We start from the raw sequence: 72,089 nt of genomic DNA on the forward strand, positions 1-72,089 counted from the left end.
TTCTTAAATGTGAATAAATTACTACAAGGAACTAAAATATAACTACATAGTATAACTCGTTTACGTGTTTAATATCAATCAATGATACGATATTCAACTTTTAAGACATAATATCAATAAATATCCACTTATAATATAATAAATATTATATGACTATACTCTGAAGCCACACTATAATTACTTCTCAAGATGACATATTATTATATAAAAATATATATGTATTTGTGCTTATTCTAAAAATAACTTTAAACAAATGTCTTATAACAAAAGATGACTCATAGCATCTTCCAACAAAAATTTCCCTTATGATCCTTCTCTATTTTTTAGTTCATATCTTCATAATATAATTGGTTTATGTTCCGATCAATTAAAAAAATGTTAAATAAGAATATATAAGAATATAATAATTAAATAATATATATTGCACTTTATAATCAATATATAATATATAAATATGATATTTTACATATAATATAGATAATTTCAACTAAAATACTCGAAATTTTATATAAGTATGTAACATAACAATATACTAAATGAGGTAATGATGGGGAAAAAAGTGATTGAGTTACCATCTCATTCGCTTCTCATGTACGAAATTTTAGAATTCAAGCTAATTCTAAAATAATTTGAGAGAAATGTCTTAAAACTAAAACTATATATTATTTCTTGAATATGACTCATAGCATATTCAAAATATGTTTTTACAAACTTATTTCTATGCCTAAACAAATAATTTAATATATTGTCATCCTCATATTCATGTTCCCACAAAAATTTCTCTCATGATCCTCCTCTGGATTTTGGTTCATATCCTTGTTATATAGGTTTCCCCTTTCCCATCCATAAAAAAAATTGTTTAATAAGAATATCCACTCATAAATATAGTATCTAAATATAATGTGTAGAATTTCAACTAAAATACTAAATTTTTTATATATGTATTGTAACATAATAAAATACTAAATTGGGTAATGAAGGAGAAGAAAGTTACCAATCCCCTAATCTCCATTTTATAAGGACATAGATCAACATTACAAGATATTGGTAAGTGTGGACCTCAAGGATATAAAATGGGGTCCTTATTCTAGTAAACACGATGGTTTACAAGACTAAGGACCGGTATTACAATAGTTTGGATATGAGAGTACCATAACATTGTAAGAGGATCCCAAAACTTATAAATTACAAGATTTGGGTAATGATTTACAAGTTTTTGAACCATGATTACAACATTAGGGTTCACCTAATCCATAATGTTGTAAATTCCCATTTACAAGGATATGGATATTACAAGGAATTGGTAACTCCGGACCATGAGGATGTAAATTGGGTCCTTATTGTAGTAAATGAGGGTTTACAAGACTGAGGGCGAATTTTACAATTTTGGGATACGAGGATACCATAACCTTGTAAGGAGGATCCAAAAACATGTAAGTTACAAGATTTGGGTAGTGATTTACAGGTTTTTGCACCACTATTACAACGTTATGGTTCTCATAATCCTTAATGTTGTGAATCCTTATTTTACAAGGATATGGATCCACATTACAAGGAAATGGTAAGTGCGGACCATGAGGATGTAAATTAGGTCCTTATTATAGTAAAATAAGGGTTTACAAGATTAAGGGCCGATTTTACAATTTTGGGATACAAGGGTACCATAACGTTGTAAAGAGGATCCATAAACAGGTAGTTTACATGATTTAGGTAATGATTTATAGGTTTTTGCACCATGATTACAACATTAGGGTTCTCATAATCCTTAATGTTGTAAATCCTTATTTTACAAGAATATGGATCCACATTACAAACAATTGGTAAGTCTAAACCATGAGGATGTAAATTGGGGTTCTTATTCTAGTAAAATGAGGGTTTACGAGATTAAGGGCCGATTTTACAATTTTGGGATACGAGGGTTCCAAAAGTTGTAAAATGGATCCATAAACATGTACGTTACACTATTTAGGTAGTGATTTACAGGTTTTTGCACCACGATTACGACATTAGGGTTCTCATAATCCTTAACGTTGTAAAACCTTATTTTACGAGGATATGGATCCAAATTACAAAGAATAGGTAAGTCCGGACCATGATGATGTAAATTGAGGTCCTTATTCTAGTAAAATGAGGGTTTACAAGATTAAGGGCCGATTTTACAATTTCGGGATACGAGGGTACCAAAACGTTGTAAAAAGAATCCCTAAACTCGTAACTTATAAGTTTTTGGTAACAATTTACAAGGTTTTCCTCATGGATTACAACGTTAGGGTTCACCGAATCTATAACGTTATAAAACCTTATTTTACAAGGATATGGATCCACATTATAAGGAATTGGTAATTGTGGACCTTAGCGATGTAAAATGGGTCATTATTCTAGTAAAAAATGATTTACAAGATTAAGTACTAAGGGTACCATAACGTCGTAAAGAGAATTCCTTAACTCGTAACTTACAAGTTTTTAAAACAATTTACAAGGTTTTGCTCCTAGATGACAAAGTTAGGGTTCACCGAATCCATAATGTTATAAATGATATATTTACAAGGATATGGATCCACATTATAAGGAATTGGTAATGGTGGACCTTAGCAATGTAAAATGGGTCATTATTCCTGTAAAAAATGCTTTACAATATTAAGGACTGAGGGTACCATAACATCGTAAAGTGAATCCCTAAACTTGTAACTTACAAGTTTTTGGTAACAATTTACAAGGTTTTGCTCATGGATTACAACGTTAGGGTTCACCAAATCCATAATGTTGTAAATCATATGTTTACAAGGATATGCATCCATATTACAAAGGATTGGTCATAGTGGACCTTAGGGATGTAAATTGGGTCCTTATTCTAGTAAACAATTTTGTTTAAAGTATAAGGACCGAGGGTACCATAACGTTGTAAAAGTGTGTTCCATATTGTTGTAAAAACAAGGATTTACAATATTAAGGACTCATTTTACATTGTTTGGGACATGAGAGTTCCATAACATTGTAAAGTTTTGGGTTCGAATTTACTAGAGTTTGCATTGTGATTTCCACATTAAGGTTCACTTTAATACACAATATTGTAATAGCGTAATTTACAATGGAAAGGATATCGAATACAATATTAAGGTTTGGTTGGACGTTAAATAAGCAAAATTGTTCCTTATTCTTGTAAATCATATGTTTACAAGATATGGATCCACAATACAAGAAATTGGTAATCATGGACCTTACCTTAATCTTGTAAAAACAATGGTTTACAACATTCAGGACTCATCTTATACTTTTTTGGGACATGAGAGTTCCATAACATTGTAAAGTTTATATCTAATCTTGTAACAACAAGGCCTTACAACATTAAGCACTTAGGTTAATAGTGTTTAGGACTTAAGTGTTCCATAACATTGTAAAGTTTATCTCTAATCTTGTAATAGAGATCATTTCTATTGTAATTTATGATATTACTAAGATCCATAATATTGTGAAAAATGTCATCAATACTGTAAACCCTTGTGTTTAAAAGAATAAGGACCACATTTATTTCTCTTAGGTCAAAGCTTACCTTAACTTTGTAAAATGGATCTTTTTATTGTAAATTAGGAGATTACAAGATTAGGGATTAGGAAGAACCTTAAAGTTGTAATCATGACGCAAAAAACCTCGTAAATCAGACTTTTTTTCCCCTTTTTTTATGTTGTCAAAGGCAATTGCCGAATATGAGACAAATTACCCTTAATCAATTCAAATGTTTCCTTTTGGAAATAAACTTATCCAAATATATAGTTCAATTTTATTTTGTATTTTCAAAATAAACATATGAAGCATACAAGATTTTGGTATCGGTTTACAAGTTTTTGCACTTGGATTATAATATTTGGGTTCACCGAATCCATAATGTTGTAAATTCCTTTTTTTCAATGATGTGGATGCACATTACAGTGACTTAGTAAGGGTGGACCTCGATGACGTGTGGTCCTTATGCTTGTAAATGCAAGAGTTCATAAGATTAATGACGGAGGTTACATGGTTTTAGATATTATGTTACCATAATGTCGTAAACAAGATCCCTAAACTTGTAAGTTATAAGATTATAATTGCTCGATTGGAATGCACATGAGACTGCTTTGTTTGTCAATTACAAGAAGTAAATGGAAATGAAACTACCTATTTGTCAATTGCATTGACAAATCATGTATTGTATTTACATTCTCAAAATTGAAAAGGGTGCCAATAACATAAAGAAAACAAATAAATAAATTTTTTGTGTGAAAATTGTAATGCTTTGTAACTTCATTGATATTGATCTGCTATAGCTTGGAATTGCATGATTGGAATGCAAATAAGACTGTTTTGTTTGTCAATTGCAAGACTGTAATGCAAATGGCACGACCTGTTTGTCAATCTCAAAATTTAAAAGGCTTCCAATAAGAAAAAGAAAACAAATCAATGGTTTTTATATGAAGAATATAATGCGTTGTAACTTTATTTATGTCAATATGTTATAGCTTGTAATTGCATGATTGGAATGCAATGAGAATCCTTTGTTTGTCAATTGCAAAACTAAAATACAAATGGCACTAATAATTGTCAATTGCATTGACAAATCACATAATGTATTTACATTCTCAAAATTAAAAAGGCTGCCAATAACATAAAGAAAACAAATCAATAATTTTTATAATTATTTATATTCCTCACAACCATGAGATTAAATGAAATATCATACTAAGTACACAGAATGGATAAGTTGTCCATCAAAAGAAATACATTGAAACTAAATGCCAAGTATTTCACGCAAACAAATTTAAAAAAAAAAAAACTAAATTCCAAGTACAAGAAGGAAAAAAAAAAAATTGAACTACAATCTACTACACTCTCCCATCTTCAATTCAGCCCATGCCTTACGTCACCATGCTCATACAAAATTCCTTTATTTTGCTACAGCACAGCCATGTCATGTTGGCAATTGACAAATAGGCACTATGTAATTGCCATTCTAATTTGCCAAAGCCAATCGTTTGAATGGTAATTGCCAAACTACCTCTGTCATTTCATTTTTCTTCTCTTCCATGATTTAAGTACCTAAAAGTAAAAACAATAGAATTTTAGTGCTTTTAACCATTCTAATGCTTTTCTGAAAAACTAAACATAATGTCGACAATCAATTAAACACATCCACTCCTAATAAACAATCCAAGAAATCGTATTCATCCCAAGAATTTGTGTATTTCTTATACAGCCAACTTGACATGACATACTCACTCAAACTACTATTCACAATAAAACACATACCACCAACTCATGAACCACAAAATATATGAATCGCCGAATGATTCTGCCTCTGTGACTCCTTGTACTGTCAAATGTTTCAAGAAAAAATACAAATGAGAAGAAAACAAAGAAGGGAAATAAATGAAGATAGCTACTCCCGCTGCAAAAGAGGACGAGATAAATTATATAGCGATATTTTACAATACATTGAACAAACCAGAAAGCAAATCAAAACACTCATGATGAAAAAGGGCTCACGGGAACCATTGGACAAGGGAAACACAAAATGTAGATTCATCTCCACGTCTCTATGTTCCCAAACAATTAGCAAGGATAGGACCTCCAACTTTGGGTGATAGAACAAGTCAAAAAGATGACTAATCAACCAATCTTGGGGGAAACGGTCGCTTATGTTTATGTTTATTTCCGCTTAACTCTCTAACTCTTATACATAGAAATGAGACTCAATCTTTTAGCTGCGAATTTATATATAAGCAGTTTTCTTTCACTCATATAACTATTTGATTTAGCTACATCCGCACGCAAAAGAAATGTGATTCTCATTGAGGATTTCTTTCCTTTATTAGTAAAGGGGGCGCAGGACGTTAGAGCAAGAGTTGCAACCTAGCTGACTTTGAACCCTTCCTATCTTAGTAGCTAGATGGTTTGGAAAGTGTTCACCCGTTTTAGATTCGTTCTTGTGATGGTAGGGTACAGTTCCCCACTGCCTCGAAAATCATTGACTGGTCAACAAGTCAACTTTCATTTGTTGACGAGCGTGCCACTGCAAGAAATGAAAATCCTAGAAAGAAATGTGATTATGGTTGAGGATTTCTTTCCTTTATTAGTAAAGGGGCCACAGGACGTTAGAGCAAGAGTTGCAACCTAGCTGACTTTGAACCCTTCCTATCTTAGTAGCTAGATGGTTTGGAAAGTGTTCACCCGTTTTAGATTCGTTCCTGTGATGGTAGGGTACAGTTCCCCACTGCCTCGAAAAGCATTGACTGGTCAACAAGTCAACTTTCATTTGTGTACGAGCGTGCCACTGCTAGAAATGAAAATTCTAGCAGACTTCTTAAAAAATATACAACCTGCGCCCCAAGTTACTGATTTCTAAACAAGCGATTGTGAATTTGGGTGAGGAATATCTCTTAAGTAAGTTATTTTCTTGTCTCAGATTGATGCGGACTTCACAATTTTTCACATTACAAAACCAGTAGTTCTAGCCAAAATAAATGATAAGAAAGTGAACTATTTTAGGCAGAACTACCTTTTACAAAGCTCAAAAAGGAAGGCCAAATCTAAAAAAGATAAAAAGAGCGCTGGACTTCAATTTCTGCCTGGAAAAATGCTTCTGATCCGGGCTGGACTGGGTATGTCCGCGCTGGATTGGACTATCAACACCTTTAACTGTCAAGTTTCAACTGTAAATTGATATCAACGTTCGAGTGTGGTAGAGCTTTAATCTATTTCAAGCCCTGGAAGGCTTTTTGAATGGGCAGAATTGGAACCTCTTCAGTCTGGCAGGGGCAGAAATGGCTGGATTTGATGATTACTGAACTAGAACTGCACTGTAGTACATGTTCTGCTTGATCAGGGCTCTCCATAAATTTGTTGAGGTTTTCATATTTGTAAAACCCGACCTCTGCTTGATTTGGCTTATGCTGAACCAAATTTGTAAATAGAGAAATCTCGCTTTGAATGACTATTTCTCCGAAACTGAACTGAAGTTAGAGATTCTGGACTATAGCTGACTTGTTTCTTATGGTTCAATGAGCTTTTGGTTGCTTCAGTGTTTTGAAGGCTTTTGAGATCAAGTGATCATTTTGAGTTTTTGTTTTGCTTGATTTTTTGGTTGTCTTCTATCTGTTCACCCTCTCTCTTATTTTATATGAAATGCTAGAGTGGGGTTTTTAATCTTTGAATAATATGTTTAGATTTTTTCAAAAATCTTTTCTCTTTTGAAAAACCATGAAAGAAGGAAGTTATTGTTTGGCAGATAAGAACCATCAACAATAAGCTTTCATGGAGGTCTTTTCCTTACTTTTTCTGAAAGAAAACCAACTCTCTTTGTCCTCTGTTTGTTCCTTGTAAAGAGAAAAACTCAATCTGCCATGATGGTCAGTTTGCTTTCCTTGTTTTGAACAACTCCCTTTCTCCCTACTTATCTTTTGAAATCGTAGTCTGCTTATCTCTTGGAAAGGCCACCTGCTTTGGTGCAGAGTTTCTATATATATATATATATATATAAAGGGATTTTGATCTTATTCCCTTGGCTGCAAAAATAGAGAAGTCCTCCTGTAAGACCTGCCTTCATTAACTCCCTATCTACTCTTTTGTGATAGTAGAAAATTTTGACTTTTTCAATGTCAGGTAATCACGTGGGGGCTTTTTTGAGAAAAAGATCTGCTATTTTTGCCTTTTTTGGGATAGAGTCCAAGTGGTCAGATTTTCTCATAAGCTGTTTTTATCTAAAACTGTGTGTATCCGTTTTTAATTGCCAATAATTGTATTTTATTCTTTTCATATCATGGCTACATTCATAATTTGTTCAAAAGGGTCTGGGCTTTTCCAGTGTCTTGGTTTTCCTCTTCTGATTCCTGTAGATGAAAGCCCAAATATTTTTGGTTCATGGGCCTCTCGATAAAAATGGGTTGGCGTGCAGAATTTTGGCCCAAACATTGTCCCCTAAGTCTGAATCGTTTTGAAAAACGGTGTCACACTTAATGATAAGCCAATTAATGACGTGCGCCATTTCCTGCCGTTGCTCTAGCGCATGTCTGCCTATTCAACTAGACTTTGTGGGGAAGTAGGTATTTTTAACAGCTATTTTAATATGGGTAATTTTTTCCGAACCCTGTTCCTGTTCATCCAAAACCCTAACTCTGTTTCAGCTTCCATTTCTCTTCGAAAACTTCTGGTCTTTCGCTCGTTCTTCAATTTTCCCTTGTCTTTGTCTGAAACGAAAAATGTCTTCCCCAAAAAACTCGTGCCAAGAGCTCTTCTTCTTCACGATCTCCTGCTTATCTTACTGGAGATGGGGTTGATCGGCATGCAATCAAGGTTCGTAGCAAACTTCACCCATATGCACAGAAGAATTTGGACGAAAACATCCTTCATTTGTTTGAAAACACCCTCGTTCTGGGCCCTCACTAGTTTGGTTATGTGCCAGAGGAAATGGCCAATTTGTTCAAGGAATATGCTGAGGCTCCTCTATGTTTTCAAAGTTCTACGCCTCTGGCTTCTCATACTTGGGCCAGCAAGCATTTGAGTAGCTCATATCCTTCGAGTGAAGTGAGGAACAGTGCAATGAGGTGGTCTGATTGGATTGACAGGCTTCTCCCGAGGCATGGAGCTTACTAGAAGAAGGCTAGAATTTACGACGCAATTCTTCTGTCCAAGCATTCTGTCAACATAGATGAGAATCTGCTGGCTACTGCTGTATGCTTATGGAATTCTGCCAGCAACACTTGTGACTTTCGGTTGGGCCCCATGACTCCAAATCTGCTGCATATTGTGTAGATTTTTGGGTTCGGGCCCCATGGAAGACCTGCCGATGCTGTTGGTGACTATCATAGAGGGAAGAATTGAGAGAGATTAGCCAAACCTTTCACCAACCCTGCTGCCATGATCAACCAGAACTGCTCCTTCTCCAATTTTTTGAAGAAGTTTAGCACTTAAAGGGATAGGGATCAGCAGCACATGTTGTTCCTTTCATATTGGTTGAACAGGTTCGTTTTCCCCAACCGCTCCTCAGCAATTCTGCTGAAATACAAGCATTTGGCAGAAGCTCTGCACAACCATACTGATGTGGGGCTTGGCCTCATAGTTCGGGCTTATCTGTATAAGAACCTTCACAGTGCAACTCTGGAGAATCCGCTGAATATCTCTGCTCCTGGGGCATTCTGGATGATCCAAATCTGGCTGTAGGATTATTTCCCAGAATTGAGGTTTCCGGACATTGTTCTGCTTGAAGACCATATTATGACGGTCTCCTTGACGTCAGCAGAAGTGCCTAAGCGCTATATTGAAGAATACTTGATGTTTTTCAGGCACTGCACCAAGAGGTCTGCTGCTCAATGGCAAGTGGTACTTAGAAGAACATACCCTTGGTTCCAGCCTGGATTCAAACTCTTTGAGAAGGAGCTGGAAGAAGAAGAAGAAGCCAAAATTGATTTCAGGAAGAAGTTTGAGTGTGACGTTGCCCCGAGATATGCCTTTTGGTGGGGGCAAGCCTCCTAATTACCATATAGGAGCAGAAGTCTATCATCCCAACTTCTGTGCCAGGCAGCTTCGCTGCCCTTAGCTCATTCCTCTCAAATCTTACAGAAGCTGTAATCGTGCTACCTCATGGAGGGATTCAGATGACCTAGATGTGCATAAGGATTGTAGGTGCTCAGTGAACAAGATTAATAACAGTGTGGATGCCCTATATCCATCCTGGGAGTCTAATTACTGCAGTTCTGGCGAGTTTGATGCTTGGTGGAAAGCTCGGTTTGCTGGTCGGACAGATGCTGGCACTGTTGTCAAATAAAGTGATGTAATCATGTAAACATTAATACAAGTTCAGTTTCTTATTCCAGAATGTGTCAACCAAAAAAAAAAAAAAAACACACAGTTGCCCATAAGCAACCTCCTGTGGTTTAATGTTATAATTACATTAGTTAGTGAACTTTAAAGTTTGATGGCATGTAGAATTTTAGGATGGTTTGATATGCTAGAATAGGAAAATATTTTATGATTTGTTTTTAGGTCAAAATTCATTTTTAGTCCCTATAGTTTATCACTAAGGTCCCTATGGTTTCAATTTGAACTAATTCAAGGATAATGCTTAATTTATGTCAAAAAAAATCTATTTCAAATCTAACCAATTTAAGCCTCCGTTAAGTTAACCGTTAACTTGAATTGCTAACAGCTGCAAATACAATGACCAAAATTGAAATTTTGAAATTTCGATGATCAAAATTAAATTCGACTCTAACCCCAGTGACAAAAAATGTAATTAATCCTTAAAAACAAACTTTTAAAAAAGGGGAAATAGGTCTAAATGCCACCCTTTTTATAATTTTAACTAAAAATACCACCTCTTCCCAAAAATTTTGCAACTATCACCAATAAATATATATTTATTGTCCACTTATTGCACACATATCACTTTTGCTGAAATTTTGTTCTCTCTTTGCCGCTCAACTCTCTCTGTCTGCGTTGCTCAGGTCTCACTCTCTCTTCGGTCAGCTCTCACTCTTTCTTCTCTCTTTCACTGTCGCGGGAAGCTCTCTCTCTCTCTCTCTCTCTCTCTCTCTCTCTCTCTCTCTCTGTGACATAGTGATCTTCCTCTTCCATCGTTCACCTGTAAAAGGTACTGTTCATTGTCAATTTGAATTTGTTTAGGGGTTTCTCTTAAGTTGGTTTAGGGTTTATGGGTTTCTATGAAACTGGTTTAGGGTTTAGGAGTTTGTCTGAAATTGGTTTAGGGTTGAGGGGTTCCTTTGAAATTGTCTGATTCTGATGATTCCTTGTTTGAAATATTGAATGGGTTTGTTCTTTGTGGATTGATTCTTGCGTTTGATTTGGGATTTTATTGTTTTGCTGTTGTTTTGTTATTGTTTTGTTGTTGTTATTGATGTTTTAGTGCTGTTTTTTTGCTATCATATTGCCAATTTAGTGGTTTTGTATTGGCATTTTAGTGCTATTATATTGCTAGTTTATTATGGTTTTATTCTCGTTCCATTATGGTTTTAATGGTTTTGGCAATTTTTGCAATTGAAGTCTATGTTTCCTGTTTTTTTTTTTCATCCAAAGAAGGGAAATTGTTGGTGTCATTTATAGTCTCTACATTACCTGTTTTGTGGCATCCACTTGGGAATTCACTTATCACTTATCACTTGGGAATTCACTCTGCTCCTTAATTATTTCAGGAAATTCTTTATATGAATATGCACACACGGATGTATTTGTCATTGGGTTTTCAATTTGTGTTCTTGTTTTCGAGTTGCCGTTTTGGTTAGCATACTTATTCTGTACATTGTGAAGTTGAACTATTTCGTACAGCTCGATATATAAACATACTTGCTCTTTATGGAGGTATAATAGTTTACTTGTTTGAAAGGTTGTGTTTGTTTCTACTGAATTATGCTCATTTTTGTATCCATTTTTTAAATTTGGTCCACCTAGTTTTCTTCATTTTTCTGTGCTGAATCCAACCATATACAAAACACAAAATTTGCATAATCGGTTGAAAAGTTAAAGGTCAAGAAATGGACATATGTCAAAACTGAAAAACAAAGGAAGTGCATGGTAATCGTTTTTCTGCCTAAAATGCAATAAACTGGTGCTACCATGGTGATACAGTGGAGTTACAGTGTCAATAAAAGGGTGCTAGAAATTGATTTTTGTGTTCATTTTGGGTTACTTGTTTTGTTTCATTTCATTCATTTTTTTTACTCATTACTAGTTTATAATTGGATGATTAGGAGATTAATTTGTGTCAATTATTAATACAACAATTATATATATGAAGAATAAGACGAACAACATATCATATCACCAAACATAATCACACCACCAAATATAATCATGCTTTTCTCCAACCCATCACCAAGCATTTGCATATTTATTCATACCATCCTTTTTTTGTAAATCATCGTCCTCAATCTTTATGTGCTTCCACTCATTCGAGGCCACTAAAACTGAGAACTTTAAGCAAATCTTGTCTTCCCTTCTATTTGTATTACCAATCTGATGCACACGATCCAACAGTTCAACAAATGTTATGGTCCGTGGAACTATTAAGCCTTTTGAGTCACCTCCTTGGTATTTGCACATCTTTTTTGAGGTTACCCATTTTCCATTGTAGCAAACCAGAATAACAATTGTCTCCACTTCTGACCATAACAAAACAACATTTCATTAACACAATACAACCACAATAACCAGGCAATACAATGGCAATATAACAGCAATAAACAGCAATACGACAGAAAAATAATAGGAACACAATAGCAATACAATACTAACACAGCAGTGAACAAGGATTCATCACAATCACACTATACAAATCTATTACATCAAATGGACAATCCCAAGTTTCAAGATTCACTTATCCAGAGCAATCTAAATGCAATTGGTAAAAACCCAGATGGATGAGCATGAAGATTCAAAAAACCTAACCGAAAGCAATTAAAGCCAAAACTAATTTAACAGAAACCCAAGCAATCAAAATATATCCAATTTCACAGAATCTCATAGATCTTAAGAAAACAACCATCAACACTACCTATTCGAGGTCGGCGATCCAGTAGAGTTTCAAGGTTGCAAGCAGCTATTCATAAGACATACCTAAAAGATGGGGTTGAGGGAGGGTTTCGCGATTCAAAAGAGAGAGAGCGAGAGAGAGCTGCGCGAGGAAGCGAATAGGGAGAGAGAGAGAGCGAGAGAGAGCTGCGCGAGGAAGCGAATAGGGGGAGAGAGAGAGAGAGAGAGAGAGAGAGAGAGAGAGAGAGAGAGAGAGAAAGAGAGAGAGTGAGTGAGTGTGTGTGTGTGAATAGGGAGCTAAGCGAGTTGAGAGAGACCAAAATTTCAACAAATGTGATATGTGTGCAATAAGTGGACAATAAATATATTTATAGGTGATAGTTGCAAAAAAATTGGGGAGGGGTGGTATTTTCATTTAAAATTATAAAAAGGGTGGCATTTAGAGCTATTTTTCAAAAAAAATTAGCCTCTTCCCCTCCTAACAACCTAGCACCCCTCCCTCGGCCAGTTCCCTCCTCCCTCTCACACTAACCCCAGCCTCTCTCTCTCTCTCTCTCTCTCTCTCTCTCTCTCTCTCTCTCTTTATGCAGAGCCAAAAGCCATGAAAAAGCTTGAAACATACGCAATGGCAGTCTCAAAGTGTTCATAATCTTTCACACAGCCTGAAATACATAGAAGACATACCTTGCGCCCATCTTCCTTGAATACACGATCTTATAACTCATTCAATCACAGCAGCAGCAATACAAGCAAAAAAAAGGAATTGCTTAAGACTTCTGCTCTCTCTCAAAAACAGTTTCAGCTCTCTCCTTATGATGAGATTAGGTTTAGAGAACATGTTTGATGAGAGAGGGGCCTTAAGCTTATACAAGAGTAGGTCAAGTCATCTCTACTCATCACCAAGGGCTGATTTGACTAACACTCTAAGCCCATCAAGCGACGGTTCACGCAAAAGGAAATAAATAGGACTGCTTTAATTGGTTCAAAACTTTCCTTATTTCACAAGGTTTTGGGCCTGAAAGTATAACCTAATTTAAACTCTTATCAAACATGATATAACTTAGTATCTAGTTGACAGGACCTGAACAGAATTCCCCCTCAAAATTTGTGTCAAACCCTGTTACCTATCCGCCATCCAACCAATGCCAAACTCACCTACTAATTTATCATATTTCCCGCATTCATAAAGATAAATGGGTCAAGACATCTACCGAAATTTCGGCAGAATTGCCCCTGAAAAATGGACATTTATCAAATTATTTTCATCTGTAAATATCACAGTTTAATATTTCCAAACTTCAACATGCACAATGCTAATACACACAATTTACCAGATATGCCTCCAGCCTCAAATTCAACCTTGACAATTATACAATAATTTGTGATAATTAATTTGTTTTGATAATTAATGAAGCATGCAAGAGCATCCTTTTAGCCAAATTTTAGTTAAAATAGCAAAACTTAACCAAACTTTTAATGATTTTCATAGAGTTTAAAATAGCCCTAAGGGGGGTGTATTCAATTCAAACTTTTAATGACTTTCATAGAGTTTAAAAGTCTAGAGGTATTCAATTTAGACTTTTAAAAAGTATATAAAAGTCTAGTGGTATTCGATTGTGACTTTTTAAAAGTATTTAAAAGTTTGGTGGTATTCAGTTATGACTTTTAAAAAGTATTTAAAAGTTTGGTGGTATCCAAAAAGTTAATGACTTTTAAAAAACTTATTAAATGAATGACTTTTCTATACTTTTAAGGCTAATTGTTAAGAGCAAAAGTCTTGCCAATTTACTAGTGACTTTTATCAACTCTATGAAAGTATTTAAAAATTTGTCATCTCTATGAAAGTCACTCACTTAAAAAAAGTCTTTATAAGTATGAATTGGATACACCCGGTGACTACTCTTTTTTTTTTTTCTTTTCTTTCTCCAGAGTAAAAAGTGACTGCTTAACACTGCCTTTTATATTTAGTCATGAAATCGTTACTATCTTTTGAATTCAGGAAGTGACCAAGTGCACTTGAAATATGTACGGAGAATAGTCAGGACCATAGAGTTCCATTCGATCTCAAATGTAGAGATAGAAAGTTGGTTTTGGTCGATAGGTTTTATAAATTGAGACCAAGTTGCTGCCGATTCCACTGCCCCCGTAGACGGACGTCTCTAGTTTTCCAACCGACCAGTCTTTCTTCAATTAATTACCATCTGGGTTGACCCCAGATTAGCCCCAATCTCCTCTGCCACTGTCAAACGCCACCCTTTGGACCCCACAAGCATCACAGCTTCTGTCGGGGAGATTATGATTTTGAAGGCTAAGAATGGGGTGTGGCGGCTGGATTTTAATTGTTGTGCTAGGCAAGATGGTGTCAGGGTGGATATGGAGGATGGGGTTGCCGAGAGAGAGAGAGAGAGAGAGAGAGAGAGAGAGAGAACTGATGGGGGAGAAAGGGTTGCCATATTCCAACGAAGTGAGGTAGGAGAGAGAGAAATGAGATATAGGTTTTTATTTTTATTTTAATATATTTTGAAATTTTTTTAAAATTTAATTACACCTAAACTAAAAAAGTTTACCCTATGTTTGCCACATCATTACTTAACAAAAGACAAAATGATCAAACTAATGGAACATGTAAATTGATCGAATTTTAAAACGTTAGGGCGTAAATTGACAAAATTAAAACCTCGTGGCCCATTTTAAGAATAACCTCAAATCTTTAGGGGATAAAATGATGTTAGCTCTTAAATGTTTTTGATAGAAATTGAGCATTGTCCTTAAATTGATTCAAATTGAAACCACATAGGCAAAATTGATCAAATTGAAACCACAAGGACCTTAATGGTAAAAGTAATAAACCACAAAGACCAAAAATAACTTTTTGCCTTTATTTTATTTTATTTTGGATAATAATTAAGCTAACGAAGTTGAAAACATGCAAAAGAAAAAAGGATTAGACTTGGGCCAAATTGTTCAAAATTGATTTAATTTGGTCCAGTTTCATTGGTGATTTTTGTCAAATTCAAATTGAACCAAAAACAATTTCATTGTCTATGATGGGTAATCCATCATGCTTTGGGATGTTTACCGCTGTAAAACAATTCCCTTTGATGAATCCAACGCCTTAACTTCTCATGAGTATTTTTTTTTTTTTTCTTTTTCACAGGTCGTGAAATGCTTATGCTTGCGGCCATGGAATATTTATGCTTTAAATATGTTTATGGCCTTGAAACATTTACAACGGCTACTTGAAAAACGCTTATTATTGCTTAATATGTTTGCCACTGGAAAAATTAAGGATTAACTACACTTTAGTCCCTAGAGGTTTAGGGTCAGTATTGAAATGGGCCTCGAGATTTCAATTTCATCAATTTCATATCCAATGTATCCAAATATGACCCCGTCAGTTAGATTGACCGTCTAGTCAACGTTAAATGTTGATGTGTCCATTGTGGGACCCATCTACTAACCAATTCAAAAAAAAAAATTTATATAAAATAACATAAAATTTAAAAATACAAAAAGCTTGAAATACCCAGCTCCCCCCCCCCTGCTAGTTCCCCACCGCTTCTCGCACTAACCCCAGCCCCCTCCATCTTTCTCTGCACGACCAAAAGCCATGAAAAAACCAGAAATATACCAGTGACAGTCTCAAGCCAGCTCCTTTCTTCACTGGTGGAACAAATCCCCCTCAATTCAGAACGTTCTCAAGTGTTAGTTCCATGTAGATGATTCCCAGCATGTGGAGGTATTCCAAACCACCAAAACTTTCGTAGCATAAAACATGGAAATAGAGGTCCTAGTTAAATTTGATTGTATTCTTTTTTTGAAAATAAAAAGTCAAATAAAAAGAAAATTATGCAATTCAATATCTGAGAAAAATGGAGGAATATTCAAAACTTTCGATCTTGGCTTTTGTGGGCCTTCTGATTCAACGCTAGAGCCTTTCTTGTCTATGAATTTCATGGCCTAAAAGCACAAGGAAGACGAAAGCCTGCAATCCTGATGGGCGGGACTAGAACAGGTGCGAGAGGGGGTGGTGGTGGGGTCGCTGGGTTGTTGGGTAGGGAAGAGGCTGGGTTTTTTTTAAAGGTTCTTCTCGCGATCCCGATGGGTAGGACTGGACCCGATGCCTCTGAGGGTGCAGAGGTAGATGGTGTCGATGTCGCTGGCGCTGATGCTGAGGAGGAAAAGGGCTAGGGTTGGAGCAAGAGGGGAAGGGGGTGGTGAAGGCGCTGGGTCATACCCGACCCACTCTCTATTTCTCTCTTTCTCCCTTTCCCCCTCTCTTCGTCATCCCCATCCTCCTCCCTCTATTTCTCTCCTTTTGTGGTTCAGTTTGATTGGATTGGACAAATTAGGTTTTTTAGGTTCAGGTAATTATGGATTTGGAGCAACAATTTTTATAAGGCTAGTGAGTTATTTGGTTCTGATTATGAGGTTGATCTTGTTTTGGATGTTTGATCGTGTTTTAGGTTGAAAAAGGCCTGGGATTGATTGGGGGAGGGGGGGTCTGTGGAGGGTCGACAAAGGGTGGATGTGAGATGGAGAGAGAGGGTTGCTAGGGCAGGGGAAATTTATTATTATTATTATTTGTTTTGTTTTAAAAAATATTTTTTTCTTTCCAGAAATGCCCTTCACGTGGACTAGTTGGTATAGGTTGTCAGGGTCTGTGGCGAGTCCCACAGTTGACACATCAACATTTAACGTTTGACTAGACGGTCAATCTAACAAACGGGGTAAATTAGTCATATTTGGATACGTTAGGTATGAAATTGATGAAATTGAAATCTCGAGGCCCATTTCGATACTGACCCTAAACCTCTAGGGACCAAAGTGTAGTTAATCCTATAATAAAACCCGCTTGTGTTAACCTTTTTTTTTCTTTTTCTTTCTTCCCCCAAGCTTGTGTTAACCTTTAGTAGTGATTGATTAAGATTTGCTCTAGCTAATTATGTTATGTTATTTTTTTTTTCCTCCAAGAACAGTAATTTTTTTAAGTGTTCACATTCTAGCCAGGGTTTTCAAGAACAGTAATTCTTTGGTGTACTTGAAAAAGAGAGAATTTGTTATCTATCAACTCATAAGTTGCTTGAGCATCTTCAAAAACTAAATAGAAACTGAGATTATGAACAAAGAGGGTTGAGATACTTAACTACATTCTAAATTTTTATTTTTATTTTATAAAAACAAAAACAAAAACGAAAAAAGAAATACAAAAAACTAGGAGGATACCATTGTAATTATTTTATCTTCCCCAAAAACTGAAATTAATAAATTGAACCTCTTGAGTGGTTGACCGTGGGATCAAGCAAGTCGTTCCAACCAGACCCTTAAACAGATTGTCGATACATCTCCTCCATCGAGTTTCCAAATTACCTACAGGTTTTGATTAGAAATATAAAAGGCTGGTCAAGTACGGAAAATAATAAAACAAAACATCTTTTTATCTTAATTTTATATTGCTATAATAATTATCGCTCTTATTAAACTCCTAATTCAAAGCACTTGTTAACAAATTAATCAACCCAACAAATGAAATTGAGTAATCTAACGTATAACATTTTGCTCCATTTGCAACTTTTAGCGCATTTAATGGTGACCCAACTAATTACGTCACAGTTGATTATGAAAACGACTTGTAGTTCAACTGATTAAGAGCAATTATCTCTGCGCCTAAGGTTCTATGTTCGAGTTTCCTTTCACTCAAAATCACTTGTATCACTAATACCTTTATCCCACCTATTTTAAAAAATTGACAATCACTGCCGCATCTAAGGATAAAATTCCGGTCTTCGCCGCCACTTTGTACCCGAAAAAGAAAAAAAGAAAAAGAAAAAATGATATCGCTCGTACCATAAGGAAGCCTTCGGCTATCTTGCCTCCATACAACAGAAGACAAGTCAGAGCATTTGCGACTTTGAGGAAGCTACAAAATTGAAAATGTTGGTCGCATTGGGAGCCATAGAACAAATCAACGGTGACGTTAAAAAGGCTCCATGAATTGAACGGCACAATAATCTCAACGGACTTATAACAAAAAATAAAAATAAATAATGACACCCCTGATCAAACGCAAAGAAAATTTAATTCTTGAATTTTTCTTAGAAGGCAAATATGAACCTAAAAACGCCTAGAAAAACATGGTTTTCAAAAAGTCGTGCAAGGATAATTTCAAACAGAAATCGATCCAGAATGAACAGTTTTCTATTTGTTTCTTCAGCTGGTAGTTGAAATTGCAAAATCCAGTTTTATTGCACTTCACAAATGAATAACTTTACCTATCAGGCATAAGGCATAAGGCAGAATGATCCATCAAAATTTGCACATGAAAGAATTGATCAAATTCCACGCTTGTCTATGTTTGTTCCCAATTTATATATAATCATTTTATAGAATCATCATGTTCTCATCTCCAACAAAAATCCAACAATCCTTGACCTCACTTGCAGTTCAACAGGGAAAAAAAATGTCTCCAGCAAATCTAAGCACTAATTCAACTCCCACAAAGCACAATTTAGAAAAGTTTCTGCTTGGATAGACTAAGTTTTACTTCAACATGTCAGATATTCAACAATTAAGACTAACCGATTCATATTCAACATTCTCGGGATGGCATATGTATAATTTTCACTCAAACCAGAAGGCAAAATAAGCACGGCGTGCAATACAAACTTCATTGGGAAAAAGAAGAAACAAAATGATTTGCATAGTTGCCACAATTCGCCAGTGTAACTTCAAAAGACTATACATCCAATTTCTAACACATTTTATTTGTATATGTTTCTTATTACCATTTTCTCTTTTTCTAAAGAACCATGCTGTCAGTTGCTTCATATGTTTATATAGATATGATAAATTAAGACCAACAACAGGTAATTTTAGTTGAACATAATTAATCAAACAAGACGCGACACAGAATCTGATGGAGCTGATTATGTAAGCATGCCGGGGCTAATGAAATTTTACCCTAGTTTATATATTTATACTATTGCTCCTTTGCCCTAGTTGCATTTTTTTCTCCAGGTTCTGTATTTACATAGGTGCCTATATTTACATTTTCTATAAATACCAGTATATGGTCATCATAATTTATCAGATAACTCTAAAAGATTGACGGAAGATAAGATGTGTTTTTCTTTCTCACACGGAAGTACTCGGTCATCTTATTTTCTTTTTCCTTTCATCATGAAATCGCTTTCCCTCAAACCACTGGGTAGCAACCTCACAAGTGCAATGGGGAAAACAAGAGAGGGTACCGAATTTCTAACCTTTGTGTTCTTTCGTTTCATGACGTAAATTATACTGAGTCTTTAGTTTAGGAGGTCACTATAATCTAAATAGCAGATAGCTGACCATACCCATGCCTATACCAGGAATACTGGAATGCTCTCCTTTTGTAGATTGTACATAAATTACATATTAGGAAATTATTAAGGACAGTATCAGGAAACTATTTATACAAAGGTTCTCAGTAGTTTTCGGAATTGATCTCTAAACCCAAAGTGCAAAATGATTCAGCATGGTTTATACTCTTCTCTAAATTTTGTTCCCCCTCCCCTTATTCTAGACTAGTGCTACAAGTGAAGGCTTACATTAAGATATCAAAATGCATCATTAAAAGTTAGAATTGATTAGGTATTATTTGCCCATTAGGTTATGAATTTTGACAATCTCATCCCATTTTTCGACCCAAAAAAAAAAAAGGAAAGGGAGAGACGGAAATAGAAGGATTTTAATTCATATAAAATTTTGACATTACTCACAATTTACTCTCAATAAAAACTATTGGAAGAAACAAAGGAAATCTCTCGAATGCCACAGTAGCATATGGGTTTAACAGATGTTATGTTAGTTGGGGAAGATGAAACTCGATAGAGGTTATTAATTTACCAAGCATTGCAATTGTCACCAAATTATGTCCGAAGAACTCTTACATAACATATTACAAATCATAGTTACAATTCGATAAGGTTGAAAAAGACTTACCCTAAAGTCAGATAATAGTCACCAAAGACCATCGCTTCGAAAGGCCAAAAAAATGTAAACTATAACAAGTTCAGGCTATAGATATAAAATAAACATGTAATGCATGGTAGAAGAAAACTGATGGGGAAAAAAGAAAGAAGATAACACACTTCAATATAGTGCTCTCTTTAGCAGCATAAATTATCAAATCAATAATAATTTCTATAACTGAAAACCAAGTCATCACACATAAAGAACAATCCACTAAAAAAACAGGAGCACAAAACTAATGAGACAAACTACCGCCAAAAAAACATAAGCAGTTTCAAATGCACATTATAAGTTAATAGTTGCAGACAAGGATAATAAATAAATAAAACAAAGTAACCTTGAGCACAAAAAAAATGTCAACATATATCAACAAGTGTAATAAACACAATCAATGGACCAAACATGAAACACGTATTCTTAGAAAGAAAAAAATAATAAAAACATGTTTTCGAAAAGATAAAACTAGCAATGACAATGCAGCTGCATCAAGGAAACAACTTGAGTCCTAGGTTAACAATACTGTCCAAATTTATGCAGAAACCACAATATAATAAAAACTAAAAAGTTGATATCAAATTATGCATCCTCAACTGTATACAAAAATTTGATCATACAACCCACCACAAAATAAATTACTGAGCTATCAAACAATCAAGTTTACAAGAAAGCATTTCATTGCTACGATTACAACATATACCTAAATGTTCTAATTCAGATTAATACTGTTATTTTAGACAATAGGACAACGAGAACCTACAAAATCAATTTCAACGTGCCATAGTTGCAAAACTCTTCCTAAACTTTGACGACACCAATACCCAAAGAGAAGCCCAAAAACGAACCCTCTCCACACCTCCTCACCCCTCACATCCTCAAATATCTGTCTATTCACCACTGCACATCTTCCCAACACCAAACTCCTATTACTTCCTCCAAATAATTGTGCTCCTGACAAAATAATGCCACACACGTAGCTGGAATCACCCAGATGAAAAATAAATAAAAAAATCAACCATTGAAATGAAGATAGACAACAAAATTTACATCCTTCTCAAAAAATCATAGGCTGTACAAAACCGAATATCTTCCCCCTCCTATCATTCTAGATTTATATAAACCCACCCAAAAAAAATCAAAACAACCTAACAGACGTGACAACTATTTTCGATTTTACATTCAAATAATAGCAATACATGATTTTAAATGAATGTGCTCTACATTACGTGGCTTAACCTTAACAGAAATGATCATTGAAGGGCTTCCCATCATAGAGATGAGACTGCAAACATCAAAAATCGATGTCCTATTGTCAAATAGGTATGTACCCGGATTACTCGGATACTGGAATGGGTATGGTAATGTGATACGCTCCTCATATGCATTATGTTGGGGGTAGCCCTGGTTCGAAATATTAGGAACCACACTTGGAAAACAGAATCGCCAAAATACCTGGTTCAGAGCAGGTGGAGAACTTTGGTAACTCTACAAAGCAAGAGTCCAGTTGTACGATGCATCTCGACTTCAGAAACAGCCTATCATATGCCCAAAATCATAGTTCTATTGATGGAAGTTGAAAAAAGGAAAGACACATGATGGGAAAAGAAACAACCTAATTTGTTCCCAAGTAAGGATAAAACTACTTAAGCGAAAGGATTCTTCTTACGTGAAAGTTAAATGTTCCAAATTAGACAACAACCAAAAACACACGACGAACACAAAAGTGTTTCTGAATTGGTAGAAAATTAGAAATCGAAGATTTCATCATTAATTAACATAAATAAATGCAGAACTCTGATGTAATACATGACATTCATGTTGGCATATCGAAGACCTTTTTTTATTTTAAAAAAATGCATATATTGTTTATCTATCTCCGTATGCTTGAAAAATCCAAGAGTTCCACAACATACTTGGCAACATTAATTTTGTCAAAATCATTTTTTGAAAAATAAAGTCAAATCATCAACATAGAAGTTCAGGGCATGAGTGTTGAAAAGTAAAAGTGAATATGATCTCAAGTATGAATTAGAGGGGCAAATATAACTTGGAATATATCCGTTAGTGCGAGTTCAACAAGAGATATTTTACTTCAATTAACCTTCCGGCTGGAGCCATACGCATATACCACATTTCCATAAGTGGGCATGAGTGGCTCCAACGGTCTTGGTCATGGTTAAGTGTCATCCAACGGGAGGATCCAGTCTTAAGAGTTAGTTTAGCTAAAAGCATTCCATAAGAAAAGAGAGAGAGATTGAATACTTGAGCAACTATCGCATTCACTCACTTCATTAAGGTGTAGTTCATCAGGATCCAAACTAGACGGAATAAGGGTTAATGTAACTAAGGATGGCAATTCGTGTTAGGGGGATGTGTTCACATTGAATTCTAGTCAACCCTATCCCGACACATTTAATTAATCTGTCAAATGCCTCAACTCTCAACACTAATACAACTCGTTCATAAAATACTAGTCAACCCTAACCCAACCCATTTAATTAATCTGACAAATGACTCAACTCTCAACACTAATGCAACTCATTTTTAATGGTAACATATTCAGGTTGACCCATTTATAAGGTGAACTAAAAACTTATAATTAAGTTTCCCTTATTGCTAAATCAAATCTATCACTTATACATTACCTGTAAAAGAAAAATCTACTTAATCATGCTACTAACAAAACCATAAAAACTAATCCTAAATTATACTAAGAATCATATATTGAATACTTAAAAAGGGGAAAATCTAATGATTTCCCTTATATAATACTAGTTAAATGTGCTTATCATGCCAAAATTGGGCTACTCATGTTTCGCATTAACTAAACACGGCTATTATTCGTGTTAGGAGTCGTGACATATTTGTGTTCCTATCAAGCAATGGTCAACCCAAACTCGTTAACTTCAAGTCAGGTTCTACAGTTATGGGACAGCTTGTGTGGTCCATGACCTCAAGTTCCATAGATTATTTGTATTAGTAAAAGTCTTAACAAGAATCAAATAAAGAATAAATTAAATAATACAACCATTTCTTGAAAACATTTCTACCAACAAATTTTAACAACTCCAAACCACATGCTCCATAAGTACTTCTTTTTTTTTTTTTTTTCTCGAAAGGAACTAATATGAAAAATCATTTTTTAGAGAACAATGTTTGGTCATTGTCCAAGTCAATATATATATATATATATATATATGTGTGTCTGTGGGTGTGTCTGTATGTATATATCCTGTCTACCTCTTTGCTAGTCTAATAATAAAACTACTCACATGAACTAATAATAAATTTAGGGTTAGAAATTACAGTTCAAACAAAGTATGCATATTCGAAAGTGCAGAGAAGACAACTTTTTGGCTGAATAGAAAAGGATCCCCAGGGAACTTTCTTTCAGTAAATTTTTTTGTTATAATCTTCAATCCTATCGATTAAAAAATTCGCCTTAGAATGAAAATTCATTTTTATCGTCTATTATAGTTTTAACAAACTAAAATCTGAAAATAATTTTTACTGCTTATAGTGCTCAACAGTTTTTCTATAATTGTACGAAATTCATTTACAACTTTCAATAAAATAAGATTAGAATAACTTAAAAGCCATCATGGCGCAGAACTATAATTGCACTGAGTAAAGTTTTTGACCGAGGGCTTTGATTTCATCTCTGCAAATGTCGCTCAAAGGGCATTTGTTGAAAAGCTTATGTAACTTCTACTTCTGCTTTTGCTGTTCCATAGCTGTATCCAAGAGTTGAGAAACTGCTATGGCTGTGCACTTATAATTGGAGATAAATTCCCTCACCCTTTAAGCTATAACCAATAACATGCATTTATTACAAAATTAATGTAAAAAAATCATATTACATTCAACAAACTTTAACATACATCACTTAACGTATATTTATAAAAATATTGATCTAACACCAAGATTGTTCATTCCTTGAATCGAAGATTGGGTCATAAATTTATAAGTATATATTTTAATTAAAAGGCAACAGAAGAAAGGTTGAATTTGGCATTCCAATCACCTATGAAGGCAAATTCTCAAAGCGAGCACAAAGAAGAGATAACCAGGTTAAACTCTCAAAGTGGCATCTATAGATTTTTTTTCTTTTTTTTTTTTAAAATCAGAAATCATATTTAAAATATCTAGGATGCATTGCCCAAGTAAACAAAACTTATACTAAAGATCCTGTATAGACAATATTGCACTTCCTTAGAAGAGTAGTTGCATATGCCGAAAACGTTTTAAAAGTGGGCAAAAACGAACAAAATCAATTTTTTCAAACATTTCTAGAAATGATTTCACTCCTTGCAGCAAAGTACAATATATTTCACCCACCAAAATCACCACCGTATCTTAGAGAAAGATAAATATCTAGATAAGCACGAACAGTCTTGAACAACTCCGATATTCAAAATATTGTCTATTAAACCAGAACCAGGATTCTACAAACAAATCTCTCAACACATATGATCTTGCAGCAACCAGAAATGCCACACCATATATTGTTCTATTTTCCTAGGAAAGATGTGTTAAAACCTATGGAACTAATTACGGAAAACAAACACAAGCACATAAGTTGCAGCATATGCAAAGAAAAGAAACAACCACATACGTTAGCTAACTAACCATACTTCCAATTAGATGTATTTTCTCTAGAAGACCACATTCATTCAAAAGTAAAGTCATTGACAAATAAATGACTGAACGCATTGCAGCAAGCCTATGCAATGTCACACTATCTATAGTTCAATCTCCAGAAGAAAGAGTTGCTAAACCTATTGCGTGAAGTAACAGAAAACAAAAACTAGCACAGAAGTCTCACATTTGCTATAAAATAAAAAGTTTTAAAAAATATAAATAAAAAAAAAGAAACAAGCACATAGATTAGCCAACCAACCATACTTGTTTTGTTTTTACTCTCGAAGTAGCACATCCATTCAAAAGTAAAGCAATATACAAACAAATCAGCTGACATGCATGCTTGCAGCAAGCCTATGCAGCCAAAAATGTCACATCACATGTTGTTCAAACACCCTAGGAAAGATGTGCTAAACCTATGGCATCAATTCATAGAAAGCAAATACTAGCACATAAACTTCACCATATGCAAAGAAAAAAAGAAGCAAGCACATAGATTAGCCAACTAACCATACTTTTTGATGTATTTTCCTCTAGAAGGAACACATTCATTCAACAGCATACGTCATAGAAACGGAAAAATACCTATATGGAGTAATAATTGTCACTGTTGACTTCCCGATCCTCGCCCAGATTGACTACCCATTTGCTGCTGCTGCTGTTGTTGCTGCTGTAATTGGAGGAGGAGGTTAGCAGCAAATTGGAGCGTAGACTGATACCGGTGATTTTTGTCAGCCTCACCATCTGGAGCGCTCTGACCAGCACCAAGAAGTGCAGACTGAAGCTGCTGCATTTGATTTGGGTATTCTGTGTTCACCTTTTCAGACACTAATGGGGCAAAGGTCTGCGACTGTGAATTAGCACCATAAGTCTGACCAGAAAAGGTCAAAGAATTATTGTGGTGCTGAGAAACAGGTGAACTGTACAACCCAGAGGCATCTGTTCCATGTGCTAAAAAGCCTTTCTGAGTTCCAAGAGGAGCTTCAGCCAGATACTGCTGGTTGAGATGCGAGGATCCAGTAACTTGTCCACCTTGAGAAGGGATCGTAAAATTACTCAAAGGTCTGGATGAACTTGCAGCATGTAGGGGCAGACTGACAGAAGAGTCTGGGAATTGGGTGCTACCGAGGACCAGTGGGTTAGAGTGGTTTGAACTGTTTGGAACAGGCGGATATGGCTGGTACTGCGAAAGATTTTGGTCATGCGGATTAAATTGACTACCTAACTGTTGCAACACATTACCGGTATGATCAAAAATTTGTTGATCTTGTTTCCATCCAGGAGAGGATGCTTTATTAGTTGCAAATGTAGGAAATGAAGGCCTAGCTGCTGAGGATACTGATATCTTAGCACTTTCTGGACCAGACGACTGTGCATTTCCAGGCAGTAAAGTCGCCAGAGTGGCAATAAGTTCAGGAGTTAATGTAACTCCAGCTTGCGATACTGCAGCACTATTACTAGAAGCATAGTCTTGGGGCTGCACTCCAGAGGGCTCACTAGTAGGTGGAAATGGTGGTTTTGCAGAAAGCTTCGAGTCCTCATGCAAAACCCTGTTATAATCCATTGGCAAAATATGTTCCTCCTTCGATGGGATTGCACTATACTCAGCTTGTGAAGAAAGAATCTGCTGTCTATCTATGAACTGTGAAGGTGGCATGGGCTGCATTTGTTGGTGCATAGAAACAGTACTAGGAACTTGTTGTGGAAACTTGAGAACCACACCATACAGACGTTCAGGGCCTGCAACTTTCAAAACATTCTTCAAGAAATCTGAAGGAGGTACCAAAAATAAGGTCATCCCATCATCAAACTTGGCAACACCAGCACGATTTTTAGCACCAAGATAACGAAGGAATTCAGTGTAGGAAGCAAAATCATCTTCACTATCTGGCAAGAAGAAAACGATGTCAAACCCAATGGCCTCAGCGTAGTGTTTTGTGAGCATATCCAGTCCAGTTCTGGCTGAACAATTAACAATTTCGGGGCTGCAAAACAGAAAACAATCACATTAAATACAATCAAGACAATGGTCACACTAAAAGATACGGGGAAGTAAGTTTTATTGCCAAAAACTTTCCACCAAAAAAAAATAAACAAAGTAACGTAACAAATAATTGTGAAGTCCAAAATTAGAGTCAGGAAAACAATAACAAATACACAGCTAGGTGGAAAAGGAAGAAAGAATGAAAATTGCAATTCTCTGTGGAGCATCTGAACGCAGTTCAGTGCTTTTTAGCAATAATAACAAGGATTTGAAGTACAGTCTAACCAAGTTATTAGGTTTATTTATACACACATATATAATTATCTATTAATGAACTCAAATACATATGCATCGTGTGATTGTGAGTGAACTCAGATCATTTCTACAGGGTGGAAGATAGTCTGAAACTGGAAACTCGTAGAACCTTAAAGAAGAAAAAAAATTTGAACAAGGGGATAGATAAAGCTGCAAAGGGAAAGATTATTATACAAATAAATAATCACATAACCTTTTCCCATGAATCAGATGACTATAGTAACCCTTATATGTTAATTGTCTTATTAAGTTGAAAAGGAAAGTGTCCCATATATCTACACTACATACAAAAAGGGGAAAGTCATAAAACATGCATTTGGACAATAATAGCCCCCTCAATATAACAATATTATTTTTATGAAGTGGGCAGTAAGTCATTCTATCGAGATCACCTAGACCCTCTTTCAAAGCACACCATTTAACATCTATCTTTCAAAATTCAAGAAACATTAAAAAAGAAAAAGAATAACAGTTAAAATGCATATGTGAGTTTTCATATCTAGCACCTATAACTGGATGAATAAAAATGATTGCCAATATAATCATGTCAAAGTTGATATTGCATGGATCCAGCACCATGATTTCATAGTCTTGGTAAGTTAAGAATATACTTTATAAAAATTCCCTAGCATAGTAAAAGCTTTCCACATGCATTAAGTAGAACCAATAAAGTATGCTATACATATCCCCAAAAGAAAAAAGGAAAAATAGATACAAGGCAAATTGTACTCACAGCTCATTTCCTATCCCTTTTCCTATAGGGACACAGCGAGCATGACAAACAGGTGTTCCACCCTTGGCAATAGTTCCACGCCATATATAATCATTATCAGGAGGCCCTCCAACTGAGACCCTTGCACCAGCTGGACTAATCCCTTGGCCATTCATAGATGGACCAGAAGCACCTCCATCTATTACTGGACCAATTCCATAAGATGAATCTAACCCCAATCCATGATCATCCATCTTTCTCAATGGATACAGAGGGTCCTCCATGGACAAAGGACTATCTATCCTCGATCGTTTTGATTCCCTTTGAAATTGGTTAACATCCAACACATCCCATGCATTAGATGCAGATCTAGTGTGTGGCCTAATAACAGGCGCAGGAGAAGAAAGGACACCAGGTGCAGGAGGAGATGGCCGCCTCCAGTTTGGACCCATCAGGTTCTTGGAATTGCCGTCTTGATAATTATGAATCGACACCAAATCATTAAGTTCTGGGCCTGAAAGGTCAAACCTACCTTGAGAACCTAAAGGCCTCATCGGGACATTTGGTCCAAGAATGCCACTTGGTGGTAGAGCTCCCGGATAGTTATTAGACATCACTGGACGGTTATGACCGAACATATCCATCTGTAAAGGCCGAAGAGATTGTTCATTGAATAACATATCTGCTCTAGGTCCTTTGCCTCCAGGATAAGGGCCAGAGTAATCTTTACCGGGGGCCAGCCCACTGCTTGAGAACATAATTGTAATCCGAGGATCATTGAAAAGCCTGCCCTGCAACCCTTCCTTGGCACGCCGAGCTTCATCTACACTCCTGAATTCGACAAAGGAGTAGTGCCTTGAAGGAAAACTTTTAATCCTCTCAATCTCACCAAACAAAATCATTGCATTGTGGAGCATTTGTTCATCAATCTGAACAGAAGGAGGATAGCCAATCCACAGAACGTTACTCGGTTGACTGTCACCTTTTCGTCCCCCAGCAGATTGAGAATACTGCGACATGATCAAAACATTGATAAAATTATCACAACTGACAAGTTAGGTAGAGAAGTTTACTGCCATTTAGAATTCACAAACAGATTCCCATCTTCTATCCAAGTGTAACCAACGAAACCATAAATCAGATCTGAGGATACCAAAGATAAAAGTCTATAACTTAAGTTCAATATTGGAGGTAAGATGCAGCTCGTGTGACATAACCAACTAACAAATAATTCTCATGAAGCAACAAAGTACAATCAACAATGTAGGAGTTTACCAAATGCTGCTTGCTTATAACTCACCTGTTGTCTTTTTTGAGAATCAGTGGGCCCCGTGTTTCTGGACAGAAACTGTCCGTCTCTGTAGTCAGGCCACTGTTCCTGTTCAAACCAGAAACTTGTTTATTAACACTAAGCATTTTAATAAGCAACTGAAGCTAGGATCTACATAGAGGGTTTTCCATGCACATGGAAAGGCATTAATACATGTTGCAATACACTAATGTATATGTGATATAATTATAACGAAATTCAAACATGTATGTGTATAGAAATAGACGTTCAACTATTCCTTTCCTTGGAAAATTACCAAATATATTAAAATCATTGATTTATCAACCACGATGAGTATCTCAAGAAAAATGTTTAACCCCTATAAAAGACACTACACTCTTTTTAAGTTAGGCAAATTTCTTATATCCCCTCAATACGTGTAAATTGTAATGTCATTAGCATTGATACTCAGGTGGATGTGAGTGTCACATGTCCTTATAGCACTAATAAGAGTCCTTGAAAACAGTGTCTGCTAACGTACGGACTTCTATAACAGCAATCATATGTCCCTAAGAAATACCATTGAAGCTCTAAACAATAAACTTACCCTTCTTGAGGGTTGTGACCGAAGAAAATCCACTCGTATCTGGTCACCACCCAATCGCTTCCCATTCATGTTTCTCATTGCATGGGAAGCATCCTCCAATCTAAAATATTCAACAAATGCAGTATTCCGGTCTCTAAGGAACTTGAAGTCCTCCACTTTTCCAAACTTAAGAAATTCTTCTTCTAGTTCTTCCTTCAAAACAGATGGGCTAATTCCACCTACCCATAGATTCTTGCAAGGTTTTGCCTGTAAACAGAAGTCCGTAAGAACCACAAACTTTAGATCCTCTAGAATGTGAAGGTCTGTAAAAATTATTTCAAGGCGGGGAGAATACATAAACAAAAAGTGAAATAAAGTGATCCCAGATTAAAAATCTGTTTTGTATAACAGTTGCTAAGCAGAGGAAGAAGCCACATGTATTACCATTCTGTCAAGTATTAGGAAAAAAACAATGCAAAGGTGAATGCATCAAAATTTGAAGTAAGCTATGTCAGCACATACTGAATAATGCATGCATAGCGAAGAACACATTCAGTGTAATCCATGAGCCAGCTATCAAGGAAGTACAACATGCAGAATCAAACCAATACCATAGGCAAGATTTCATGCTTTGAAAAGCTAAAGACATAGAAATACCAAATAAATGGGGAAAGAAAAGAACTAATGAATATGATTGACATATTGCATCTCTTCCCTTCCTTTGAGAAGGCAATAGAAGCATGTAGGAAAATTGCTTATGTTACTGTTTTGCGAAGAATCAAATGTAGTGTTTTACACTATTTTGCACCAATTTGTGTTTTCAAGACAACCACAACCTAGCGAGACCAAACAAGGTCCACAAACTGAGCTACGGGAAGGAACTACAATCCCGAATGGCTTTATCCAATTAAGTAAAAGAAAAATTGACACACGCTACTAAGTAAGAGAATGGAGAAGGTTAAAGAAACAAATCCCTAGGCCTCAGGATTTGAAAGGTAAGAACAGAAGGTAAAAAATTTGGTGCAATGGTAAGTCTCATGATGTCAATGTAAGGGCACAAGTTCTACTCTTTACAGTTACCTATTATAGAAGAATTAAAGAGGATAATCATCTCCCTCAAGATCCCACATTACTAGGACCAAGTCACCAATACTAGCCAGTTGCCTTTTACTAACATATCTAAAGGCAAAACACAAGCAGGAGTTATCTACTTCCTCCAATTTTCTGAAATACTTTTGGAGCAGTCCTCAAGGGACAAATGGATAATTAATAAGAGCTAACATCATCAGATAGAAGGGAAAAACTAAGCAGGCCTGCGAACAGAAAAAACCTTAAGCAAGTGTACCATTAACATAACCTTCATTACACAACTAGAAAGTCAAACAAGACGCAATCTTAAAGTTAAGGATATGGTATTCAATGACAAGCTGGGTCTCATATTTACCAAACTCTCCATTATTTGTTCTTTCCAAGCAATCAGAATTGCCACAACTCATAATGACAGGTCAAAGCTTAATAAATTATTGGCCGCTCATTTTGCGTAAATATTGTCATAGGACATTATTTCTCTGATAAGGTAGTGGACATACAACAGTATGGAACCAACTCCATCAATCGAATGGAAGGTCTCAGAGAACAACCTCACTTAAGCTAGACCTTCACAAGTGGGCTAATGCCATTTTAGGGATGTAGAAGTATTACTAAAATATTATGGCTAACAATCTTTCAACAATTTATTTCAGTTGAGATATCAGTGTTTTGAAAGTCTAAAAGAGTTATGTGACAAGACATCAAAAGCAACTTGTAAGCATCAACATGAAGCAAAGATTCAAGGAATTTATAAGTCATGAGGTCATTATTTTAGATTGTAAAACCTCCAATGTGAAAAATAACATCATCTCAAAACTGGATGTCATGACCAATCATAAAACAAAATGGCCAGAATTGACAACTGGATATAATAACAACCCAAAATTTTTGGAATTTCCTGTTCTTCTAGGGCAAACAAGCCAAACAAGGTGCTACATAGTCGATCCATTTTCCATCCCTACGAATCAAACCTTGGATTTCTCCCCACATCTATCCAAAAAAAAAAAAACGTTTATTGTCAATGACCCCTCTAACAAATGCCGTATATGGCTCATCCTAGTACCTTGTTTGTGAATACAACATAGCAGGTGAATTGTGGCCAACAACCTAGGGGGAAAGTTTAAACGTTAACTCAATAGAAGGAACGGCAAGTTCGAGCCTTTTAGTCTATCCAAATTCAAGTTCAGATTGGATCGAATTAATTTCCCTTGCCTCACCCTCAACATGATTATCTGATTGCCTTGTATAATTTCATAATTAAAAATATCTAACAGCCTAGGGTTTCACTCTTCCTTTGTCCCCCTCTATCATTTTAAGTATTGTTGCAGCAATTCTAAATAAGAAGCAACCCATATAACCTTTTATTTGTCATTGATTTGCTACCAACACTTACAAAATAGGTGAGACATAATGGAGATTTAAAGGATGCCAATAGGTGAAGGGTAAGATAAAGTGTTACCAAGACTTAAGTGGAATACAAGGACATAGGTAAGGATATCTACCTACGTTTCACTATGTTGTCATCCCTAACCATTGTTTAAATTCTTTTTTGTGAATTTTGTTTTGGAACTATTATTTTGTTGCAAGACAAGAAGAATAGAGGTAACCCACCATCCACAATTACAGAGCCATTTTGTTCCAGAACAATTGTTCTCCTATCCATTTTGAGCAAAGAGCTTGGAAAAATAAAGAAGCGCACATAAACCAAACCTTTGTAAATTAGGGGGCTCCATGTCAGCTTCTCACACTAAAATCATAAATTGGATGGATTTCAAATATACGTTATACGGGTGGGAAAAGTAGACAGTGAAGCTTAGTTTAAGTAAACTCAAGCCATCAAACTAGAATTTTCAGATCTGGTTTGTTCATACCTCAAACCTTGATTAGTCACCTTTTGAGATTAGTAGACAAATATAAACTTTGGTGCTAAAGTTATGTTGAAATAGAATCACGCCTTTGTGCACTTACTGAATTGGTAAACAAGTTTTAATTGTGCAGCAAGGTGTATAATATGTTGAACAGACGATGCGGGTAACACAATGATTTCAAATCTGATACAAAGAATAAAGATTTCTCTTATCAAAACGAAAAGGATTTCAGATGTTACTAAAAGCTACAGCCATCTACTTCTTATAGAGGAATCATATCTGATTATCCGCAGGGACCTACAACACTAAGGTAGTGTTTGTTTTGCGGTTTTTGAGCTTGGAAATGGTTATGTGATTCCTTCTGTTGTGCGTGGGCTTCATACTTGATAAGTAAACATCTGAGACTGGTGTGTGCACAAATATTAATTCTGGTACTTAGTTAAGCTGAAATTGAAAAACGCCTTTCTGCATTCGTTGACATTGGCTAACAAGTTTGAGTTGTGCGTTGAGGTATTAAAGGTTTTATACAGAAGATGTGCAGCTAACACTAAGATTCAAATCAGTCTCCTGTCCCAAAAAGGGATTGCCAATCAAATGATCATGTTACTAAAAGCTACTGCCATCCGCTTAATATATAGGAGTCACATCGGTTGATTCACACAGACCTACAAACACGAAAAGTTGTGCGTTTGTTTTGCAGTTTTGGAGCTTGAAATGTTTATCGGGATTCCTTCTGTTGTGTTTGGAAATCAATAATTTATTCATTGAGATTGGTGTGTGCACAGATATTAGTTTTGGGTGCTTCAGTTAAGTTGAACTTGAAACGCCGCTTTGTGCACTCACTAACATCGGTTAACAAGTCTGAGTTGTTGAGGAATAAATATTTTGCTAAGCTGCTATGAAGGTAACAATAAGATTTCAAATCAATTCACTACCCAGGAAAAATAAAAAATTAAAGACGATTTCAATTAAATACTAAAAGCTACTGCAAAATACTTATTATATTAGGAATTATATCTGATGATTTGCAGGGACCTAAATCGCAAAAGTCTGTTTCGCAGTTGGTTATGGATTTGTTTGGTGCACATACATCTTGGGAAGGCTTTAACTTTACATAGAATGGACACCCATGAAATGGAGGATGGGAAACTCATAATCCCATGGGGTTTGCGGTGCATAACCCATTTCCTAGCAATGGATGTATGATAAATGTAAATTTTCATCTTACCCTTTGTAAGAGGTGTGATAAATTAAAAATATTCTTCACATCCTGAAAGCTATTGTCATTTGCCAGCATTTAGAAACACTGGAACCGAAATTATTCTAAACACTCTAGAATAAGATGACTAAGAACCTATCCCGTGAAAACAAGTTCTACTTAAATCGTAACTGTGCATATATCAGTCTAAAAACTTAAGAAACCTGAATATCATCTTCACTCACGTTCAACATATACATCTCATTTTTTTCATGTCTAAAATTATTGTTGTTTGTGCCTCTAAACAAACTGGATATTCAACGGCACAGAAAACTGGATCGTATATGATGATAGGATGATGATAAGGATACTAATAATAATAGGCACAATTGGTTTCGAATCAAATAAACCCAAAATTCTTGTTCCAAATCCAAACAACCATAATACCACATCAATTATCATACAAAAACAACAACCAAATAAGCCTAACGAAGCACAAAGATCAATACGAACCGGTCGAGCAAACTCAATCTTAATGGGGTTTCCACGCAGAAGGGCGCCTTGCAATGACTCCTTGGCCGCCGCAGAGTCCTCCACACGCTTGAAGAACACGAAGCCGTAGCTACGCGAGGAGTAGGTGGTGACGCTATCTAACGCACCGTACTGGGCAAAGAGGTCCATGAGCTCAGAGTCGGTGACGTCACTCGCTAAGTTCCCGACCCAGAGATTGTTCGACGGCGTCTCCGAATCGTCTGTGCCTTGCTTGCTCGGTTTGGCAGCAGGCGCCATTGTGATTGATTTGAATTGAATTGAAAACTGAATTGAAACCCTAGACGCGACTGGATTGAATATGGGGAAAGTGAGTAATTGCTGGATATATGTTTTTCGGTTAGGGTTTGGGAGATTTCTTATGATGAAACCCTAGAAATTTTGATTAAATTGGGGAGGTATCTATCTAATCACAGAGAGAAGATGAGAAATACGTGAGGGGGATCCTTCGAGACGTTTATCTATGGGATCATCCACAAAATATTGAAATGACAACTATACCCCTATCATCCATGTAATCATGAAATGACAAATATACCCCTAAATTTTAGGGAAAACTTTATTTTTGGCCCTCGTCATTTTCCCCTTTTTACCACTTTGGTCCAAAGGTAGTTTCAATTTTTCAATTTTATTGTTATAGGTTTTCAATTTCATTAGTTTTTTTTATTTTTATATTTTTCAATTTAGAGTAGTTCAAGGACACATTTTAGTTTTTGTCAAATTTCTCCAAATTTCGTTAAATTTTGATCACTTGCCCACGCAAACGGGTATTTTCATCTACTCATGCCGAAAAGAGAGATGGAGGGAGGAGAAATAGAAATAAAGGAAAAGAGAGGTAAAAGTGACACAGTACTGCTGAGACTCTTTTTGTTTTCCTATTTTAATTTTAATTTTATTATAAAAGGCAAAATTGGAAGTCAATTTACAGCTATTTGGCTTCAATTTTCTTTTGAGAAAAACAAGTGTAAAACTCTGAGTGGAAGTAACATGGTGAAAATGATGGATAGTTAAATCTATTTGGTCCTTAAAAATCTTAATAATTCTATAATTTGAATCTTTTAAAATCCATAAATAAAAAATATTAATTATAGAAATCTATAACTAAAATCCTATAAATCATTACATTTTGCTTATACACTAGACTTTTTTTTTTTTTTTTAACCTCTAAATGGTCTTAAAATCTCAATTGAATACACCCCTAATAATCTAAATTACCAATCTTTAGCTCTTTGTCATTTGATACAAAGTAAGCTAGCCTTTCTGCACCCGTTTCAACGCCTCCAAAAGTTTTTTTTTATTTAAATTTATTTTAAAATTAAAAAAATGGGTAGTTGTGTTCCATAAAAATAAGATCCATTATCTAATTTTTCTATTAATTTTAATTTTTTTTAATATGAAAAGTGTGAATTTACCATATTATCCTCATTTAATTAATAATTTCAATTCTTAATGTTTACTTTAACCAAGGGCATTTTCTAGTATTTTGAATGTTTTACCATTCTCTCCTTTTTGCTTTATATGTATATAAAGTCACTTTTGGTCCCTATAGTTTGTCACTTTTACCACTTTAGTCCCTATCGTTTCAATTTAATCAATTTTGTCCCTATAGTTTTCAATTTAAGCAATTCAATGACAATTCTCAATTTTTGTCAAATTTTTTAAACTTCTGTTACTTGTGAAACGGCAATTCCGTCAAATTATTACAAAAGTAATTCTTTTTAAAAATAAACAATACAAAATAAAATTTTAATAATCAAAAAAAATATCTTCTTCTCCCTCTCTCCCGTTCGCTCCCCCTCCCCTAACTTCATTAGACCACCACCCACCACCACTCCAAACCCACCCAACAAGCCACTGCCCAACACCACCCACCCAACATCCAACCCTTGCCATCATCCCACCACAAAACTTCTTAATAAACTCTCTCTCTCTCTCTCTCTCTCAAACCTAGCTCCGACACCCAGGCAATCACCCACTCCGTGACGACCTCTGGATCCCCCTCCCTAGCCCTCTATTCTGAACCCACCCTCAGCTTCATCAAAATGGTCATCAATTGCAGCGGCGACAATGCCAAGGTTCTGAAAATTTCCAGAATTTGCAGCCATTACATGAACGTCATTGAAGAAATACTAGAACACAGCAGCAAGAACTGCCAAGATAAAAAGCAATAATAAGCACAATACTTAATGATGACATCTGTTGATGCTCTTTTTGCGAGGGTCAACTTAGGTAAATGAGTGTTCGATCTTCAGCATAGGGGGAGAAGGTTGTGGACCTTCGGTATGGAGGGATCCTGTAGAAGGAAACAAAGAAGAAGCGATCGTCAAGCTTCGGGCACCGGTGTGATACCTGCTGAAGGTTCTCCGATGCTTAAGTCAGCAAGTATATGTGGTAATTTTGACAGAGTAACAGTAAAAGTGGAAAGTAGTTACCCTTTTTACTTGGGCATTGTTTCTTATTTATAGAGAATTGAACATGAGAGTTTTGCACAAAGTTTCGATGTGAGACTTTGTACAAACTGTTGTGGAGGCAACATGTGTCCATGGAAACTAGGTTCTGTAGTTGAGAACATCGACATGCGGTTACCGCTTCGGAAGGAGGTCTTCCTTTGGTAGGTTAAGAAAGTGATGATGTTACTCGCCTTCTAAGGGCTTGTCTGTGTGTCTTTTTCGAAGCGTTCCTTCTCTTTGGCAGTCCGTGCGTCTACCCAAGTGTCAGTCATCTAATGCCCAATACGATTGGTTGATTATGGTGTAAACAACATCTGAAGGTATAGGTCATGAATCCATTACATATCTATATTTTAAATAAGTGTCAATCATTGCCAACGAGACATATCTTTGTTGCACCTATATATAGCAATACTTTTTATAATACACCTGAAAAGTTTTTGGACTTGAAACTCTGTGAGCTTGGCCGCAAACCCTTGCTGGGGTCGGGGAGGATGATAGGGGCGTGGGGTTTGGGTAATCTGAGTGTCTTTTTTACGTAATTTTTTTTTTTTCGGGGGGGGGGGGGGGGAATTTTTTTGACCTTTGTTTTTGGAATGGAATGTCCCTCAACAATTAACGGTAGTTGCTCTATTTTGACAGAAATTAAAGATTGACCTTGAATTGCTTAAATTGAAAACTACATTGACAAAATTGATCAAATTGAAACGACATGGATCAAAATAGTAGTAATAAAAATAGCAAACTACAGAAACCAAAAATAACTTTTTGCCAAATAAAAAAAGGAGACTTTAGAAAAAGCCAAATGAGAGAAATTTTTTTTAAAAGAAGTCAAAATGAACAAAATTATCCTTATTTATTTTTGAATTTCTTAAGAAATCCTTTACATTTTCATGTATTTTGTTTAAAAATTGAAAGGTTTTTCTATCTTGTTCAAAAAATTTTTGACTTTTTCCTAAAGTTTTTTTTTAACTAAAACCTAAATTTACTAATAAGGAATACAAAACTTGTTAGCATCGAACTTTACGCCTTCTGTGGACTTTATGTCAATAGTAGTCATTTTGCCATCAATGGGATTTACGCCTGTTTGTAAGTTTCTGCAGTGTGCTTTATGCCATTTGTTTGAAATCATTCATTGAGTTCACTGCTTTGTCTCCCTTACAATGAAATTTACAGATTTCGACCAAAAAAGAAAAGACGATAGCATCGAACTGACATAAAGCACTCAATCCTGCTGTTTATATCATACAGACGTGACAAAAGGCATTGATTTATACCGCCTAAACTTTATGGTTAACGCTAACAAAAGGAGAAGAGTTTGTAATGTGGTAATTCTTTTGTTGATTTTTCACGAAACATATATTTTCATACAACCCTAAACTAGCAGAACATTGAATTTGTCCAATTAGAAAAACTATGCCCAAATGCCATCCAAGTGGTAGTGGCAGCTACTTCTGATGCTAATTGTCACATGTGACGCATCAAAATTCCATGTTTTTCAAGAAATAGTTGCACAGAAGCAGGTAGATTTGTTCTAAAAAATCCAAAAACCAGCATTATACTATTGAACAGAAGCTTCGCAACTTCTGATTCATACTGCTCGTATATGGAATACAGCATGAAAGCTAACACCAGTGCTGCAAAATATTTCCAACAAGATCAATATGAAGTTCCAAAGTTCAAATTAATATGAGATTGATTAACTCTAGCATGGTGAAACTGGCATTCCCATACATTCACCTATCACCACAGTGTGACGAAACCAACTTGAGACAATAGAGGGAAGCTGCAAACTGCATTGATCACAAAAGATTATTGTAAGATGTTCGCAAATGAACAACTGCTATCAATGAAACTCTCCATACATATCAGAGATTGAACAAAGAAATATCAAAATTTGCCTATAGAAACGAGAGATTTATTGATAAAACAACTATGGTAAAATTAAAGAAATGTATCAAGTTGATGCAACCAATTTGTACACAAATGAATATAGGGAAAAGGAAAAGAAATTCAATGCAAACTTCTTTGAACTGGATCTGCAATTCATCTTTAGTCGAAAGGACCAAGTAAAGATGGAGGTGTTGAAATGACCGAGCCTTGATTGTGCGCTATTGTTTTTAAAGATACAGAAGAATGCTAAAGATCTGATATTTATGTCGAATTTCATTCAGGGAAAAAGGCAAACATACATACTCGTACTTCACGCCTCAACAACAACAAAGATTTCCCTAAGCTGGGTTACATTATTGAACTTTCATATTTCGTTATCTCCAAAATCAGTTACATATTACTTAAGCCATAGCCTGCATTTAACTATGGGAAAACAAAAAAATAATAATAATTCCTTGACAAAAAATAACAAACAATAAAGCAAGCACCACTGCTGTAATTCAAATGCCAAGAGCATTCCAGCATTTTAGGATCAACTAAGACACCTAATTATCATTTCTCCAACAAGTATTATAAGTAAGTTACACAATAGGATTTGGAAGTAGCATTCGAAGCTTCTTAACTAGCAGTAACAGTCAATTGCAGTGTAATTAACTTACACTCCAAATTGAATAGCTAAATATAAAAGCTAAATTGAGTAGTCAAATTTTCCTAATACACCAAAGAATTTTAACAACTAAACCTGCAATGCTCATACACTCTGCTCGGAAAAGGTTATACACAGAAATTACATGAAACATGAAATTGGAAAAATACTTGTAGAGTCATGCACTTCACTCAAAATAATGTATTATCGTAGTCCATACCTTGAAATTTTTTTCCCAATCATCACCTAGGGCCAGTAGTCTCATATAACAAACCCCTCTGTTCCACAAACATGCTATGGTCGCAATCATGTCTTTCACTACCATTTCAGGGATCTCAAAACAAGATAAAGATAAACCCTTTGGAAAAAGGATGGTTGCAATCAAGTCTTATGATACTTTTAAATGTCAGATGGACATGTAAGATGTAACAAAAAGGATGTTAAATCCAAGCACAATGAAATGGTGGGAAATAATTTTCAAAAGTATATTGGACATGGAGAGAAACATATCAGACAAGTCACAAGCGAGAGAAGTTGCAACTGAATGAATAATAACAGCAATTTCCAGCTTTTGCAGGTCCTCTGCTAACTAACAATCTCAATATGTAGTTGCAAATTTTAAGGAACACACGAATTTTTTAAATATCATGACTTGAAAATCTCTATGTTGATAGAAGAAAAAAAAAACATGTGAACCAATAAAGAAAGATCACAAACAACCAACAGACATGATAGGAATAAATGCATAGCAAAACTTACTTCCAGTGAGTATCCAATCTCGTTTTGAGCTGCAGAGCAGTCGAAACCAAGTCCATCGGGCCCTGCCAAAAAAAAAAAAAAAAAAAAAACCCTAATTAAGAAAAAATGTCAGAAACAAAAGAAACAAAATTCAACGCATGGCCATCAAATTTCTGATTTTCCGCTTTCTTTCCGCGGCTTCCCAAGTCGGAGAGTTTTTTATTCTCTGCAATTCAAAAGAAATGAGGGCCTCCACTGGATCCAGAACATGAAGAAGTATTCTCGGCAGTGGAAGGCACTCGTCGCCCCAACGGAATTCGATTTCCTGGGTAACTCTTGAGATCAAAGCCCCCAACTTTCGGCGGACGATTTCGTCAAGCTCGTCGGCGTCGGCCATTTGATCCGGCTACAGGTTGATCGACGATATTTGACGTAGAGCGTCAAAGAGAGAGACGATTCAAATTTGAAAATGAGAGAGAGAGAGAGAGAGAGAGAGAGAGAGAGAGAGAGAGAGAGAGCAATGGTCGTGGGTATTGCGAGAAAGAGAGAGAGCCAAATGTCGTCGGTCGTCGGTCTTTTATAGTACTTTGCCGCGTCATAGCTACGCTACGCGGTTTTTCCAATTTCTTTTTATTTTTTTTAATGTTTTTCCCAATTATGAACGTGTTTTCAGTTTTTTTTTCCTTCTTTTATAAATTCTTTTTGTTCTCTTTAATGGCTTCATTTGACCATTTTGCCCCATTTAAAATTTTCATCTTTTTTGGTATTGCTATTTCATTTTTATATTTCAGAGACACTACCTTGCACTGTGTACAATATTTACACACTATGTTGCAATGTTTATTTTGTATTGTGTAATTTTTATGTACGATTGCCAATCTAAATTAGGAAGTCTAATTAAAATCATATTTTCATGTTAGTTTTGTTAATAATTATATTTTCTGTGATAATGAAATTATGTAATTCATCATTTTCTTGTAAAAAAAGAAACCACAAGTAGAGTAGTGTAAAGTAAGGATGGGCATTTCATCCGAATTATCCGCGTACCGATTGTACCGTACCGACGGTTTGGTTTGGTTTGGTTAAATAATTATTTTTTAACTTTAATTATTCTGATCCGATTCGTACCGAGATGTTTGGTGTGGTTAACGGAAAAAATATTCCTAACCGATGGAAACCCGTACCAATCCGATATTTATATTTATTCTATTATTTAAATACAAAACAAGAAACCAAAGATAAATACAATCAACATTTTGTATCACCCCCTTGGCACTGCTGTATCACTTCTTTATCACCATTCTATCACTACGTTATCACCATTCTATCACTACTTTATCACCATTCTGTCACTTCTTTATCACCTGGGTACTGTAGCACTTTTTGGTCAGAGAGGAATTTATGAATTTCCTATGTTTTCCAGTTTCAACCTTTGTCCCTTTTTTATTTGTAACTTTCCAACCGTTGATCCAAATTTTATGTTCTTTATATGGTTGGATTTAGCATGAAAAACTAAAGAACCCAATGAGGAACAAATATCAAAATCATTTATATAAATGTTGAGAATTCAGTAAAAATAACACTCAAATGTTCAAACAACAAACACTAGTGGCTCCCAATAGATCTTGAGTATATATTGAATGATATAGTGACTAAGTTATTTGATTTCATGAGGATAATTTGGTGTATTTGTTCAAGAACTTATGTTATGTGAAAGTATTATAAATTGTATTTTTTATTAGTATGTTTTTATTTGGTACTACCGGCGTACCGAACCAATCCAAACCGAATATTAGGTTAACCGATCCGAAGTCTTTGGTTTAGTTAACGGAAGAGAAAATGGTCTACCAAAGTCTTTGGTTTGGTTAATGGAAGAGCCTTCTACCGTTTTGAACTGATCCGTGCCCAAACCTAGTGTAAAGTAAATCAATATAAATGTAACGCCAATTAAATCAACATTAGTGACTATCACACAACGTTTATTATAAAAATCTTAAAATACAAATACAAGAGTAACCAAAAAAAAAAAAAAGCGTTGCTGTTTATATTTCATAAACCTAAAAAATACCAATAATAGAATTACATAAAAGTACAAATAGTGTTGCATTTTCTATTTTATAAGCCTACAAAATACCATTATAAGAGTAACACACACACACTACATTGTAGTTTCTATTGTATAAGTCTAAAAATATCGATATAAGAGTAATTTAAAAATACACACTACATTGCAATTTATATTTTATAAGTGTAAAATTACCAATATATGAATAATATAAAAGTACACATTACACTAGAGTTTCTATTGTATTAACCTAAGCCAATCGTGATTGTTGTACATGGTGTTTTATTTGTTTGTATTTAATTTTTGTTGTGGTTTAAAATATGGATGAGACTCTTAAACAAATGATAATAATGATGATTTTGTTTCTAAAGCCAAATAGTTTGTTTATAAGGATTGAAACTTGTAACCTTAAGTATGTCGAATTGTCAATTTTGGATTCTCTCTAGCTTGCAAGGAGAGACTACGGTTAGGGTTTGAGTATAACTTTTGCCTCCTAGTCCATGACGTCATCGCGCTTCCTTCTCCCCATCCTAGGGTTTTGAATCACTAGGGTCTCTAGCTTTCTCTTCCCTCCGATTTTCACTTCGACCTTTGCTTTCGTTTGTCTTTGGCGTCTGGTCTTGTGAGAATCTGTATTCTTAAAGGTTATTTAAGAAGGTTAAACTTTTTTTTTTATAATTACTTTGGTAAGTATTAAATTATAGTAATTATAGATTTAACTGCTTTCTTAGTTCACCTAGTTGACATTCATATAGGAGATTAAATATTCTATAACTTATATATATATCCATATATTTAATTAATTATATATATAGTTATATTGAATTAGTTGTTATATTTTTATAATAATTATATAAGTTCTATGCTTTTATAATAATTATATAAGTTCTATGCTTTATTATTTTATTCATTAAATTAAATTTTCTAATGGGTGGTGTTGAGGCCCAAAAAAATTCACTGTTGGGCCCGAATAAATTTCCGGCCCGAAGCGATATATTATTGAGAAATGACCCAATTTGGATAACACAAAGAGCCGCTATGCACGAGTCACACTCCGCGTGCCATACCAAATAAATAATTTGTCATGCCAAGTACTGAAATAATATTATAAAATACAAGTTCATGCTAAACTAAGCATCGTGCCCCTCTTCAAGGACGATAAAATTGAAGCACGCCAAGCGACATGCCATGCCAAACAATGAATTATTATTCCACACCCAATTGCGCCACAAGCTTAAGTGGGCCTCAAGCCACTCAAATACACGAGGTTTGCTTGAGTGGGTTGTGGTATGGATGGTAATAAATTGCCATAAGACCCATTGATAGGCCGAGAAAGGGAAGTCCCGGGTTGCTTGGGAGCCTCAGGACTCAAGCCCATTTCATAGGCCCAAACATGTGGGTGAGCACAAGAGAGAAAAGAATCGCCCATCACTCCAAACAAAAATAGCCCAACACTTGATAAAGTTAGCCCATTTATTTGATAGATCAACATTTTGTCTTAGAAGGCCCATACAATTAGGACAAAGAGGCAGCAAAATCCCAACAGCTGGATAGAAAACAAAGCCACGGGTGAAGATTGAAAGACCATGTGTGCAGAGCTGCTGGGAGGCTCCAGCACGTGAGAAGGAACAAGTTTCAAGCAAGAAACACCCAACGAACCATGGGATGTTGGCACACAAAGTGGGAATCATCTTTCGAACCAGCAGGTATGCCCATTTCTTGCCCCATGGAAGAAGGAAAGAAAGAAAAGGAGGGTAGGAATAGGAGTTCTCCACAGAGGCAGCTGCGGGAAAGGGCCTTAAGCTACCAAAAATCCCTGATTTTGTGGAAATGGGCAGAGGAGATTTCACCAATATGGAAAAAGTCAAGGGAGGAGAGGAGAAATGAAGGGAAAGATTTGGCCAAATTGGATAGAAATCATTAGGGTTTCTTGGAAAATGATAGCTTCTAGCGGCTATAAAAGAAGCCTCTTCTACCCAACAAGCATCAACCACATCCAGAGAGCAAGCTTCATCTCTCACCTGCAAAACCCAGCAAATTCGTGTTGTGTTCATCTTTTTCCCCATTTTTCCTCTTCTGGCAAACTGACAGAGCCTCTGTCAAGCTGCTGAAAAGACACTCAAGACACCTTTTGTTCTATCTTTCTCTCATTCTCAACCAAACCTTTCTACATAACCCTTTTTTCTCCTACCTTAATACCCTATCTTTCCCCTAAGAACACTTAATTTTCTCTTTCGTGCTAAACTCATGGCAACTTTGCTCCCATGCCACAAGTTTCTCATGCCAAGCTAAGATTCTACCTGTAAGCACTAAGAATTTATCTGTAAGCAGCCATTATTTTTTGTTGGTGAAGGTAACCAAGGTGTTTCCTAAAGCTTTACTATCCTTTCGAAACATTTTGGGGTCTGATATTTGAACTCAAACATAGGAGATATTTTCTTCAGTTTTCTCCTTACGGCAGCCCAGCCCATTTGTAGCTGCCAAAAGAAAAAGGCCCCTACAGGTGGATTGAAATTTTTTGATTGGGTAATTAAATAAAAGATGAAGAGTGTCTGTACATCTTGGAAGAAGCAGGAGTTGCATTCATTTGATATATATTCATCTTCATCCAATTTGTTGTGTGGGAGTGGGGATTTTCCACTAGTTAACATGTTTCTTGTGATGTCAAAGTATGAGGTGTCTACATGTTATTGTTGGTAAGACTGTGTTTGAATTAAGAGTGAGTAGCAAGTAAGTTTGGGTAACCAAGTGGTATAAGCATGATATGGACGTGCATGTCTGCTTGTCTAGTTATATGAATTAACAGGAGTAGATGAAGAGAATTCATACATTATTATAATTAATATGATATTTGACTGAGTTATTGCATGTCACTTTTAGTTATATCAATTTATCATGAAAATGTTTATGCCCCTACTAAGTTGTGGTTTCGCTCACCTCCTAACAGATTTTGCAAGTACTGAACATGAAATCTAGGATTTAAGATGAACCTGACATGTCTATAGAGTGTGTTATGTACTTAGTTTGTGGTTGAATAATGAACTACTCTTTAAGTGAACTCTTGAGTGGTTCTAACTTGTAAAATAATGTAAAGATGAAAGATTTTGAATGTTGTTCTTTCTGATGAAAAATTATATATGAAAAATTTATTTATTTATTTTAATGTTCTTCACATTTTAGTTATAGTTTTTATTAAATTCAATAATTAAGGTGCGAATAACATCTTAATCCAAGATTACGTACATCTGTGGGTTGGGGCGTGACAGGTCCCTTCTTGGCGTCGGCTGTTGGTGCTCTCGATTTTGATTTGACTGCTAGTCTGTGTGGTGGTGTCGCCCTATGCACGCGTCAATCTGTGCAGTAAGTTTTTGGTTCCAATCGGGTCCTGGTCTTCTCCTTTCCTTCGTCGTCGATTCAAGTAGTTGTAGGAAGCGACAGTTAGGGTTATGGTCCCCTAGCTTTGTTGTAAGGAGCAACTGAATGAATAATAACAGCAATTTCAAGCTTTTGCAGGTCCTCTGCTAACTAACAATATCAATATGTAGTTGCAAATTTTAAGGAACACATGAATTTTTTAAATATCATGACTTGAAAATCTCTATGTTGATAGAAGAAAAAAAAAACATGTGAACCAATAAAGAAAGATCACAAACAACCAACTAACATGATAGGAATAGATGCATAGGAAAACTTACTTCTAGTGAGTATCCAATGTCGTTTTGAGCTGCAGTGCAGTCGAGACCAAGTCCATCGGCCCTGCAAAAAAAAAAAAAAAAAAAAAAAAAAAAAAAAAACAAAAAAAAAAAAAAAAAAAAACCCTTACTAAGAAAAAAATGTCAGAAAGAAAAGAATACAAATTCAACGCATGCCCATCAAATTTCTGATTTTGGCTTTCTTTCCGCGACTTCCCAAGTCGGAGATTTTTTTATTCTTTGCAATTCAAAAGAAATGAGGCCCTTCACTGGATCAAGAACATGAAGAAGTATTCTTGACAATGGAAGGCACTCATCGTCCCAACGGAATTCAATTTCCTGTGTAACTCTTGAGATTAAAGCCGCTAGCTTTCGGTGGACGATTTTGTCAAGCTCGTCGGTGTCTGGCCATTTGATCCGGCGACCAGTCGATCGACGATATTTGATAGAGAGCGTCAGAGAGAGACGATTCAAATTTGAAAATGAGAGAGAGAGAGAGAGAGAGAGAGAGAGAGAGAGAGAGAGAGAGAGAGAGAGAGAGCCAATTGTTGTCGGTCTTTTATAATACTTTGCCGCGTCATAGCTACGCTATTCGGTTTTTCCAATTTCTTTTTATTTATTTATGTTTTTTCCAATTATGAACGTGTTTTCAGCTTCTTTTTTCCCTTGTTTTATAAATTCTTTTATTTATTTATTTTAATTATGAAGAAAAGGGATAACCCCAGAAATAAAAACAACTAGCCAACACTAATCATGCGAGGCTTCACAGCCCCCAACAAATCATCAATAAGAACAGAACTAATCTAAACTAGAGCTTCATCAAAATAGCAGACCCCCAAATCCATATTATGACTCCAATTTAAAAAATAATATGTAGCAGCATTCTTTTGCAAGTAAATATGAGTAAGCTCAACAATTTCAAACTTACTCATCAAAGCAACACAACTTGCAATCACCCCAGCAAAAGGATGAAGACAACTAGGAACATGCTACTTGATAAGCTAAACATCAGTCATAGAATCCATTTCAATAGAGAGCCCAGCCACCCCTTTAGCAGCAGCAAGCTTCAAGCCAAAGAATAACCCTCAGAGTTCAGCATCCAGAGTTTGTCCATTTCCCAAATTGACAACAAAACTACCCATCTAGTCCCCAAGGGAATTTTGGATGATGCCACCAACACTAATACAGCCAGTACCACCCTTGTGAGAGCCATCAACATTTAACTTGAACACACCATTCACAGGGGGATCCCAAGCCAACAAAATCTACATTTTTAGAGATATGATTAGGACAAGCCTGGAGCCACTCATAAATCGCAGAACTAATAATCCTTTTAGGATGAAAAGGCAACTCTGCTTCAGCATTAAAAACTCTGTTGTTTCTCCATTTCCAAATATACCAGCAAATAAACACAAGAACCACTAGCCAAGGTTGATGATCATAGACAGACTTAGAACACAAATTACTTAAAACCAAGCTTTAAAATCAGCCTTAAAAAACCTCGCAGCTTTACTGCCCTTAAGGAGAAGATACCATACCTAGCCTTAACACAATCTCTCAAAATATGAAGCACATATTGAATAGGCCAACCACAACATTGACAAGTAGAATTAAAGGTAAGATGTCTTCTCACACATTGTTCATTAGAGAGGATTTTTCCCTGATACATCAACCAACAAAAAATTTTCAATTGAGGAGCAATCCGCATCTTCCATAGAACTTTCCACCAATGGTCAGACCATTCAGGCCCTTTAAACAACAAATTATAAGCAGATTTCACAGTAAAACTCCCAATTAGCAGTAGATTGCCAAATTCAAATATTCTCAAAGCTCCCACCAAAGTCAGTAACCAAAGAAATAATTCTTTGAAATGTATCCTCAAAAAGAAAATGAGAAGTTTATCCACATCCCACCATGTTTGAAGAAAATGAGAAACAAGACAATCAACATCAGAGGATATTACCAACCCATTTATCCTTCCAAAAATTCACCCTATCACCCTTCCCAAGCCTCCAAGTCAGACCCTTATTCAAAAGCTCAACCTCAAAAAGAACACCTTTCCAAGTTGAAGAACAACCTTGCCTAGAGAGTGACTCTGGTTCAAGAATGGAATGACTTTTGAGATCCTTATCCTCAAAAATCTTGGCCCACAAACCTTCATCCTTTTAAAACAATCTCCACCCCCACCTTAGCTAAAAGGGCTTGTTTCATATTATGAGATTTCTTGATTCCCATTGACACAAGTGAACCTTATTCCTTTTCTCACTGCCTCCCCAGAAAAAATTCCTATTAATCCGATCCAACTCCTCCCAAACACTTATAGGAAGCTTAGCAGTCAGCATAGTGTAGATAGGAATAGCAGAGGTCACGACTTGGATTAAAGTAGATCTCCTTGCCAAGGACAACACCTTGCTTTTCCAAGAAGTCAACCTACTATGAACTTTATCCACCAGCCCACCATAGGTAGCCTGAGTGATCCTTGAATAAAGCAAAGGCATCCCCAAATACTTCCCCAAGTTCTCAGTAAGAGGAGAACTACATATGAAACTGATTTCCTTAGCCACCTCTATACAAGTATTAGGAGAGCAAAGAACAACAAATTTATCAAAGTTTACAGTTTGACCAGAGGCAATACAAAACAACTCTAAGCAACCTTTCATCACCCTATCTTGTTGGGAGGTAGCCTTAGCAAAAAGAACCAAATCATGTGCAAAAAATAAGTGCGAGACCATAAGACCAGACTGGCACGATTTGACTGGCTTCCACTTTTTTCTTCTAACAACATCAAAAATAATGTGGAACAACTTTTCAATGCAAAGAACAAAAAGATAAGGAGAGAGTGGATCTTCTTGTGTAATGCCACTTTGAGGAATAAAAGGCTCAGTCAGCTCACAATTCACACAAACCCGATACTTAACAGAGGAAACACAATGCATAATTAATTGGACAATCGAATGAGGCAACCCAACCTCTTTGTGCACAAACTCAATAAACCGCCAATTCAATCTGTCATAGGCTTTAGATAAGTCAATCTTCCACGCTATAAAATATTTTTTCCCCTTCGCACTCCTAAACTTGTGCATTAGTTCTTGAGCTATAAGGATGTTGTCTGTAACACCCCGTTCCAAATAATTAGTTAATGATTTAATTAATTGTGAAATTACGTTTTTGCCTTTAGGAGTGGGGGTACTTTTGTCACTTTTTGATTCATAAGGATTTTGGGATTTGAGTGATACCTTTGCATAGAACTCATCGATACGAGTTCGTAGACACGTAGTAGGCCTAAATCGGAGTTTTAATGAAGAAGTTATGGTCAACAGAAGTGCAGTGGCACAATCGTAAATTTTTTGAAGTTGGATTTTTATAAAAAAAAAACTGGTCTGTTCTCTCTCTTCTCATGCATTTTTCTCTCATTTCTCTTTCTCCATCGCGTACAGTCAGAATTTTTGTTGGCCATATATCTCCGCCGTTCGGTTACCCTAGGCCATGAGACCACAACCGTTCGTACCGGCCCGACGTTCTTTTCCCATCCCCCACCTTCTCTGACGAACCCAGCACCTCTAGTGCCAGGGAGAGCTCGAGAAAGCTCTGATTCCTTCGAAAATTTTCATTGTCATTTTTGTTGATTCTAGCCACCATTTTTGTCAATCCATATATGTTTCCCCACCTACTCAACGTGCTTTAGCTGATGGTTCGGTTGGTTAGGATCGATTTTGAAGTTTTGAAACTCAATCCGAAGCCTAGAAAATTCCAGATTTTGAATGCATTTTTTGGTCACTTCTCAGCCAAATTGAGGGTGAGTCTGAGGCCAAAAGTTGCTCCCCTAGTTGTCCTGATCACGTCGCCAAAAATTTCTCAAGCCAACCACTCGCTGCCAGTGCATGTGCCGATGCGTGGGCCATGGTATGTGGCCCATTGTGTTATGAATTGATCCTCATGTCGTCCTAAGCATGATGATATGCTCATATTCGAATTTGGTTATCGTATGACAGTCGAAAGAACCCTATAAGGGTTAGTTTGCTTCGGACTAGTTGTGAGTTGTCTTTGTTTTCAAATGAATATTTTCATATTGGCAAGTGCATGCATAACTATGTTTTGGTTGGGTTGAAATGTGTTTTACTGGAATTGGGATGTTGTGAAGTTTTATTGATTTTATTTCGTACTTTGATTACGCATGAAGGATATTGGGTATTATTATTATGAGCATAAATATATGGTTTGGGATATGGGATTTATGTGACTACACACCATGTATTGTACCTTCCCCTGGTTCGTTATGAAAAGGATGATGGAATCATAGAAAAGAATCATAGTTGGTTTTTGGGACCCATCAGGGCACACATATACTTTTTGAGAGGTGTGTCAGTATGTTAGTCTACGCGTATGACTGGATCAGCTGCACGTGTGATGAAGGTCCCGGCGTACATGCTGTGTAGCCCATTAGCTTCACGTGCGATGAAGGATTATCAACTTTAGGAACCAAAGTGATCAAGGTAGAGTTCAAACCTTCTGGAATCTTGCAAGAAACAAAAGCTTGACTAATTTTGGAAGAAACAAGCAGGAAAACCATCAACTTCAAGGGCTTTTAGACCACTAATATGAAACAAACTCTCTTTGACCTCAAGAAAATCAATACTTCTTACAAGATTGGCCAAATTAACAGCCTCAATAATAGGAAACAAATTAGGATAAGATCCTAACTGATGCAGTTACGTTGCGCCTGAACAAACAACCCTAAAAAATAATTAACAGCAAGTTCCTTAAGACCAACAGCTCCTTCAATCCACTCCCCATTATCACCTTTCAATCTTGTTTCTTCTTCTTCTTATTAAGGTCGAGAGGTGAAAGAATTTAGTATTCCAATCACCTTCTTGCAGCCACTTCACATGGGACTTTTGTTGCCAAAACAATGCCTCCTGGTCAAGGGCACCATTATACTCATCAATAAGAAAGATTTCTAGGATATTAAGGAAACAATTACTGCCTTGACAAATAGCTTTCTGGATACCAGCCAAACAAACTAAAAGCCTAGCCTTCCTTTGCCTTAAGTGCCCAAAAATAGTGGAGTTCCAAAGCAACAAAGGCTTCACCAAAGCCCAAGTTTTATCCAAAACAGACCCATCAATAAGAGCTCATTGCTGATTAAGAAAATGCTTAAAGTGGTCATGTTTCAACCACATAGCCTCAAACCAAAAAGGTCGCAAATTATGAGAAGAAGAGAAACTAGACTTGAGGTTTATCTTAATAGGACAATAGTCATATTTGGTTTTCAGCAAATGCTTAACAAAAGCTTCAACAAAAAGCCTTTGCCACTGTACATTACAAACGGCTCGATCAATTCTTTCAAAAACTCTTTTATTACTCCAAGTAAATTTAGGACCAGAGTACCCAAGATCAATCATACAATTATCATCAAACCACTTTCTGGACCTTTAAGTCTACAAAAAGGAGCTCCTCCTAATTCATCTTTATAATTTAGCATGTCATTAAAGTCCCCAGCAAGAATCCAAGGCAACTGGTGACATTCAGAAACAAAATTCAAGTAGTCCCATAACTTTTCTCTCTTAGAACTACAAGCTTGGCATAAATTGCAGTAAACAACCACGGGTTTTGACCAGGCCAAGCAATAGAAGCAGAAATAGTTTGATTAATAGTACCAATTACTTCAACTTTGACCTTACTATCATTCCACAAGAGCCAAAGACCACCAGAAAAACCAATGGGATCAACCACCTCAAAGCACGAAAACCCCAGCGACTTCACCACATCAAGGGCTTTTGTCCCCACAATTCTCAGCTCACAAACAAACAAAATATGAACATGATGAACATGAATCAATTCCATCATAGTGTATCTAAATTTAGTGCAAGGTGCACCTCTAGCATTCCAATATAGAATATCCATCAACAAACAAACAACAGAAAAAGAAACCTCAAGGGCTAAACCCTACAATCAAAAGCCAAACGGCATACTTTCAACATTGTTGAAGGCATTGCTTACCATATTCCCACTAGAATCATTCACCTTACCTGTTGAGATATCCATCCCTTCATCAAAAAGCAAACCATCATGAAGAGAATAAGCAACAGAATCCTCATCATCCTTATGATCATATCCTTTCCATGATGATCACCATTATTAGCTATATTTAGAGGTTGATGTCCAAATATATAGACACCCTTCTCCTGGTACAAACTCTAATCCTTTCCCCAAGAATCCATGTAAGCATTCACAGAGTCGAAAACAAAAGCTCTGCTCTCATCCACAACCTTCATGCCTTTATTGCTCACACTACTTTTAGAAAACCCAGAGAAACCCAAATTTGTTTTACCACCAAATAATCCTGAAGCCCTTGGCTTACCAGGCTGATTAGAAATATCACTAAGCACAGCCTTGTTTCCAACATTAGTTTCCTAGCCTTAGTCCAAACTTTCTTTTCAAAACCAGCACCATTTTTAGAAACATAAGACTTCCCTGTAGTCCCTTGAACTGCCATAACACCATAATCAACATTATTAAAGCCAAAATCTTCACTAACCTTCCTCAAAGCATCAAATCAAGAGCCTTGGTTCTTAGAGCCAGATCCTTGATTACCCATCCCCTTAGACATATTCTTTGGTCGCCTCCTTGATAGGACATTCATCCATGGACCTCGAAGATTTTCTAGCTCCTTACTATTCCCTTCCTGACCCATAACAATATCTGCACCCACCTCCAGACGAACTGTAGATGAGTTTGCCCCAGGTTGTCTGAAGCAAACATCTCTTTCAAAGTACAATGCCCCCTTTTATGACCATAATGGCAACACAAATAACAGATATAAAGAAGACCTTCATACTCTATGTTATACAACATTGGTTAATTTGAATAAAAGCCTCAAGAGGTTTCGTGAGGTCCAATTCCACACATAGTCGAGCAAATTTACCCCTATTCTGAGTAGTAGTCAGAGTGTCAATCTTAAGCAACTTACCCAACAAATTTCCAATCCTCTTCAAAGCCCAATCATTTTAAAGAAGAAGGGTACCATTGTCCTTTTAATGATTATTTTAAGTTGGGCCAACAAATCTGGGCCTCCTCTTTGGTCTAATCCAAAACAAAATTTGATTCCTAGGTATTAAAACCCAAACAAAAATACTCTGTGTCTCAAATAATAATTAGTAACGATAGTTATATCTAATACCCAATCTTCAAATACAAATACAAGAGTATCATAATAAGAAAAACACAAAGCGTTGCAGTTTCTATTTTATAAACCTAAAAAAAATACAAATACTAGAGTTATATAAAAGTAAAAAATGTGTAGCATTTTCTATTATATAAACCTAAAAATACCAATATAAGAGTAACATACACAATACATTGTAGTTTCTATTGTATAATTCTAAAAATATTAATATAAGAGTAGCGTAAAAATACACACTACATTGCAATTTATATTTTATTAGTCTAAAATTACCAATATATGAGTAACATAAAAATATACATTGCATTGGAGTTTCTATTGTATAAACCTAACCCAATTGTGATTGTTATACATGGTGTTTTATTTATTTGTTTTTTTTTTTTTGGTGTGGTTTAAATTATTGATGAGACTCTTAAACAAATGATAATAATGATGATTTTTGTTTCTAAAGCCAAATAGTAAAATCACAATCAAGTTTACAATCAAGTCACAAACTTAAGAACAAATTCTAATTGTTGCGCGTCGTTAGCTTTGTGTGTGTGTATATATATATTGTTTAAAAGGATTAAAACTTGTAAATTTTTATAAATTTAAATTGATATATTTATGTAGAATTAGAGAGCATGAGAGCTTTTGTATAAATGGTTCTCGAATCGGTATTAAAATGAATATTTTCTTTAAAAAATTTACTTGTACTATTAACATTTTGCAACTCTATCACACAAACAAGTTGGTTTAGTGGTATGGGATCGAGATTTCCTCCTTTGAGTGAGGAAGCAGTCGCCGACGAGCTAGATTGGCAATAGAGTTGGGCAAACGAGGTGGTCGGTCGCCATAGTTGGTCCTTGGTGCTGTGGCTGGCTGCTGGATTTTAATCGGAGCGCCACCTGAGTTGGCCGCCGAAAAGGTGACTCACTCGGCAGAAAATTGCCATTATTGATCGGCTTTAAGGGAATTTGTGTAAAAAGGGGTCAATGGCATTGTATAATTTTTTGTTGTTTTGAATACATTAATGTAATTTTGAAGGGTAATATATAGTGGTTGACCTTATCCAAATTAGACTATTATCTACCACAATAGTAAACTCTATTAAATTTAAACCAACGCTCCCTTAAAAAACAAATTAAAAAAATTGAATCTTTGTTTTCAATGAAATTCCAAGTCAATAAGGAAGAAGAAGGTGATGAAGAACCATAGAATCTCCACTCTCAAATCTCTGAAAAAAAATTATTAATATAAATGGGTTAATCATTTTATTAGTCCCGAAATTTAGATCAGATTTGCATTTGAGTCCTTCAATTTTCAAAATAGTTCTAGTGGTCCTTTAACTTCATTTTCGTTAGGATAAATGGTCCTGCCGTCAATTTTGTTAACTTTTTCTGTTAAATACGATGGCAAAATGATATTTTTATATTTAAACCAAAAAAATGAATCATATCTTGAAAATAATAATAAAAGAAAATCAAATAAAAAACCAACAAAAATAAAAAATAAAGTTTGGGGCGAGTAGAAATCAAGATAGAGGGAGAGAGAGAGAGTTTAATTTTAATTTTCGGTAAACTACAGTAAATTCTCTAACCTATAGGATCATTTACGAGTGCATACCCGATTTTGGGGACATTTACGAGCACATACTCAACGTCGCGGAAAACCTACAATTTTCTCCCTCCTTTAACGAGATCGTAAAAAAATCCGTTATCTGCCTATGTGGTATTTGTGGGACCCTTTTTTTAAACTCACGTGGACTCCACATAAGACATAAAATTAATAAAATAAATGAAAAAACAATAAAAAAATCTAAAAACCCCAACAAAAAAAAAAAAGCCTCATCTTCTCTCTCTCTGGGTTGATCTGGGCCAATGTCTTCGTCAAAGTTGGAATTGAGTCTCCGCTCTTGTTCGTCCCCTTCGTCTGCAAGTTCTTGTTCGTCGACGAAGACCCATCACCTTTCCCGATTGCCCATCACACCTCCCGATCGCCCCGAAATCTCTCAGCCCCAACTAGGTTTTCGACGTCGACCAAGCCCCATACCCAGATCTGCTGAGTGCCTCTGTATCTTCCTCCAGATCTGTTGCGTGCCTCTGTAAGTTCCACCTTCGTTATTCAATATTTCTCTCACTTGAATTTGTTGTTGGGTTCAGAGAGATTGAGATTTAATAAAATAGTAACAGTGAGGGCCTAACATTTTAGTTCAATCATTTGGACTAATATGGAAGAATCAAAATCACGCCCTTGAAAAAATCAACTCGGAAAGGAGCAGGGCCTGTGGCGGGCATTTGGGAAAGTCGGGCCGATCGGGTGTCTTCATTCAAGCAATACAGATATGCAATTCTATTTGTGCTTTCAACAAGTAGGCGATGCGAATCTATGGTTTCTATCAATCTGAAACCATACCAATTGTTTTCCAAAACGTGACCCAAGTTCTCAAAGTCTAAAGTTGCAGGAGTTGGGGATTTGAGGGTTGGGCTGTGTTGGGGAGGATAGGTGTTTTGCAGGTCCTGCACTTGAGGCAATTGGAAAGCACTGCAAACATCTCAAAAAGTTGCAAAGATGTATGTACGGATGGGAGGTACTTGACAAGGTCTCTCAAGATGACGAGGCCCTTGCAATAGCAGCCACAATGCCAAAACTCAATCACCTTGAGATACTCTACCTCCGTATTAGTACAGAAGCTGTGTGCCAGATACTCTTGAAGTGCCCTGAGCAACAGTTATTAGATGTGTGAGGGTGCTATAGTGTAAAGCTTGATGAAAGGTTTGTCAAGAAATTCTCAGGACTGAAGGTGATTGGACAAGGTTCAGCCAATGAGGGCTGGGATGAATGTTCAAACTACTCAGTTTCTTCTGGCTACTTAGCTTGGGACTTTGTCGCCAGTGTAATGGATGATGATTTTGACGAAGAGATGTTAGATGAAGCTTGGGTGGTTGTTTTCGTGGCTGGAGTAGCTGGGTTCGATTCGATGGAGAGAGAGAGAGAGAGAGAGATCTTTTCAAATGATTTTAAAATAATTTAAACAGTAAAATAATTTAGTAATTAATTTTTAGTCCACGCGGAAGTCCATAAATGACCCTATATGTTGAGTAAATTGTAGGTTTTCTTCAACGTTGAGTACGTACTCATAAATGTTCCCAAAATCGGATATGCACTCATAAATGACCCTATATGTTGAGGGGTTTACTGCAATTTACTCTTTAATTTTTTATTCATATTTTAATCAATTTTTATACAAAAATATCATTTTGCTCTTGCATTTAACAGAACCACGAGAATCATTTTAGAAATTGAGGGGTTCAAATGCAAATTAAGTGTAAATTCAGAGACTAATAAAACGATTAGCCCTGAAATCTATTTGTTTTTTAATTTAAAAAACCCAAGACGAAGTCAAAGGAGTGGAGGAAAATAATCAATTGAGGGGCTAAAAACAAAAACATGGGGCTAGAAATAATATGAGAGGCTAGAAAATAATCAATAGAACTATTCAACAATAAACCTAAAATCATTTACATAGAGCCTAAACTTTATGGTTAACACTAACAAAAGGGCAAGAGTTAATGTGGTACTTCTTTTGTTGGGTTTACCCAAAATCTAAATTTCCATACAACCCTAAGCTAACAGAACACTGAATTTATACAGTTAGAAAAACTCTGCCCAAAAGCCATCCAGGTGATAGTGGCAACTATTTCTGATGCTTAATTGTCGCATGCCCTTTACCATGACGCCAAATTCCATGGTTTTCAAGAAATAGTTGCACAGAAGCAGGTACATTTGTTCTCAGCGATCCAAAAACCAACATTGTACTATTGAACAGAAGCTTCGCGAATCCATCTATCTCTGATTCATACTGCTCATAAATGAAAAACAGAGTGAAAGCGAACACCAGTGCTGCAAAATATTTCCAATAAGATCAATATGAAGTTCCCAAGTTCAAATTAATAAGAGATTGATTAACTCTAGCATGGTGAACTAGCATTCCCTTACCTACACCTATCACCACAGTCAAGGCTTGTGACGAAATCAGCTTGAGAAAATAGAGGGAAGCTGCAAACTGTATTGATTACAAAAGATTATTGTAAGATGTTAGCAAGAGAATAACTGCTGTCAATGAAGCTCTCTCAATCTTATAAAGATTGCATATAGAAATATAAAAATGTGCGTATAAAAACGAAAGATTATTGATAACATAAAAGAGGTTTAAGCATGGTTATTTTGAAAAAATGAAATGAAAGAAAAAGACAAAAAGAACTTACATAACAAAACGACTGTACATATTTAGGATAACTAACAATATCCAATGGATTTAGCATATTTCACAAAGTAATGCTGAGCTCCTTACTCCTTATAGATCAAGTTGATGCAAACATTTTGTAGACAAATAATTATAAGGGAAAAGAAAAGAAAACCAATACGAACTTCATTGAACTGGATCTGCAATTCAGCTTGGGTCAAAAGGACCAAGCCTTGTCAAAGGTCATTCAGGGAAAAAGACAAACATACATGTTCATACTTCACGCCTCAAGAGCAATAATAATTTCCTTAGGCTGGGATACATGATTGAACTTTCATATTTAGATTTCTCCAAAATCAGCTACATAATATTTAAGCCATGGCTTCCATTTAAACTACGAAAAAATGTCATTCCTTGACACAAATAACAAACTATAAAGCAAGGACCACTTCCAACAATTCAAATACCAAGAGCAGTCTAGAATTTCAAAATCAATGAAGACACCGGATTATCATTTCTCCAACAAGTATTACAAGTAATAAGGGACACAATCGGACTGGGAAGTAGCGTTAAAAGGTTATTAACTAGTACTCCCAGTCGATGTAATGACCTTGAACAGTCGAAACTTAATAGTTAATTTAAATAGTAGGTATAAAAGTTAAACTGAATAGTCAAAATTTCCTAATGCCCTTATGTTTTAGCAACTACACCTGCAAAGCTCAATACCCTGTGCCCAGGAAAGGTTACAGACAGAAATTACATAAAGCATGATTTGGGCAAATTTTGTAGTGATATGCACTTCACTAAAAATAACAAATTATCATAGTCCATACCTTGAAGAAAATATCCCAATCATCCCCTTGGGCCAGTTGTCTCATATAACCAACCCCTCTGTTCCACAAATATGCTATGGTTGCAATCATGTCTTTCACTGCCATTTCAGGAATCTCAAAACAAGATAAAGATAAACTCTTGACGGTAAGACCCAATCTGTTCAAAAGGCATTATGGTCAGTAGATATAGGAGGAATGGATCTCTTTTAGCATTTAAGAGGTTACTCAAGCTAAAGGCTTATAAGCATCAATACTTACATCTTTGGTGGTAGAATTCCATATCCATAAAGGCCAAATGAAACTAAAAGCAGAAGCTTGGATACAGATGAGGCAAAAGTTCTTCCACAAAGGAAAAACCAGTAAAACAATAGACTCAAAGCAAGAAAATAAGTAAAAGATTTCTTCTCATCACGCCACAGCAAAATGTCTGCAACTGCAGGCAATACATTTCAAGGTCATTCTACAATCGCAATCAAACATTTTATGATAGCAATCAAACAATAAACACCTTCTGATGAAAGTGTCTAGAATGCATTTTTTATTTATAAGAAACAAACTTTCATTGAAGGAAAAAGAAAGAGTGAAAAAAGAGAGGACAAGGTCCTCGGGCATATACGAGCGCATATGATGGATCATGTTTGATCCAAAGATGTGTTCCAAAATGCAAATCCTTCCTGGTGCTAACTCGGTACGTTTGACGTTATCCAAAACCCTGTTCATGAGCCTAAGTAAAGCTGTGGACTAAATTACATATTACTTAGTATGGCACAATGCAAGGACAAATTAACATGTGACGTGTACCGCTCTCACCAAAATCAGGCACAAGGATCCAAGGCAAGAAGCCCAGCCCTACCCAGCTAGAATTTTTGTTATAAGGAGTTTAACACACCCCCCCAAAAACCACCACCACAAAAAGAATATTGAAAATAATGTGTAACTGATAACAAAATAGAGCACAAATAATATGGTACAACGGAAAACAACCTTCTCCACTGCCTAGCAGCTTCTCCACTTTTGATTGCTCATTAAAGTCACTGTAACTTGTGAAAGATGAATATTTGGCTAAATGAGAGAATGATTCAATGGTTAATGTGACACCCTCCTGTACACAGGTAACCAGCACAGACGAACAGAAATTTATACCTTGAATTTTCATGCTTTGCAATAAGAAATAAATATATGACAATACACACTAATGCCAACTTCATATCTAACAATCATTAGAAAAAATCCTTTTCAAAACGAAAGGAATAGAAACCAGCCTTCTTTGAGCTTCTTCTATGTCCTAGAAGCAATCAAATACAGCATAAGATGCACATTACAATACGTGCCTGGACAAGGAACATATTGGGGCCTGACTAGCCAAGACAACTTTTAAAGGTCAGAAGGTTCAATTGAAAATCTAACAAAAAGGGTGTTATCCATGCAAAAGAGAAGTTTCAAGAAAAAAACATAACAGACAGATCTCTTCCATTGGACAAGGCAGAGAGAGGTTGCAACTGAATGAACAATAACAGCGATTTCAAGCTTTTGCAGGTCCTCTGATAACAATATGTACTTGCAGGTCTTAAGCAAGACAAATGAACTTTTGTAGATATCATGATTAAGACTCAATTCTTGAAAATTTATATGTTGATAGAAGAACAAAAAAAACAGCTAAACCGAAAAGAGAAGGTTCAAAAACAACAAACGGAGAGGACAAGAATAGATGCGTGAGAAAGACATGAAGGATAGACAAAAATAAACAAATGACTTACTTCCAGTGAGACAACTGGTGAGTACCCAATCTGGTTTCGAGCAGCAGTGCAGTCAAAAGTTCTAGTATGTGAAGCTAATTGAATGTAATGAGCTGACATTGAATGGTTGTGTTTTATCAATCCATACTTTTCAGTCATCAATTTGAAGAACAATAGAATATACCGAGCCATCTTAGCAGGAACTTTCACTAATGGCCTGCAATCATGGGGTAAAAAGGAAACAAAACTGAATTCAAAAGAACAAAGAAGATCCCAAACAAACATCAAAAGAATAAAAACCAAGAGTGTCTCCAGCACTTTAGTCCACAGCAGTATTCAAGCGAAAGCACATAGAAGATGCCAATACAGAAGATCACATATTGGAAGCAGCAAAAGGTGAAGATAAAATTAAATTAAATTGGTCAATTTAGGATTTGAAAAGAAACTAATTTTTTCAATATTTCATAGAAACGTAAGTGCTTGTCATTTCATGCTCGTGTGAATCATGGGTTGACTTGGAGTGATTCCAAAACAACTACAATGTGATGCTGAAGGCTGATACAATGACAGAATTTTTATAACTTATCTATCTGTTCCTTTATAACCTAAAATCCCCCAAACCAGCTTTGCAGGCTCGCGTTAAGAACTGGGGACCCACACCAAACCCAAAAACTCTTCAGGAGGCACGAAACTCCAGCAAATAGCTAGATAGGTACCTAGAGAGAAAATCCCAGACCATGTGGGAGCAAACCTCGTTGGTTTTCTAATTTCTATATTGGAGTGATTCCAATTCCCTCTGGGCCAATTAAATATGCTGGAGTAGGTCTCTATCTCTCTTCCCTTCCTTTCTCTTACCAGTGTCCTACATCAAATAATGCATGCAAGATGAGTGTAAATGATGCAGGACGCATAGGACCTAAATTTATTAGTTTCCTAATGTATTTGTTAGTTTCCTAGATTCTCTAGTTTTCCAAATTCTAGTAGGACTTCTACTTTTCCAGATTTCCAGATTTCTAGTTTTAAGTTTCCTATTTTATTTGGGTTAGAATTTCTGTTTAAGCAAGGGATTTTTATCCTGTTATGTCTAGGTTTTAGTTTGCTATAAATACCCCCATGTAGTTCTTTAAAATTCAGATTTGAATGTTGAGTAAACCTTTTCTTAGAACTCTCTGATTTCGTCCCTTCGATCTATATTTCTTCTCCTCGATCTCTGATATTCTTCTTTGTTCTACTGTTTCTGTCCTTTATCTCGTCTTTTCGATCTCTATTTCTTCTCCTCGGTCTCTTATATTCTTCTCTGTTCTATTGTTTGAGTGCTTAATCTAATACCTACGGGCTGTACTACATCAGTAAAATCTCTCATAGAAGAATATAAGAATGCTTGCTTTACCTTTGATATCCCAGGCCATCCAAGATGAGTGTTACAAACTCCCAAAAATTTGCAGGCTCAAGATTTGTGATGAAAAAAGCCTGCAGATTGATTACAAAGGAATACATCCTTATCCATGGACCTAGTAGAAACAGAAAAATAAGATTCTTTACACACCCAAGAGACTGTAATTGTAGGAGTACCTTTCCAGCCGCGGAGACCATCCGGTTATCCAGAGCTTCTTCTGCACAGATATGAGCATGAGTAACATTCTCAGCGTATGTAAAATCCGATCTGTTTTCGCCACTCCCTATAATAAACTGAAATGAGAATCTATGTTACTTTAAAAGACTGAAAGACTGTTTTTCATGTCTTAGAATCTCACGACTATGGAAGGATAAGATATTAAACCACATGATGAACAAGTTACTATCTGCAGCATATACATAAATTGTCCCTATTTTGGGTGTAAAAAATACAGGGATGACAGAGAAAGAAAAAAATGGTAAAGGAAGAGGAGAGGGGGAGAGAGAGAGAGAGAGAGAGAAGGGAATTATTATACATTTCAGTTGGTATTAATCGTTGGTCATATACAAACATCAATTATGTATGATACTAAACTAAAGCTACGACATTAACAAAGGATATGTAAAACAGTAGATGTGATGACATGAACAAACAGTTAGATTCCCTTTCTCCAAATCTTTCGTTTACCTTTCCCCAGCCAGATTTTGCCAAATTAACTAAAAATGGCACAAGATGAGAGTCTCCATGTCCAAATACATTGCTAGGCCGAAGTGCACATGTTAAAAGACCATCAATGTCATTAGAACGCAGGACAAGTGCTTCTGCTTGGGCCTTGAAGTCACTCAACATATCATCAAACTGTAGCAAGGATCAGAAAACCAAATAAGAAAGAAAGTTTAGTAGAAAAGAAAAAGAAGGCAATGTTCCACTATTAACATGAACAAGAAGTCCCTTGACAATGACCATACTTTCCAAGGGTAAGGCAAGGATTCATCTCCGTTATTTATATCATGCGATCCATCAAAAACTACATCTGCAGAACTGTTGTATATTAGCCGTCTAACTTTGCACTCTCGACAACCACTGATAACATTTTTCGCACCTAAACAAGTATTTTAGATGAAATTAATCAGTAATTCCACCAAATTATGCATGGCCAAAAAATGGGATTTGTTCCTTCATAAGCAGGGATGTACCTTGAACAACAATCATATAGCAGTGGTAAAAATCGTCTGTACGTAAATCAGCCCCATCGAAATAGAACACTACAGATGAACCTTTGATAGCTGCAAGAGATGTCGGTCATAATATGCACAGTTAATTTCGAAACTCAAGTTTTGATATTATGGGAAATGATAAAAATCTCCTAACCAAGGCAACCAGATATCAAGGGAGAGAAGTTACCCATACAGCTAAAGGCAAGGGCTATCAATTACTGCTCAGATTATATACCCATCAAATTTCATCATAATTATTTTACCCTTATTTCTTAAATGGAAAAAAAAATAAAATGAAAACTTATAATTTTCTTCTCTCCTGTTCCATGACCAAAGTGGGGTTCATCTGGCCATTAGCCAGTTTATGGTAGATTGCTTTTTAGGGATTTTAAGTTAAAGAAATTTTGAAAAGATTGCAAATAATCAAGGGTAAGATGATATTAAAGGACCTTTTGTACCAATTCTCAATTTATCCTCTTTCCATGTCCACATTTCATTCCTATTTGGATTCCATTCTAATGGTCACTCAGCAACCAAACACTACCTGAGTAAAACATTGGCATTGAGGTATGAATCAGACGTTTTGACAAATACAACATTTGTAAATCAGACGTTTTGACAAATACGACATTTGTACATTAATTTTAGGTTTATTTTTCCATTCCTTCAGTCTGGTTTCCCATAATTTTTGAGAGATTTTATCTTTTTGTTTTTCACGGTTATATCTCTAAATCCCATTAATACTTATTTCTACCTACTTTTAAAGTTTTAATGTTGAAAAACTCCTAATACTTTCGAACTCTGTTCAACTTTTATTCTAAATTGCAATTTTCATAGCAACCCTTTTAATGAAAACTAGAAAACGAATGAATAAATCAAAACCTAATACTTAAAGCCGGAATCAAGCACTTGCACCAGTTCAGTCCTAAGCCTACCAATTCTTTCAAAATTTTCTCGCATTTTCTCAGACAGGAACCAACCAAACACGAACACAAACACGAAAAGGAAAACAAATGAACAATGAAACTCCGAAAATATTTTACCAGTGATGATTTGAGACTTGTCGCGAACATCGACGCCGTGTAAGGAAGCGATGCCAGAGGAGAGAGCTTGCGAAAGGAGCGAGTCGCGCTCGGAGGGATCGAGATGGAGAGACTGAGTCGAATCGGCGACTCGAACGATCCACTTACCGAGTTTCAAGAGCCTGAGGACCAGCGATCTCCCGAGGAAGCCTCGGCCACCGAAGACCACGCAGGTTCTCGGCTTAGGGTTCAGCTCCGCTAACCGATCGTCCATCGCCATTTTCTCCAGAAACCAGGGATTTTCTAGAGAGCGAGAGAGCGTGTGCGTGTGCGTGTGTGTGTGCTTGGCGCGGAAATTAGAGTGAAATGGTGAGTCGTGACTAGTGTGTGATTTGTTTGTTTCTTTACGCTTCGGAGGTGGGTTCCATAGGGTTTAGGGTCCATATCGACCCCAAAAATAAAAGAAAAAGAAAAAGGTAGGGTCCATAAATCGGGTGCCGCTTTCGGCTGTTTTTTGGGGTCAATAAACTGATAATTGGATTGCGACAGCGGTTGGCTTGGCTGCCTCCTAACTCGGATCCTTTTTGTTTTGGTTTTTTCACTGATTTATGCTAATTTCACTGACAATTTTCTCCTTCTTTTTTTTGGGTACTTATTTTATTTTATTTTGAAATTTGAACTATTTTTATTTTATTTTCAAATTTACTAGATATCATGGATATATATATATATATACATTTTGTCCAATTTTTCATCCAATAGTGTCACATGTAATATTATCTTGTGATAAATAAATAAATGAAATATGTAGAAGATTCGCTAATTAAAACAGTTCAAGTCCCCAAATTTTCCAAAAATTAAAGCCGAAATGGCAATCCAATTAATGTCAATTAAGTAAATGTTTCTAAAGAAGAGGATGAATTGAAAGGAATGGGTGGCCAAAAAACCAAAAAAAGGGAATGCGAGAAATATATTAAGTAGTTCTTGTTAAGATTTCAGAGGGACGGATTGCCTCGATTTTAGCAGATGTGGGGTTTTATACAAAAGACCTCGATTGTATTAGGAGTGGAACCATTTATTATATGTGACTTTCTATTTTGTTAAGTTTCCGATGTGGGACTTGTGTATTCTTCAACACTCCTCCTCACGTGGGACCACTTTTTAGTGGGCCACACGTGCAACCAATTCCACATCAGTCACTTTTTTTCTTTTTTTTTTAAAAAAAAAAATTAGGGGTTTGTTTGATTTTGATTCAATTTTGGGTTTTTGTTTGATTTGAGTTTGTTTGATTGGGTTTAATCGGGCTCAGTCAACCGACCCGCTCTGATACTATGTTAAGATTTCAGAGGGACGGACCATTAGCTCACCACTAGTAACATCGATATTGTCCCCAACTTAACCACCTGTTTAGCAGGTGTGGGGTTTCATACAAAAGGCCTCGATTTTATTAGAAGTGGAACCATTTATTATATGAGACTTTCTATTTTGTTAAGTTTCCAATGTGCGACTCATGTATTCTTCAACAGTTCTTCAATTGAGTGGTGATTTAAAAGTCTTGTTTGGTAATCATTTTATTTTGAAATTTTAGTTTTTAGTTAAAGATTGAGAAAAATATATGGAAGAAATGAAAGAAGAGGGATAGAGAACTTAAGGAGAATTTATGAAGAAAAAAAACTATTTGAAATTGCTTTTATTTTTAAGATTTCAATTTTCATTATGAGTGGTATTATATTATATCTAGTCCCTTATTAGAGCATCCACAATCATGCTCCCTATTTCTTAGCTAAAAACACAAAAAAGCTATTTTAGCAGCTCTCTAAAAAATTTCAACTCCAACCATACTCCCTAATTTGGAGAGTCATAAATGATGTACTTCTTTTTATCATAAATACTTTACTTCTTTTTAAATTTAATTCTTAATTTGAAATAAAATGTTCATATTCAAACTTCTTTTTGTTCATATTCTTGATTTGAGATAGAGAGATTCATTCCCAACTTCAATTAGATCTTATTGAACACTTGTGGCAACTACATGCGGGAGAATAGGAAAGTAGTAATTTGAATTTATATTATTACTATGTAATTTGAAAGGAATTAATTGTGAGTTTAATTGTTATTCAATTTTGATATTTTATGGTTTTTGTGTTTTAACATTGTTTGTGTTTTGCAAAATACCTACAAGGAAAAGAACTATAAAAAATAAAAATAAAAAAGGGTATTTGTGTGCTGCAAAATGTCTACAGTGAAAAGAATCGAAAACCAAAAAAGGGTGTTTGTGTGTTTTGCAAAAATTTGCTTGTGCTTTGCAAAACACCTACAGCAAAAAGAATAGAAAACAAAAAAAAGTGTGCTACAAAATACTACAGCGAAGAAATGATAAAATTGTTTAAAATATATACAACGTTAAAAGGTGATTAAAAAAATAAAATTAAATAAAATTAAAGACATCATTAAATAAATATTTAAAATAATAATAAAATATAGTAGCATTTAATTATAGGGAGTCACTATGAGCCCTTTTTCTCTCCTCAGATTTAGGAGCTCATAGAGGTCTCCCTATTTTGGGAGCTGGATAGGGAGCATGATTAGAGGTGGGTTTTTTCAATTCCTACCTAAATTTTAGCTAAGGATGTGGTTTAGGGAGCTCATTGTGGATGCTCTTATTCTTTATTCCTCCTTACTCTTTCATTATTTCTCTCATATGTTATTCTCGATTTTAACTAAAGAAATGTCATTGGGGTATAACTTAGTTGGTTGAGTTCTTTCACCTACACCCATGTGGGGCAACAAATCCTGAAGCGCAGTACCCCCTAACATAAGGCACTCCCTCCGGAAATGCCTCGTAAGTTCTCAAAAAAAATCTCGTGGCCTCCTGCTGACATGGCCTGTTGTGATATGTAATATAACCCGATCCTAAATCAATTTTTAATTATTAATTTATTATGGGAAAAGACTATTTACCCCCGAGAATATTTTATTAGGTCAAAAGTTGACTTTTTGCTCGAGAAGGAATTTGGGTATTTCAATTGTATCGTTACGTAGAGCACGTCGAGATGAGTTTGTGGACACGTAGTGGGCTCAAATCGGAGTTATAACGAAGAAATTACGATCAAAAGAAGTTCAGTGGCACAATCGTAAATTTTTCAAAGTTCGGAATTTTTAAACCCAGATTTCTTCTTCCTCTCGCGCATGTTTCTAACAGCCATTTTCAGACAACTATTTCTCCTCCGTCTGGCCACCAAATCGAGTGCCACAACTTGCAAACTCTTCGCCTCTTTCTCCTCTTCCCATAAATACCCATATCCAGCCTTGATTCCAAGCGAATCAACCAGAAAATCGAGCCAAAGTTGAGCTCGAAAACGGGCAGCTTTGAACCCAGAATTTTTGGGGTATTTTCCGGCGGATTCCATCCGCCATAGCTCAGGTAATTACACCTAAACTACTCTCCTACCTTCTCTTTGTGTCATCCCTCGAAAACCTAACATGAATCCATTCCAATTTCGTTGATTTTGAAACTAAAATTTATAGGTTTTGAAGTGACAGAAAGCTTCGTTCGAGGGCTTTAGAGATGGAATTGATTGTCGAGCCAAGGTATAAATTTACTCCCCTTGATGTGCTTAATCCGTAGGTGTGATTATTGGCCGGCGGTTTGGAGTTTTCCGATCGCCGAAAATTTTCTCAATGCACCCGCCGGCGGTGGCGGCGTGTGGCAGCGCGTCACCGGGGTATCAATATTAGGTTTTTGTCCTAGAATGTTCGCCACGTCGTCCTGAGCATGACGGTATGCTCGGATTTCAACTTGGTTATAGTTTGGTCGTTGATCGAATATCGCATATTAGGTGTTATCCGGGTTTGATACATCTAGACCATTGGATCAACTTCATTTTCAAATATGTTAATCTAGACACCTCTAGGATCGTGTAGAAATTCACGGATTGAGAATCGGAGTCCCGGATACTCCAATTTAATATTTCAAAGTTTAAGTTAAACAATAACCATCCGATCGTATGATCGTGAGTAATTCGATTGTCCGATTCAGACTAGACTTGCAGGACATGGTTATTTAAATGTGAGGAACTTATAGGAACTCTCGGATTGGTAATTGGAGGTCGTGGAACCCACGAGGTCCCGTATTGACCAATATGGAAGTTTATCACTTAGTGAGTCTCGGGTCTTTTAAGACAGTTCTAACCATCCGAAATGCTTAAGTGGGCATAAGAATGACTTTAAAGTTAGTGCACGCACTTCTAGGAGCCGGGGTCAGGGTTTTAATTAAATACTTATACCGAGCAGTTTTATTAATTAAATATTCATGGTGGTTTAAAGGCACCCGGGGCCAGGCAGACCCGCAGGAGGGACCTTCAGGAGGTCCAGCTAGCTCGGACCAAGAATGAGTGGACTTTTCTTTTATAAATGATTTTATGCAAATAAATTTCATTATTTGATCTTGAATAAGTTTTATTGATTATGGTTTTCCTAGCATGATTTGTTGAAGTTAAATATCTTTATTTATATGCTGCCTAGTTGAATATGCTAAAAAGATATGGAAAGTAAAGTTTGAGATATATATCAGATAAATGGCAGCAGAGTTCTAGATTTAACAAAAATTCAATTATTCATCAGATCTTTCAGAAATTTTATATTTTCTTAAGCCACCTTAGGTACCCAGTTATAGAAACAGGTTGCCTTCAGATAAGACGATGTCTACGGACATCCAGGTTGCCTTCGGTTTATGTTGCCTTCGGATATGACGATGTCCACGGACATCCAGGTTGCCTTCAGTTTTGTCAGCGCGCTTGACATTTGCCTCACAAGTTTTGGGGATGCCCGGACCATGGGAGCCAGGAATGCAGATCAGGCTGACTACGGTCCCCTGAATCCTGCCAGTTTGCTACTCGGGTTGACTTTGTATCACCGAGACCTACCAGGGGAATTGACAGATTATCAGGAATTGACGGATTATCGGAAATTGACGGATATCAGGAATTGATAGAATTAAAGGGGTACACCTAGGTGGTAGTTTTAAATTGATTTCAATGCTTTTAAGAGAGTTTTATTGACCTTGAGTATGATTGGCATATACGTATATAATTATGTGAATGCATTGATTTTAGTACGAATATAATGAAGAGGAAAATTCAGTTTTGCATAACTGTTTTTACAGTGGGGTTAGTATGTTCATATGCTATTTTCTAGACCTTTATTTTTGTCCACTCACATTTTTGAATGTTTTGCGCCCCAGGCAATAGACATGCACCAGAGCGCCACCACCGGGCAGATTCAACACTCCGCTCCACTCTTCCTTTTTTTTTTTATTATAGAATTTTCTTTTGAAATCAAATTGTTCTGTTGTATATTCCTGAATTAGTTGCTCTGATGATTTGCCCTAGGACTTTCTGTGTGGCCTGAGGCCGTTTAGTTTATCAGAACTATTTGGATCTTAAATTGGAAGCATGCTGGCAGTTGGGATATGTATATTTATGCTTTTGACAGGTGAAAATTCTGGGAAATGATCAAATTGCAGGGGAGACTTTGCCGGATTTTTGGTAGAAGTTGAACTTGTAATAAACTTGAATTTTAGCTAGAAGGGCAATTTAGTCATTGTGCCCGACACCCGCCAAGTGTCGGACATGAACAGAGTTCGGCTTGGATTCCAAAGTGAAATTTGGGTCGGGTCCTGTCATGATACCTATTATACATTCCTCACAAGGGGTGGCCACTACAGGACCTGACTGCCTGCTTGCGGCTAACAGAACCTCTAGCTGTGCTACCTCCACCACGAGGTTCGGAACTCTGTCCCAGGTTGGATCTACTATTGCTCTCTGATACCATATGAAAACGACCACTACCACTAGCGTACCCCATCTTGAATCCATGAAAAAACCCACTGCCTCCCGTAGATCCTGAATTGAAGTTGCCCTTCTTGAATGGTCACTAACTAGAGCCACTCGAATCGAACCAATGTCCACATGCCTCTAGCAGGCTGCTCTCCACTCTCTTAGTCGCCTCCAGTAGTTTACCGTAAGTGGTATAACCAACCATATGGTGTCAGATGGAGTCTCGCAATCCATGCTCAAACCTATGCTACCTGCCAGCCTCAATATCACCAATAGAGAGTATCTCGAGATCTCAGTGAATCTTTTTTCATCTCCTATACCGTCATGTCCCTCAACTTGGGGTGAAGGAACTATTCCATCATGCTCTCATGATAAGCTCAGGGATGATAATGCTCATCAAAGTCCTCACCGAAGATATGACACGTAATAGTTGAGGGGTCGATGTATCAACACCTCATTCCCACACAAAAAAGGCATAAGACGTGCAAAGTGGAGCTTGCATCCCAAGGCTGTCATCAGGTATAAAGGTGTAGTTTCATAACCAGATGAAGGTATATGATTTCAAATTAATTGGTGCACTCAAATACATACAAAAAATGACTTAAGCGTCGGAGTATCTTTTGCAGGTACCCAACCCTCTCCCATTTGATTTCAAAGGAGTGTTGCTTGGAGATTTATTTATCCTACGTGTGGAGTAAAGCCGAGAATCTGTGGAAAACATTCTTATTGTAAGAATTTCTGCTCCAACAGTTAGCGCTGCCTGTGGGAACTCTACAAAATCAATCAATGGCTGAATTTGCACAGCCCGATCCAATCCTCAATCCGCAGATGTCAGATTAAATTCCTAGGAATGAGAACCCAGCCTCGTAGCCATCCAGTTTAAGAAGATAATGATTATCTGATGGAAGTTCCACAGACAGTATCACTCTAATGATTAGCACAATGACCATGAAGACCACTAGGACCAGAGGAGGGAATTAAAAAAGTCCAAAGACAGCGAGCTGCGAAGGCAAATTGAAAAGATTGTGAAAGGGTACAAACCACAGACACCTACCGAATTGACTGTTGAAGCTACCAAAGGAATCTGCAAATCACCCTTGACTAATGATATTCTAAAGACTAAGAAGCCCGCAAAATTTACTCAACCTAAATTCAAGTTATTTGAAGGCGTAGCATACCCCATCGAGCATATCTGTCACTTTCAGCAGCAGATGGTCCTCGAAAGAGAAGACAAAGCGTTGTTGTGCAAATTATTCCCGTCTAGCCGGTCTGGGTCGACCTTGACGTTGTTCATGCAGTTGAAGCAAAAATCCATTGGCAGCTTCACTGTGCTTTGCGAAGCTTTCATATCCCAATATATGTGCAATCAAAAAATAAAGAAAGGCATCACAACGTTGTTCAGCATAAAGCAAAATACAGGCGAGAGTCTCAAAGATTATTTGAAGCACTTCACAGATGAAATGTCTATTCTACAGACTTACGATTCTCACACTACATCGCTGGCATTCCGTGAGGAAGTGACGATAGGAACAAATATGCATAAGTCCTTGGTCAAGACATCACCCCTAGACATGAGGAGGTTCTGGCTGGAGCTGATTGGATCATCAGACTTGAAGAGGAAGGATTTGCTCTGTCAAAACGCACCGCCGCAACCATTTCAGCACCAAAGCACCCATATGAGATGATCCAAAGACCAAGGACAAATTTTCCAAATGGAAGTCTTTATGATCAAGCTAGGACCAATTCTCCCCCAACCAAATTTACCGTTAGTCTGGTTAACTTTTCCACGAAAATAAGGGAAAAGGAATTTTCCGAACGCCTCCGACATTACGTGAACCACCAGAGAAACGAGACCGAAGCAAGACTTGTGCACACCATAATGACTTTGGCCACGTTACCAATGACTGTCAGAATCTTAGATATCAAGTTGAAGCGATGCTATAAAAAAAGAGGATGCTTTCTTAATATTGGGCCCAACCAGAAGATAAGCCGAATGAGGAGCCCGCTGCTGAACCATTTACCAACAACATCACCACTGAAGAAGGATTGTGGGAAATCAATGCTATCCATCGTCGGTCTCAACAGCCAGAGGGTCAGCTGGCTCGAGCCCGAACCAAGAAAAGACAAGTTAAAAAGGTAAGACGCGTTTGTGGAACAGCACCAGAGTTGGCCTAATCATTAGAGAAGGTTGGGATCATCTCATTCACCCAACAAGACCTCAAAGGAATTCAATTTCCCCACAACGATGCACTGGTCATAGATTTTCAAATTGGAAACTCGAAAGTCAAGAGTGTTATGATCGACGGTAGAAGCAGTGCAGAGGTAATGTTTTGGAACACTTTTAAAGAATGAAACTGGATGAAAATGGGATCAGGCCCAATCCCATACAGCTCTTCACATTTGAGGGCAGCAAGGCACTAGTAA

General features: G+C 36.2%; 2 protein-coding genes and 1 long non-coding RNA gene across 7 annotated transcripts; all 3 read right to left on the reverse strand.

Moving 5' to 3' along the window:
• Positions 1-17,610: 17,610 nt before the first annotated feature.
• Positions 17,611-35,149, reverse strand: LOC117628539 (flowering time control protein FPA). 3 transcript variants are annotated; one of them, XM_034361014.1, is made up of 6 exons: positions 34,697-35,149; positions 30,050-30,295; positions 29,473-29,550; positions 28,194-29,182; positions 25,747-27,146; positions 17,611-17,883 (listed from the first exon to the last, which is right to left on the reverse strand). In XM_034361014.1, the coding sequence occupies exons 1-5, from the start codon at positions 34,970-34,972 to the stop codon at positions 25,766-25,768; spliced, it is 2,970 nt and encodes a 989-aa protein (XP_034216905.1). In that variant the 5' UTR covers positions 34,973-35,149; the 3' UTR covers positions 17,611-17,883; positions 25,747-25,765. The 3 variants fall into 3 exon arrangements, with proteins under 3 accessions (XP_034216905.1, XP_034216919.1, XP_034216913.1); XM_034361028.1 differs by lacking the exon at positions 17,611-17,883 and adding an exon at positions 17,903-21,471; XM_034361022.1 differs by lacking the exon at positions 17,611-17,883 and adding an exon at positions 21,553-24,326.
• Positions 35,150-38,499: 3,350 nt separating this feature from the next.
• Positions 38,500-40,991, reverse strand: LOC117615613. The gene is made up of 2 exons (XR_004584037.1): positions 40,481-40,991; positions 38,500-38,975 (listed from the first exon to the last, which is right to left on the reverse strand). It is a non-coding gene; the product is annotated as an uncharacterized LOC117615613 (long non-coding RNA).
• Positions 40,992-56,835: 15,844 nt separating this feature from the next.
• Positions 56,836-64,194, reverse strand: LOC117614277 (3beta-hydroxysteroid-dehydrogenase/decarboxylase). Of its 3 annotated transcripts, XM_034343029.1 has the most exons (12): positions 63,850-64,194; positions 62,786-62,875; positions 62,558-62,691; positions 62,277-62,447; positions 61,766-61,882; positions 61,584-61,663; positions 60,215-60,410; positions 59,442-59,559; positions 58,716-58,890; positions 58,458-58,614; positions 57,378-57,444; positions 56,836-57,281 (listed from the first exon to the last, which is right to left on the reverse strand). In XM_034343029.1, exons 1-12 carry the CDS (start codon positions 64,106-64,108, stop codon positions 57,076-57,078), a joined length of 1,770 nt encoding a protein of 589 aa, XP_034198920.1. In that variant the 5' UTR covers positions 64,109-64,194; the 3' UTR covers positions 56,836-57,075. The 3 variants fall into 3 exon arrangements, with proteins under 3 accessions (XP_034198920.1, XP_034198922.1, XP_034198921.1); XM_034343031.1 differs by lacking the exon at positions 61,584-61,663 and having other exon boundaries at positions 61,766-61,806; XM_034343030.1 differs by lacking the exon at positions 61,584-61,663 and having other exon boundaries at positions 61,766-61,872.
• Positions 64,195-72,089: the final 7,895 nt, after the last annotated feature.

The sequence above is a fragment of the Prunus dulcis genome, chromosome 1 (assembly GCF_902201215.1).
Source record: "Prunus dulcis chromosome 1, ALMONDv2, whole genome shotgun sequence".
Taxonomy (NCBI): domain Eukaryota; kingdom Viridiplantae; phylum Streptophyta; class Magnoliopsida; order Rosales; family Rosaceae; genus Prunus; species Prunus dulcis.

Coding starts and splice junctions, on each gene's coding strand:
- LOC117628539 (XM_034361014.1), bottom strand. CDS start 34,972: ATGGCGCCTGCTGCCAAACCGAGCAAGCAAGGCACAGACGATTCGGAG. Junction 29,551..30,049: donor GGTCACAACCCTCAAGAAGG/GTAAGTTTATTG, acceptor TGGTTTGAACAG/GAACAGTGGCCTGACTACAG. Junction 29,183..29,472: donor ATTCTCAAAAAAGACAACAG/GTGAGTTATAAG, acceptor ATCATGTCGCAG/TATTCTCAATCTGCTGGGGG.
- LOC117614277 (XM_034343029.1), bottom strand. CDS start 64,108: ATGGCGATGGACGATCGGTTAGCGGAGCTGAACCCTAAGCCGAGAACC. Junction 62,692..62,785: donor CTATATGATTGTTGTTCAAG/GTACATCCCTGC, acceptor ATACTTGTTTAG/GTGCGAAAAATGTTATCAGT. Junction 58,891..59,441: donor GCTGCTAGGCAGTGGAGAAG/GTTGTTTTCCGT, acceptor TATTGCCTGCAG/TTGCAGACATTTTGCTGTGG.